The sequence below is a fragment of the Sciurus carolinensis genome, chromosome 3, assembly GCF_902686445.1.
Source record: "Sciurus carolinensis chromosome 3, mSciCar1.2, whole genome shotgun sequence".
Classification (NCBI taxonomy): Eukaryota; Metazoa; Chordata; class Mammalia; order Rodentia; family Sciuridae; genus Sciurus; species Sciurus carolinensis.
Genome location: NC_062215.1, coordinates 57,874,056 through 57,946,144, shown reverse-complemented (window position 1 = coordinate 57,946,144; position 72,089 = coordinate 57,874,056). Strand labels below are relative to the sequence as shown.

The 72,089-nt window shown below is 37.8% G+C and overlaps 2 protein-coding genes across 2 annotated transcripts in view; both read right to left on the bottom strand.

Moving 5' to 3' along the window:
- LOC124979383 (ubiquitin-protein ligase E3B-like) overlaps positions 1-1,342 on the bottom strand; it is a 3,628-nt gene extending 2,286 nt beyond the window's left edge. The window contains 3 exon segments of the mRNA XM_047543831.1: positions 1-119; positions 122-1,264; positions 1,267-1,342. The exon segment at positions 1-119 is cut by the window's left edge and continues 203 nt beyond it. Of these exon segments, the coding sequence (XP_047399787.1) occupies positions 1-119; positions 122-1,264; positions 1,267-1,342 (1,338 nt within the window).
- A 54,601-nt stretch (positions 1,343-55,943) lies between these two features.
- On the bottom strand, positions 55,944-56,873 carry LOC124981014 (olfactory receptor 1A1). The gene has a single exon (XM_047547170.1). The coding sequence runs from the start codon at positions 56,871-56,873 to the stop codon at positions 55,944-55,946; it is 930 nt and encodes a 309-aa protein (XP_047403126.1).
- Positions 56,874-72,089: the final 15,216 nt, after the last annotated feature.

Here is a 72,089-nt window from a genome sequence, read left to right as displayed (position 1 = left end):
AGAGTCAACGCGTTTGCCCCCGACAGGCCTGAGAATATTCTGAATGGACGCAGACTTCTGAAATGCACGCTTGAGAAGACTCTTCACAGGAAGCACGTTCTGCGGGGATGGCGGCTGGGCGGGGGCGGGTCCTGGTGCTCCAACAACTTCTTGCTCAAGTTGTCACTGAAGAAGATGCGGATGAGAGGCACCCCCCACAGGAACTGCAGCTGTTTGGTGATCAAGGACATGGACTCATTGAGGCCATAATCCACAGACTGGGAGAACCAGACGAGGACAGGGTGCCAGTGGGTCAGGTTGGATTTCTTCTGGGACACATACTTCTGACAGTAGCACAGCATATGGGTAAGCAAGCTCACAAAGCCGTTGGTCTCCTCCTCCAGCACTCTGGGGCTGAGGGAGCCCAGCTGAAGGAGGTTGCCCATCAGGCACATAGTGTGGCATCCTTCTAAACTTTCACATATGTCCCTGCATTGGTCTCTGTCTCTTAAAAACATGATGAATTTGCGAAGCATGTCGTGAGATTCTAAAACAGTGAGATGCTCAGGGGTCGCCGTCCTGAGATGAGTCACAAGTGTAGGCACAGACATGATGTGGATGAGGAACGGCCGAATCAGATTGTCTGAAAATTGTGCAGCAATCACAGGGTGCAGTGCCAGAGAAAAGGCCGCTGTTAAGGTGCCCTGGGACAGACAAGGCCGGGGTCTGGCCAGGCCTCGGGTTAGCAATACCTGCAGCACAGAGTAAAACCCATGCTGGTTGAGATGTCCCATTATATTTGCACAGATGTGGTTCATGGCTGCTTGAAGGTTCTCACCTTTTCCCCGGAGGATTTTCCACGTGGAAGTGTCTGTGAAGGTGACAAGCATCGTGAGGTACAGTGTGATGAGTCTGGAGTCTTGCAAGATTTCAGGCTTGAGCTGCTCAAGAAACTCACAGCAGTACCACAGAATGTCCTTGATTTGTTTAATCCACAGGAGAGTGAGATCCTTGGAAAGAGAGAGGGATACATACCACACCTTAGGTTCATTCTCAGCATCCATGCTGCTCAGGATACAACAACACAACTTCTCGAATCTCTCATTATCCTCTTTGATTTTGAACAAGAACAGCAATTTCCTGGCAATCTTGAAAATACAAAGTGCACTTCTTTTACTGGACCCAGAGTCATCTGCTTTAAAAAACTCATCAATCTCTCTCCTGATGTCTCTGTGCAGTCGACACCAACAGAGAAAACTCTGGACGTGGGCCTGAATCTCCACAGCTGCACCAGCCTTTCTTCTCGTGCCTGGGTGGCTCTATCAATGAACCATGCTCTCGAGGTCTGAGAGACAGTGAACATGTTTGCAAACTTGCAAAAATCCTGCTCGTGCCTGGGTGGCTCTATCAATGAACCATGCTCTCGAGGTCTGAGAGACAGTGAACATGTTTGCAAACTTGCAAAAATCCTGAGGACCCTCCCGTGTAGCACAAGTGCTAGGTAATCATTAGTGACCTCCCACAGGACACACAGTTGGCGACGCTTCAGAGAGCTTGCTGTTTTTCGCTCCCTGCAGGTCATAGACCTTTATCCACTCGAGGCCCAAGTGCTCTGAGTCCTGGCCACAGCTGCCGCTGCCTCAACCCAACACCCCAGAGTTCTGCCGGAACCCGAGAAGCGGCCCAGCTCCGACCGCCATATTGCCCCGGGGTGTTCACTCTCTGAACTCCCTCTTAATCATTTTCAATTGGGATTTATTCTTCTTACTGGTTTGATTTGCAATATTAAGGGAATTATCTTTTTATAGTTTATGTTGAGCCAATTCCTTCACTTTGTTGAGGTTTTCTGGATTTTTTAATTCTGTTAAGATATTTTTTTTTTTAAAGTATGAAACCAAATCTGTAAGTTTTATCATTAAGGAAGATATGCAGCTACAGAAAAAGAAAATAAACTGCTCATTATGTCTTTTAACAGAAGGGAGAAGATATTTCCAGTCACTTGCAGGGAAGAATTCGTTCTTGGAAAATTGCATTCTCCGGAGCACACCTTTATGGGTTATCTGATTCTGATTATGTGGTGTAAAGGTTAATTGGTCCAACTATAAAGGTCAAGGGGTGAGTACATAAAGAGGCAGGCACACAGCAAGAAGTGGCTCCTGTGGGAAAGCCAGTCCAGTTTCATTATCTACTCCAGGGTTATGTCAAGTTACATTAGGTTACATTAGTGTAGTTAGCTTTGAAAGTACAAATCATATAACTTTCTTGCTTCTCAGAGTACACTAGTACCAAATGTGTTTTAAGCTTCAGGCCTCAAGGACAGGGAAGTTGCAGAGTGTTTTTAAGCCATTCAAACAGAAGGCCTTATTGTCCGAGGAGTTTGCTCACTCAAGGACATTTGCTCCTCTGTACACTGACTGGCCTGAAACCTCTACAACTCCCCTTTTTTGATTCATATGACCTTTTGAATAGACATGACTTGTCTTCTTAGGGAAGATGGAGGGAGAAATCAAGGCAGACATTGGTAAAAACAATTGTAGCATAATGAGGCGTGTATCAATAAACATCCTCCAGTGAAAAGTTGTTTAATCCACGTAAAATGTGGTAGCCACAAGGTTAACCAATCTAATAAACTCCAACCTTCATTATCTTATTTCACCTTCTTTACAATGTCTTTAAGATGATCCAATTCCTTTTGAATGGGGTTACTGTTATTAGTTAAATTGAAACAACAATAATATTAAAGTCTTCACATCCCTTATGATGTAACAACACCAAATAATCAATAGCAGTCCTAATATCAAGGATAGATTAACAAATACAAATTTTCAGAAGAATTAACAATTTTGGCTAAGTGAACCCAAGTGATATTATAATGAGTGTGGCAAGTCAAAGATGGAACAGGTTTTTCGTTGTTGTTGTTGTTTGCTTGTTTATTTTTACATGGTCACTACAAACAGGGATATAAAAACAGAGAAGTAACACAATAATAACCAGCATAGTTGTGTAATTTTGGCTAAGTTTTACAAACAGAACTGTAACCAAATTTTCCAGGGTACATTTTAAACCCAATCATTAGCAATTTTTGAGTATATGTTAAACTCTTTATATCCCCCCTAGTCACTAGAAGATTAGAAGAACTGGCATCTCTTGGGCGTCTTGTTCTTGTCGGAGGTTCCTTCTTTGGGAATCAGATTGTGAAGTCCTTGATGCCAAGTTATGATGATTGGCAGGTCTCATACACCTGGCAGTAATCCAGACAGGACCTTGAGGAAGAACTTTCCATTGATATCTATCAGCAGGATCATGATGATTGAAAACAGGAACTGTGAAGACAAATTTTTCTCAATCATCAGGAAAGATAATAGTGAAAAAAAAAAGAAAAGAAACAGTCTTTTAGGCCTATTATATATAAGAAAAATTCTGAGGAACTATATTAGGGTTAGGTAACCCACACTGAAGTGGATCCATAGGTTGTATACATTTTTTAATTTCTCTTAAATCTAATAATCACCATTTCCTGATTTCTTTTTTATGATAAAAATGGGCATGTTCCATGGACTGGTAGAAGGTTCAATATGTCCCAATTGTAAATGTTCTTGAATGAGGACCTTTGTGGTTGCTGCCTTCTCTTTAGACAATGGACATTGTTCTATCCTGACAGGAGAGGTGACCTTCCATTTTAATGACAAAGCTATCGGATTGCCAGAGGATCCTACAGAAAAGGTGGTTCCATAGACATTTGTAACTTCTATAAGATGTTTCTGCCTCATTTAAGTAAGAGAACCTCCATAATTTATGGTTGAATATGAGTAATAACTTGTTGTGGATTTGAAGGGGAGCAGCATCACAACCATAGAGAGCTCTTAGACACGTGTTCATTATTGCTTCCTATGCCCCAAACTAGGGTGGCCCTTTGTGAGGGCCATGCATGAGGCCATATTGAGAGGGCTATAACTGTAACATCAGCACTGATGTCCAATAACCCTGCGATTGGCTGCTCATTTAAACAAAGGGTTAAATTTGGTCTATGTTTAGTAATAGGTAAACATACTCCAATGATAGTGGAACCAAATTCTCCATTCCCACTTTCATTTAGGGTATGTTGGGCAGTAATATAAGGAATCACATTTAATTGAGCTAAGGAGGATCCTTTGGGGAGATTTAAGGGCATATGACATCAGACTTGAATGTTTGTTACACCAGTATAATCAGAATTGATTAATCCATGAATTATACATTTTCCTTCTTTAACACTGTGGGAGTGGGAAAAAATTAAACCAAAAGTATCTTTGCATAGAGGTCCTTGAATTTGGATAGCAATTTTACAAACGTCCCCTGAAAGACATTTAAGCACCCTTAGTAGTCAAATCTACCCTTGTACTCCCTCTAGTGCCATGAAAGGATTTGTGGAAGAGTCTTCTGTTTAAATCAGAAACATTTGTGAAGGAGACATTTGTGTCTGCAGGTGAAAATGTTTCCCCCTCCTTTGGCCCTGGGTTAGGAGCAACCTGTAATTCAGTTTCCTGACATGTATGTTTTAGATCTGCATTGATTAGCCCAATGAAATCCTTTTCTTAATATTTAAAGAACATTTTATTGTGTTTGTATTGACTGATTACAGCAAAACCACCGAGGTAGAAACAAATGGCTTTGGCTTTCTTTTGAAGTATCTGAACTTCCAAGATCCCAAGCCTGTAAGGAAACACAGTTGAACAGTGTTTATGAATCTGTCCACATTCTTTCCACTATTTGATTTTTACCTTCTCATCTAATTTCATCAACTCTAAAACTTCTTTCTCTTCTTTGTGGATAAGAAACCACAGCCAAAGATGAAAGAGAATGTTGAGAGCAGACAATATTTCTGATGGAGATTTTTCTACCTCAGAAAATATTAAACACCACATGCAAACATGAGTCAGTGTAAAACAAGTGCTCTTACTTTTTAAATTTTTTTTTTATTTTTACATACTGAATTTTGATTCATCATACACAAACAGGATACAACTTTTTGTTTCTATGGTTGTGCACGATGCAGATTCACACAATTCATATAATCATACATGTACATAGAGTAATTATTTCTGTCTCATTCCACCATTTTTCATACCCCTGCCCCTCCTCCCTCTCATTTCCCTCTATGTAATCTACAGTTCCTCCATTTTTCTCTCACCCCCACCCACTTACCTCCATTATGTATCATCATCTACAGGAAAAACATTCGGCATTTGGTTTTTGGAGATTGGCTTATTTCACTTAGCATGATATTCTCCAATTCCACCCATTTATCTGCAAACACCATAATATTATTCTTCTTTATGGTTGAATACTATTACACTGTGTATATATACCACAGTTTCTTTATTCATTCATCTGTTGAAGGGCATCTAGGTTGGTTTCACAGTCTAGCTATTGTGAATCAAGGTGCTATAAACACTGATGTGACTGCATCACTGTAGTAACTGATTTTAAGTCCTTTGGGTATAAACCAAGGAATTGGATAACTGGGTCAAAAGGTGGGTTCATTCCAAGTTTTCTGAAGAATCTCCATACTGCTTTCCATACTGGTTGCACCTATTTGCAACTCCACCAGCAATGTAAAACTGTGTCTTTTTCCCCATATCCATGTCAACATCTATTATTGTTTGTGTTCTTGATAATAACCATTCTAATTGGAGTAAGATGAAATCTTAGAGTTGTTTTAATTTGCATTTCTCTAATTACTAGAGATGTTGAACATGTTTTCATATATTTATTAATTAGGTGTACATCTTCTGTAAAATGTCTGTCCAGTTCCTTGGCCTATTTATGGACTGGATTCCTTTGCATTTTTGGTGTAAAATTTTGTAAGTTCTTTATAAATTTTGGAGATTAGAGTTCTATCTGAAGTGTGTGTGGGAAAGATTTTCGCCCACTCTGTAGGCTCTCTTTTCACATTTTCGATTGTATTCTTTGCTAAGAAAAAATTTTTAATATGAATCCTTCCCATTTACTGTATCTTGCTTTGATTTCTTGTGCTTTGGGAGTCTTGTTAAGGAAGTATGGTCCTAAGTCAACATGATGACAATTTGGGCCTACTTTTTATTCTGTTTGGTGCAGGGTCTCTGGTCTAATTCCTAAGTCCTTGATCCATTTTTGAGTTGAGTTTTGTGCAGTGTGAGAGATAAAGGTTTAATTTTATTTTACTACATATGGATTTCCAGTTTTCCCAGCCTCATTTTTTGAACAGGCTATTTTTTCTCCATTGTATGTTTTTGGCTCCTTTGTCTAGTATGAGGTGCCTGTATTTATGTGGGTTTGTCTCTGTGTCTTCTATTCTGTACCATTGGTCTGCCTATCTATTTTGGTGCCAATGCCATGCCATTTTTGTTACTATTGCTCTGTAGTATAGGTTAAGGTCTGGTTTTGTGATACCTCCTACTTCACCATTTCTGCTCAGGATTGCTTTGGCTATGTGAGGTCTCTTATTCTTCCAGATGACACTCATGATTGCTTTCTCTATTTCTGTGAGGAACACCATTGGGATTTTAATTGAATTTGCATTGAATCTGTATAACACCTTTGATAGAATAACCACTTTGACAATATTAATTCTGCCTATCCAAGAACATGGGAGATCTTTCCATCTTCTAAGGTTTTTGTTAATTTCTTTCTTTAGTGACCTGTAGTTTTCACTGTAGAGGTCTTTCACCTATTTTGTTAGATTTTTCAAGTATTTTTTTGAAGCTATTGTGAATGGAGTGGTTTTACTAATTTCTATTTCAGAGTGTTTATCTCTTATGAATAGAAATGCATTACATTTATGCTTATTGATTTTATATCCTGCTACTTCGCTGAATTCACTTACTAGTTCTAGGAGTTTTCTGGTGGAGTTTTTTGGATCCTCTAAATATAGAATCATGTCACAGGCAAATAGTGATAGCTTCAGTTCTTCTTTTCCTATTCACATCCCTTTAATTTCTTTGGTCTGTCTAATTTCTCTGGCTAGTGTTTCAAGGACAATGTTGAATAGAAGTGGTGAAAGAGGGCATTAATGCCTTTTTCCAGTTTTTAGAGGGAATGCTTTCAGTTTTTCTCCATTTAGAATGATGTTGGCCATGGGCTTAATATAGATAGCCTTTACAATGTTGAGGTATATTTCTACTCTCCCTATTTTTTCTAGTGTTTTAAGCATGAAGGGGTGCTGTATCTTATCAAACACTTTCTCAGCATCTATTGAAATCATCATATAATTCTTAGCATTAAGTCTATTTATGTGATGAAATATCTTTATTGGTTTCTGGATATTGAATCAAACTTGCATCCCTGGGATAAACTCCACTTGATCATGATGCACTATCTTTTTAATATGTTTTGTATGTGATTTGCCAGAATTTTGTTTAGGATTTTTGCATCTATGTTCATCAGGGATATTAGTCTAAAGTTTTCTTTCCTTGATGTGTCTTTGTCTGGCATTGGTATCAGAGTGATACTAGCTTCATTGAATGAGTTTGGAAGGATTCCCTCATTTTCTATTTCCTGGAATACTTTGAGAAATATTGGTATTATTTATTCTTTAAAGGTCTTATATAATCCAGCTGGTCCTGGGCTTTTCTTTGTTGGTAGGATTTTGATGGCTTCTTCTATTTTGGTGCTTGAAATTGATTTGTTTAAATTGTGTATGTCTTCCTAATTCAGTTTGAGAGGATCATATGTCTCTAAAAATTTGTTGATGTCTTTGATATTTTCTATTTTGTTGGGGTATAGATTCTCAAAGTAGCTTCTAATTATATTATGTATTTCAATGGTGTCTGTCATGATCTTTCCTTTTTCATCACAATTTCTATTAATTTGAGTTTTCTCTCTCCTTCTCTTCATTAGTGTGGCTAAGGGTTTATGAATTTTGTTTATTTTTTCAAAGAACCAACTTTTCATTTTGTCAATTTTTTGAATTGTTTCTCTTATTTCAATTTTATTGACTTCAGCTCTGATTTTAATTATTTCCTGCCTTCTACTACTTTTGCTGTTGATCTGTTATTTTTCTGGGACTTTGAGATGAAATGTTAGGTCATTTAGTTGTTGACTCTTTATTCTTTCAATGTATGAGCTTAGTGAAATGAACTATCCTCTTTGTACTGCTTTCAGAGTGTTCCAGAGATTTTGATATGTTGTATCATTGTTCTCATTTACCTCTAAGAAACGTTTTATTTCCTCCCTGATGTCTTCTGTTATCATTGCATCTTTCAATATCATATTATTTAGTCTCCAGGTGTTGGAATAGTTTTTTTTAATCATTGACTTCTAATTGAATTCCATTATGATCTGATATAATACAAGATAGTATCTCTATTTTTTTTTGTATTCACTAATGGCTTCTTTGTGGCATTGCATATACTCTATTTTTGAGGACGTTCATGAGCTACTGAGAAGAAAGTGTATTTGCTCAATGATGGATGAAATACTGTAAATATATCTGTTAAGCCTGTATCATTGATTGTATAATTTAATTCTATAGTTTCTTTGTTCAGCTTTTTTTTTTTTTTTGGAGGATCTATCCAGTGGTGAGAGTGGTGTGTGAAATTCACCCACTCTTATTGTGTTTTTGTCTATTTGATTTTTAAAATTGAGAAGGGTTGGTTTGATTTACATAGAAGATCCATTTGTTTGGGTCATAAATATTTAAAATCATTATATCTTGCTGGTTTATGGTTCCCTGAAGCAGTATGACATGTCCTTACAACTAACAGGTTTAAAGTCCACTTTTATATGATATGATGAAGGAGACCCCTGCTCTTTTACTGAGTCTGCGTGCTTGGTATATTTTTCCCCATTGTTTCACCTTTAGTCTGTGGATGTCTTTTTTTATGAGATGAGTCTTTTGAAGGCAGCATATTGTTGAGTCTTTCTTTTTAATCCAATCTGCCAGGCTATGTCTTTGATTAATGAGTTTAGACCACTAATGTTCTGGGTTATTATTGTGATAATATTTGTATTCTTGGTCATTTTGGCTTACTTTTAGTTTTTAACTTGACTTGGTTTCTCCTTTGTTTGGCTTGTCCTTTAGGGTAGTTCCTCCTTTGGTGACTTGTATTGTTGTTTTTCACTTACTCCTCATGAAATATTTTGCAGAGAATGTTTTATAGTGCAGGCTTTTTATTTGGAAATTCTTTTAACTGTTGTTTATCATGCAAAGATTTTATTTCATCATCAAATCTGGAGGTTAGTTTTGCTGGGTATAAGATTCTTGGTTGGCATCCATGTTTTTCAGTACTTGAAATATATTGTTCTGGTTCTTCTAGCTTTTAGGATATGGGCTGAGTGATTGGCTGATTTTTGTCTTGGTTTCCGCGTATATGAAATCTGATGCTTTTCTCTTTCAACCTGGTTCTTTGTATATAAAAATGCTATTAATTTTAGTATATTGATTTTCCACTTAGCCAAATAATTTTATTCTCTTTTTTCTATTATTGTAAACAAATGGGATACATGTTGTTTCTGTTTGTATAGGGAGTAACAGCATACCATTTGCATATTCATACATTTACATAAGTAACGATGTTTGATTAATTCCGTTATTTTTTCCTTCCCCCTACCCCTCCCACCCCTCCTTTCCCTCTATACAGTCCCTCCTTCCTCCATTCTTGCCCCCAACTAACCCCCCATTCTGTGTCATCATCCCCTTATCAGTGAGATCATTCGTCTTTTGGATTTTTGAGATCGGCTTAACTCACTTACCATGATATTCTCCTATTTCATCCATTTGCCTGCAAATGCCGTAATTCTATTTTTCTTTATACCTGAGTAATATTTCATTATATATATATACCACAGTTTCTTTATCCATTCATCAATTGAAGGACATCTAGGTTGGTTCCACAGTCTGGCTATTGCGAATTGAGCAGCTATGAACATTGATGTGGCTGTATCTCTGTAGTATGCTGATTTTAAGTCCTTTGGGTATAGGCCAAGGAGTGGGATAGCTGGGTCAAATGGTGGTTCCAATCCAAGTTTTCTAAGGAATCTCCACATTGCTTTCCAGAGTGGCTGCACAATTTGCAGCCCCACCAGCAATGTATGAGTGTACCTTTTTCCCCACATCCTTACCAACATCTATTGTTGCTTGTATTCTTGATAATCACCATTCTAATTGGGGTGAGATGGAATATTAGTGTAGTTTTGATTTGCATTTCTCTTATTACTAAAGACGGTGAACATTTTTGCATATATTTGGTGATTGCTTGTAGATCTTCTTCTGTAAAGTGTCTGTTCATATCCTTAGCCCATTTGTTGATTGGGTTATTTGTATTCTTGGTGTAGAGTTTTTTGAGTTCTTTATAGATTCTGGAAATTAGTGCTCTATTTCAAGTATGAGTGGCAAAGATTTTCTCCCACTCTGTAGGCTCGCTCCTAGCATTGCTCATAGTTTCCTTTGCTGAGAGAAATCTATTTAGTTTGAATCCATCCCAGTTATTGATTCTTGCTTTTATTTCTTGTGTTATGGGATCCCTGTTAAGGAAGTCCAATCCTAAGCCAACAAATTGAAGATTTGGACCTACTTTCTTCGATAAGATGCAGGGTCTCTGGTCTGATTTCAAGGTCTTTGATCCTTGTGAGTTGATTTCTGTGCAGGGTGAGAGATAGGGGTTTAGTTTCATTCTGTTGCATATGGATTTCCAGTTTTCCCAGCACCATTTGTTGAAGAGGCTATCTTTTCTCCATTGCATATTTTTGGCACCTTTGACTAGTATGAGAAAATTGTACTTATTTGGGTTTGTGTCCATGTCTTCTATTCTGTACCATTGATCTACCTGTCTATATTGGTGCCAATATCATGCTGCTTTTTTTACTATTGCTTTGTAGTATAGTTGAAGTTCTGGTATTGCAATACCCTGTTTCATTCTTCCTGCTAATGATTGCTTTAGCTATTCTGGGTTTCTTATTCTTCCAGTTGAATTTCATGATTGCTTCCTCTATTTCTGTAAGGTACATCATTGGGATTTTAATTGGAATTGCATTGAATCAGTATAGCACTTTTGGTAGTATAGCCATTTTGACAATATTAATTCTTCCTATCCAAGAACATGGGAGATCTTTCCATCTTCTAAGGTCTTCCTCAATTTCTTTCTTCAATGTTTTGTAGTTTTCTTTGTAGAGATCTTTTACCTCGTTGGTTAGATTGATTCCCAAGTAGTTTATTTATTTTTTGAGACTATTGCAAATGGGGTTCCTCATTTCCCTTTCATTCGTTTCATCGCTTGCATATAAAAATGCTTTAGATTTATGTGTGTTGATTTTATAGCCTGCTATTTTGCTGAATTCATTGATGAGGTCTAGAAGTATTCTGGAAGAGGTTTATGGATCCTCTAAATATAGAATCATGTCATCCACAAATAGTGATAGCTTAAGTTCCTCTTTTCCTATTTGTATCCCTTTAATTTCCTTGATCTTCCTAATTGCTCTGGCTAGAGTTTCGAGGACAAGGTTGAATAGAAGTGGTGAATGAGGACATCCTAGTCTTGTTCCCATTTTTAAAGGGAATGGTTTCAGGTTTTCTCCATTAAGAATGACATTGGCCATGGGCTTAGTATAAATAGTCTTTACAATGTTCAGGTTTGTTCCTACTATGCCTATTTTTTTCTAGTGTTTTGAGCATGAAGGGGTGTTGTATTTTGTCGAACGCTATTTCTGTGTCAATTGAAATAACCATATGATTCTTATCCTTAAGTCTATTGACATGATGGATTACCTTTATTGATTTATGGATATTAAACCATCCTTGCATTCCAGGGATGAATCCCACTTGATCGTGGTGCACGATTTTCTTAATATGTTTTTGGATATGGTTTGCCAATATTATGTTAAGGATCTTTGCATCTATATTCATCAAGGATATTGGTCTAAAACTTTCATTCCTTGATGTCTCTTTGCCTGGTTTGGGTATGAGGGTGATATTAGCTTCATAGAATGAGTTTGGTAGGGTACCCTCCTTTTCTATTTCCTGGAATACTTTGAGAAGTATTGGAATGATTCCTTCTTTGAAGGTCTTGTAGAACTCGGCTGAGAATCCATCTGGTCCTGGACTTTTCTTGGATGGTAGGTTTTTAATGGCTTCTTCTATTTCATTGCTTGATATTGATTTGTTTAAATTGTGTATATCCTCCTAGTTCAGTTTGGGAGGAGCATATGTCTCTACAAATTTGTCAATGTCTTCAGTAGTTTCTATTTGTTGGAATACAGATTTTCAAAGTAGCTTCTCATCATGTTCTGTAGCTCAGTGGTGTCTGTCATGATATTTCCTTTTTCATCACGAATTTTAGTAATTTGAGTCTTCTCTCTCCTTCTCTTTGTTAGTGTGGCTAAGGGTTTGTCTATTTTGTTTACTTTCTCAAAGAACCAACTTTTTGTTTTGTCAATTTTTTGAATAGTTTCTTTTGTTTCAATTTCATTGATTTCAGCTCTGATTTTAATTATTTCCTGTCTTCTACTACTTTTGCTGTTTTCCTGCTCTTCCTTTTCTAGGGTTTTCAGCTGTAACGTTAGCTCATTTAGTTATTGACTTTTCATTCTTTTCTGGAATGCGCTCCATGCAATGAATTTTCCTCTTAGTACCACTTTCATAGTGTCCCAGAGATTTTGATATGTTGTATCATCATTCTCATTGACCTCTAGGAATTTTTTTATCTCCTCCCTGATGTTTTTTGTTATCCATGTTTCATTCAATAGCATATTATTTATTCTCCAGGTGTTGGAGTAATTTCTGTTTTTTATTTTGTCATTGATTTCTATTCTCAGTTCATGATGATCTGATAGAACACAAGGCAGTATCTCTATTTTTTTGCATTTCCTAAAGGTTGCTTTGTGGCATAAGATATGGTCTATTTTCGAGAAGGTTCCATGTACTGCTAAGAAGAAAGTGAATCTGCTCGTTGATGGATGAATATTCTATATATGTGTATTAAGTCTAGGTTATTGATTGTGTTATTGAGTTCTATGGTTTCTTTGGTTGGATTTTGTTTGGAAGATCTATCTAGTGGTGACAGCGGTGCATTAAAGTCACCCAGAATTATTCTGTTGTGCTCTATGTGATTCCTGAAATTGAGAAGGATTTGTTTGATGTACAGGGATGCACCATTGTTTGGGGCATAAATATTCACTATCATTATGTCTTCCTGATTTATGGTTCCCTTAAGCAGTATGAAATGTCCTTCTTTATCCCTCCTGACTAACTTTGGCTTGAAGTTCACTTTATCTGATATAAGGATGGAAACCCCCACTTTTTTACTGAGTCCATGTGCGTGGTAGGCTTTTTCCCATCCTTTCACCTTTAGTCTGTGGATGTCTTTTTCTATGAGATGAGTCTCTTGAAGGCAGCATATTGTTGGGTCTTTCTTTTTAATCCATTCTGCCAGTCTATGTCTTTTGATTGATGAGTTTAGGCCATTAATGTTCAGGGTTATTATTGAGATATATTTGTTTTCCCAGTCATTTGGCTTATTTTTGGTTTTTAAGTTGGCTTGGTTTCTCCTTTGAGTGGGTTTTCTCTAAGGTAGTTCCTCCCTTTGCTGACCTACATTGTTGTTTTTCATTTCCTCCTCATGGAATATTTTGTTGAGAACATTCTGTAGCGCAGGCTTTCTATTTGTAAATTCTTTTAACTTTTGTTTACCATGGAAGGATTTTATTTCATCTTCAAATTTGAAGATTAGTTTTGCTGGGTATCGGACTCTTGGTTGGCAACCATGTTCTTTCAGAGCTTGAAATATGTTGTTCCAGGCCCTTCTAGCTTTTAGATTCTGGGTTGAGAAGTCAGCTGCTATCTGTATTCATTTCCCCCTATATGTAATCTGATGCTTTTCTCTTGTGGCCTTCAAAATCCTATCTTTATTTTGAATGTTAGGCATTTTCATTATAATGTGTCTTGGTGTGGATCTGTTGTGATTTTGTCCATTTTGTGTTCTGTAAGCCTCTTGTATTTGATTTTCCATTTCATTCTTCAGGTTTGGGAAATTTTCTGATATCATTTCATTGACTAGGTTGTTCATTCCTTTGGTTTGTATCTCTGTGCTTTTTTCAATCCCAATAATTCTTAAATTTGGTCTTTTCATGATGTCCCATAGTTCTTGAAGATTCTGTTCATGATTTCTTACCATCTTCTCTGTTTCAGCATCTTTATTTTCAAGATTAAATATTTTGTTTTCATTGTGTGAGGTTCTGTCTTCCAAGTGGTCTCGTCTGTTGGTGATGCTTTCCATTGAGTTTTTTATTTGGTTTATTGTTTCCTTCATTTCAAGGATTTCTGTTGGCTTTTTTTGAGAATCTCTATCTCTTTGTTGAAATGATCTTTTGCTTCCTACAGGTGCTCTTTCAGCTTATTGGTATTATCATTCATTGCCTGCATTTGCTCTCTTATCTCATCCTTTGCTTCACGAATCATCTTAATCATGTATAATCTGAAGTCCTTTTCTGACATTTCTTCTAACATACTGTCATTGGATTCTATTACTATAGGATCTAGATTTGTTTGGATCATTTTCTTCCCTTGTTTTTTCATGTTGTTCATGTATCTTCCCCTGTAGCAGTGCAGAACTGGGGTATTGCAGATTTCCCCCTGTAGGTTTATAGTGACCCTATAGGTTTCATAAACCCTTTCTTTAAGGGGAGATCAACATTAGCAGTGCCCAATTCAGACACTATGCAATCCTAGACCAAATAGCCCCTATGAGGACAACAACAAAATTGTCATAATAAACAGAATGAGTTCAAATATTATCTTTGTAAAACAAACAGGTTTGTAATAAGGTCTGCAATTTCTAATGGAGGACAAAGAGGATGCAGAGGGATATAGAATGTGGCTGTTAATGGGATAAGAAAAGAATATACAGAAGTTCTAGAAAATAGGAAGTGTGTGAGTGTAATCAAAAGAAATCGAATATGAGCATGCAAAAAAAGGAGAAAGAGACTCTGAGGGAACAGTTAAACAAAAGGAAAAGAGAGCAAGAAAAGTAAAGAAACAAAAACTTAAATTTTTTCAATAGGAGAAAAAAGAAAATCTATAGTATAACAGTCATATAGTAATGAAACCTTCCAGTGTTCAGTAGCCTGATGCATGAGAGGTACCTGACAATGAACTTCAAGCCTCCAGCAGGCGTCTCAGGATGGGTTTTGCCCCACCTAAAGATCAGAGCTATGGCTTCCAGGATTATCCAAGATGGGCACTCTGGCTTTGAAATGTATTGGCAAATGGGGAGCTGCAGCTCAGGGGTGGACGTGGTCAGCTGGAGGTCCTGGAAGCGGGATGCGATTGGTCAGGCCGGGGTCCTGGAGGTCCAGTGTGTTTGGTGTGGTTGTGGGATCCTGTAGTCCAGGTACAATCAGTCGATCCGGGATCCCAGTGATAGGGCGCAGTCAGTTGGTCTGGGGGCCCTGGCAGCAGGAAGCAGTCAGTTGATGTGAGGGCCCCAGAGTAGGGAGTGATCGGTCGGTCTGAGGGATCCTGGAGAAGGGGCTCAGTCCGGTCAGGGGTCCTACAGGGCTTCGCTGTTGTCTCAAAATGGCCGCAGCCACATGTAATCAAACCTGCAGGAACTGTGACAGTGAACTTCCAGGCAACAACAGGCAGCTGGTGCTCCACTGGTGGTCGCTGATCAGTTTGCTGACTGTTGTCGGATGATCGGGAGGTGAACCTTGTGCGTTGGGTGATGGACAGGTGAGAGGCAGGCAAATGGCAATTGATAGGTGCCTGACAGTGAGCAATCTGCACTCAAAAAAGTCGTCGATATGCTGGCCGACTGCAGGTCATCACAGCAGACAAATGGGGTAAACACCAGGGGATCCATAAGCAGCAAAAACTGCCTCACTGAGAAACAGATATCCTCTGCTTGAAACCGGAGTTATGTAGCAACAAGGAATGCAGCCTCCCTCTAGTCCACCATCTTGTATCTCCCCCATTCTATTCTCTTACTGTTATAATTTTCAATTGACTCTGTGCTTCAAATAATACAATCATATCATCTACATATAAAAAAATGCCTACTGTCCTCCAGTGAATGGAATCTTTTCCTTCAAAATCTTTCTTTTTTAAAAATATTTTTAGTTGTAGGTTGACACAATACCTTTACTTATTTTAATATGGTTCTGAGGATTGAACTCAGCGCCTCACATATGTGAGGAAAGCAGTCTACCACTGAGTACAACCCCAGTCCTCCTCCAAAATCTTAAGTCTTTGAGGTTAGCATATATGAAAGCTACAGCTTTCTTTCCTTTTCTTTCTTTCTGAATACTCATACACATTGCAGATGTAAGTATTTTTTCCAGATAACTTACTTAAATATGTTTTAATTCTTCTTGATTTCCAAGTATAAATCACTTCACTCACAATGACATTTTGTTGTCCCCTCCCAATCCCCCATTTTAACCGCTCCTCCCCCTTTAAGGTCTTGCATCCTGCCCATGCACTCCAAAACATTAAATAAAACCCGTGAGCACAAGAATTATTTGTTTCCCTCTTGACTTGAATAGGAATGAATCTCATGTGTCATACAGTGAGATTCGCCAAGGTTTTCTGAGTCTTTACTATATTATTTTGTTTGATCCCTAATTTACTGAAAATTTTATTTTTGTTTTTAAAATCAATAATCAATGTTGCATTTTATCAAATGACTGATTGTCTAAGGACTGATAGACCACTGATGTTATGTATTGTTCTTACAATTTACCACTGGAATTCAGCTCCTATTATTTTACTTAGGATCTTTCTGTCAAAATGGTTTTATGGATGAGAGCCCAGAGCAGAGTGGGCGTGGGCGCCTGGTATCATTTATGGGGTAGAAAGACTTAATTCTAAGGATGGAGGTCCAGGACTTCCTCTCCCTAGTGGGCGGGCAGACAGGGTTGACTGGGTATTATTTCCATCTGAAACTGGGAGGGGCTAAGAAGGTTAGAGGACCGGGGATTTAGTTTTGCTTCTAAGCCGCTTGACCCCGACCCACCGCCACTGGATGGCGCGTGCAACCTGCGGAAGCAGAGGACCCAGGCTCCCGGTGGAGGCTGAAGGGTAATTTGAGAGCCTACCTCTCCGGGATTTCTTTAGCGGGTCCTTCAGCAGGTCTGTCCTCCCATCTCCTCATTGGCTATCCAGCTAGAGTGGGTGGGCCTCTTTGGTCAGACCCCCAGGGAACTTGCAGCAGGTCTTGCAGTAAACCCAGAGGTCCGCATTCACCAGCCACCTCGGTTCTGTGTAGCCCTTAAAACGGTTTTTGTGGATCAGGTTCACTGTTGAAGACTCACATTCTTCTCCACTGCTGTTTGCTTCAGACCTGCGGCAAACAGGGCTGGACGAGGTTGAGAACATTCCAGAGAGAGAGCTGGAACTGGACCGGTCAGGGAGCGTCAGCACACCACCTCCTGTGGAACACAGGCGGAGAAGGGGTTACGAAAGGATTCTTGGATGCTGTGAGGCAGACCAAGCCGGAGGCTGGGGTAGAATCCTGGATGGGGAGGAGAAGACCACTGTGGGCAGCCCCTACCTTTATGTCCCAATCTAGGTAGGCAGGAGTCAGCCCCAGACAGGCACTTCCAATCAGAACACAGACCTTCTACGGCCTCTTATGAACTCACTGATGGAAACCTAACCCCCTGTAATACCAAACACGGATGGAACTGGAGAATATCATTTCTAAATGAAATAAAAAACTCAGACAAGGATCATATGTTTTTTCTCAAGTGGAAGATAGAAAAGTGCGGCAGCGGGGGCAGGGATTGGATAGATCAAGCTTTGCTATTCATACTTCTATCTATCTATTTATCATCTATCTATTGTCTATCTATCTATCTATATTTTTTGGTACTGGGGGTTTGAATCCAGGGGTGCTCAACAACTGAACCATATCCCCACACCTTTTTATATTAGAGACCAGGTCTCACTGAGTTGCTAAGTGCCTCACTAAATTGCTGAGACTGACTTTGAACTTGAGATCTTTCTGCTTCAACCTCTGGAGCCACTGGGATTACAGGCATGTGCTACCACACTCAGCCTTGTATCATTATATTAAACAATAAAATATTTTTTTAAAAAAATCAATCACATTAAAAGGCAGCTACACTCCAGAGTAAACATTATTGGTTGGTGACTCTCTAGAAGTATTGAGTTGCTATTGACAAACTGCCTTATTGTTGTTGTATACACTGAGGACCTCAGTAACATGTGGACTGTCTGTGGAAACATGAAGATGAAATTTAAGGACAGTTCTCCCTTCAGAAACAGACTTTTCATCCAGTTGTAGGGAGTGTAGTCAGTAGATGGCCTAGCCATCAGCTCTGTCAGGTTGTGCCTTAGCTTCAGAAAGCCTCTTTTCCCAAGGTCATACTTTTCCCAAGGGAGCTCATACTGCTGAGTGAGGCAGGGATGTAAAGACCGTCCATTTTGGCCTAATATGGAATAACTCTGATGGTCATTATTCACTCCAACTCTTCCTGTTGGTTGATGCCACGGTTTGAATATATTGCTTCCAAAATTCGTGTGTTGAAATTTAATGGTCAATGTGATAATATTAAGAGGTGGGGCTTTTAAGAGGTGATTAGGCTTTGAGGGTTCCTCATTTCTGAATGGGATTAAGACCTTTATAAATGAGGCTTCGGTTTCTTTCATCTCTCTTGCCCTTCTACTTTTTGCCATGTGGGAGCACAGCATTCCTTCCTTCTGAAAGATGCAGCAGCAATGCACTATGCTGGAAACACAAATCCATTCCTCATTAGATGGTCCTTCCTTTTGGACTTGCCAGTCTCCAAAGCAGTGAGAAATAAAATTCTATTTTTAGTAAATTACCCAGTCTCAGGCAATCTGTTATAACACCACAAAATGGGCTAAGAAAGTTGGCCAAGACTTTTCAATGCTTGCTTACAATTGCACTTAATGGTATGTTCTATATATGTCTGTTAAGTCCATTTGGTATAAAGTGTAACTCAACTTCAGTGCTTATATTAACATTTGGTCTAGATGATCTGTTCATTGTTGGAAGAGAGGCATCGAGACCCCATAATGTCAAAGCACTGAAATCTATCCTTGAACATCATTTAATGATGATGTTGGGTGCACAGACATTTACAATTCTTAGTGAACTAATACTTTTATCATTATGTAAAATGTATTTTTATAGTTTTTGACTTCAAGGCCTGTTTTGTCTAACATATACCCCTGTTCTCTTTCAGTTTCCATTGGCCAGTAATATCTTTTTCAAAAAATCCCTTTGCTTTCAGTCTGTATATCTCCCTAACATTAAAACAAGTTTTCTTATAGAGAGCATATAGTTGGATCTACAACCCTCTTATCTATGTACTTTCTCTATATCTTTTGATGTCAAATTTTACCTATGTTTTCATAATTTCCATCTCTTAATATACAGTTGTAGCTCTTTAGTGTTAGGGAATTCTGAGTATGTATTACTCAATCCATTGAGGTTTTCAGTTTCATGTATTTGTTATTAATTAATGGTCTTTGCTTCAGCTTAAAGAATTTCCTTTGGCAATTCCTGTAAGGCAGGCCTAGGGGTGATGAACCCCCTTAGCTTTTGTTTGGGGAAGTTTTTATCTCTTCCTCATTTGAAGGACAGCTTTGCTGGGTAAAATATTCCTGGGTTGCAGGCTTTTTTTCTTTAGCACATTCTCCCCTGGCCTGCAGGGTTTCTGCTGGGACCTCCCTTGAATGTGATATGTCTTGTGTTTCTTGTTGCTTTCAGTATTCTTTGTCTTTGATTTTTGACAATTTTAGGGTATGTCTTGGTGAACTCTTCTTTGGTGTGAATTTGATTGGAGATCTCTAGGTTTCCTGTTCGTGTACATTGACAACTCTCCCTAGATTTAGGAGATTTTCAACCATCATTTTTAACTTTACTAGGTATTATTTTAGTTACATAAATTTATGGGGTATGTTGTGGTAATTTGATACATGTATGGAGTGTGGAATGATCAAATCAGGGTAGTTAACATTTTCATGAGTAAGTAGAAGAAAGGAGCCCACAGGTTCCAAACACGAAGTAATGATAAAGGGTACAAATGATAATTACCCTGATTTGATTACTACATATTATGTATATATATCAATATACCACACACAACCCCATTATTTCTTTAAATATACACTGTGGTTCTTTTCTTCCTTTTCCTCCTGAAGGTCTCTTGATGGTGTACCATAATTCTTGGTGGCTTTCTTTTTATTTATTTTTTTATTATTTTTTCAGACATTTAACTGGATATTTTCAAATGTTCTATCTTGTAGCTCACTGATTCTTCTGCTCAGTTGAGTCTGCTGTTGAAACCTTCTATTGAATTTTTCAGCTAGTTGTATTTTTTATCTCTAGTGCTGCTACTGGAAAACTGTAGTTTCTCCTATTGGGGAAACACTACTGCATTTTGTTTATGTATTTTTTCTAAATTTCATTTAATATTCTATCCATATTTTTTTAAATCATTAAACTTCTGTTAGAGAATTATTCTGAATTCCTTGTCAGTTATTTTATGGATCTCTAGTTCTTTAGGGTTCATTTTTTAATCTTTATTAGTTTCTTTTGGAGTTGTCATAACTCCTTGATTCTTCATAATCCTGTGTCCTTATGTGATGTCGGTATTTGAGGAAATAGCCACCAATTCCATCCTTTATAGGAATTCTTCTTTGATAGGGATATACCTTCACCATAATGCCTAGCCTATGATTCTAATGGGTTGACTGTTAATGACTCAGTGCAGACAGAGCTTGCTCTCAGGTGTACTCACTTGGTGGGTTGAAGACTTTCCTCTGAGGTTGGGCTGCTCTCTAAGATCTACTTTCCAGTTCCACTACTGTATGGGCTCTGCAATTAGGCAGAGTTGCTACCTTAACACTGCAGTCACCTCTGACTGGGTTGAAACAGCATGTGTTTCCTAACCAGGGATGGGTTGTAGATTGGGTTCCAAGTTTAGGCCTAGTTACTGCTGAGGATGGTTGGGACCAGCTGCTACTCTCAGAAGAAATGCACAGTTGAAGTTGTGCATGAAGTTCCTGCCTGAGTAGAAGCTTAGGGTGGGCTTTGAGGCTGAGCTGAGACACTATAAATTTCTGGGGTGGTGCAGGTCTATTCCCAACACTTTGCTAAAAAGGCTCTGTGGCAGGCATCTCCCTCTCTGGGTGGGATTTTGGGGTGGACTTTGAGGCTAAGCTGTGCCACTGTATGAATGCCCAATTGGCACATATCTACACACTATAATTTACTGAAAGGTGTTGTGGCAAATATCTGTCTCCTAGGGCCTAATCTTGGGATCAGCCTTGAGGCTGATCTGAGTCACCGTTTGAGAGCTCAGTTGGCACAATTCCTGTTCACACACTTTGCTGAAGTACTTTGTGGAGGGTATCCTTCTCCTGGGGTGGAACCTGTCGACCTTAGAGTAGGGGTTGAAGTTGGGTGTACAGGCTGAATATCTAGAGACTCAAACCAGGTTGAAATCTACACCATGCCTCTGGGAGCAGCCTGCTTGGTTTTGTGGGTGGATTATGCCATTGATACTCCTAATTGGGCACCTCCATTGATCACAACATAGAGCTACTACCAAATTCTGAGCACTGACAGAGTAATGCCTCCTATCTTTGTTTCTGTCTGACCCCCAGGCAATTCAACTATACAATTACCCGTAGTGTTCTCCATGAAGTGAGACCCAGTGTGCTTCCTGAGAGTCATCTCAGAATGTAGGGAAGCTAGCATGTCTGTCTTTAGTTTCCTTTTCCCACTGTAGAAATAGTGGAACAACAGGAATCCACTCTTGATGGGCCTGTGCCAACTTGAGGGAGGACAAAAGTAATGTAGTTCAAGTGATAATATTTCTCTTAACTCTTCTAATACAGCTTTTTTATTCAGTTCTGTGGTCTACCCAGATTCAAAGATTTATTTCCGAGATATGGGTGTTCTTATCTGGAAGTTCCTGCTAATTGAACTTTATGTGTTTGTGGTATTGGGGGATAAAACAGAGACCTCCTAGTCCACAATCTTGTTGATGGCACCCCAATATCATTTTAAAAAGTTAGTTTCCTGCTCCTTTCTCTTTTCCTTCTGACATTTTCATCATTGGCACATTTGATGGTGTTCCATGAATCCCATAAAGATTTTCTTCATTCTTTTTTTCTTTTTCTTCCTCCAACAGATTTTAAATTACCTATTTTTGATTAGTTGATTCTTTCTTCTACTTTTCAGATCTTTTTTTGAAGCAGCTGCTGCTACTTCCTCCTCTTCCACCTCTTCCCATCTGCCTTCTTTCTTCTTCCTCTTCCTTATTTTGTGGCACCAGGGATTGAATGTAGTTTCTTGTGAATGCTTAGACAGTTACCACTGAGCTACATCCCCAGCCCTTTGTATTTTATTTGCAACTAGGTTTTTGCTATGTTGCCCAGGCTGATCTCAAACTTGCCATCCTCTTACTTCAGCCTCCTGAGGTATGCACCTCCATATTTTGAAGCTCTTTATTGATTGATTTCACTTCAGTTATTGTACTATTCAGTCACAGAATTTCAGTTTTGTTCTTTTTATTGTTTATGTTTGTTGAACTTTTAATTCATGTGAAATTGGTTGCCTGCTTTTGTATAGTTTTGTATATGTATGCTTTTGTGGATCACTGAACCTCTTTTGAATGATTATTTTCATTCTTTGTCAGGTGGTTCATAGTTCTCTATTTCCCTAGGGATGGTTACTGGAGCTTCATTTTGTTCTTTGGTGGTGGTATGTTTCTTTGATTTTTTCAAGACCTCCGTAGCCCCACATTGGTGTGTGCACATTTGAAGAAACAGTCACCTCTTTCATTCTTCCCAGAGTGGCTTTGATAGGGAAAGTACTTCACCATTCAGACCAATCAGAGATTCTAGATTGGCCAGGCAAGGTCTACACATGGGGACAGTTGTTGAAATCCATGCACTGAATGGTGGAAGCTCCTGCCCATTTTATTTTTTGTTCTTAGCTACTGTCAGGGTTCTTGCTATGTCAGTCCCACCAGGGTTCTGGGTGAGACATGACAGAGTGGTCCTCTTAGATAGTACCCTGAAGAGTGGGGAAAGTTTAACATATGCTTTGTTTTCTCATGGGAGGACTTGTGGGCTGAGAGGACCTCTTTGTACTATGCTGCCCTGGTTTGGGTGAGGGTGATGAAGGTAAAATGAAAATGTTTTTCTCAAAGATCCCAATAGTCTTTTATTGCTTTTGTGCTCTACCAGGATACTGCAAGCTTCGTTGAATTAAGATCTCTTATGAAGGCATTTTTGTGTGTGGATGATTGATAAGTCAGTCTTTATGTTGGGGGTTGAGGGCTAGAACTCTTTTTCTACTATCTTACTGATATCACCCTCTCACCTGTTGTTTGTTACCCAGGGGTGCTTTACCACTGATTCCATCCCTACCCCTTTTTATTTTGACACAGAATCTTGCTAAATTGCTGAGACTCACCTCAAACTTGTGATGCTTCTGCCTCAGACTTCCAAGTTGCTGGGACTACGGGCATGTGCCATCATGCCTGCCTCACCTCTGTTTTGAAGTTTCTTTTATCTGATATTATTTCAGCAATACTTCACTTAAAATATTGTTTTTTTTTCCAAATATGCTTATTCAATCCCCCTTACCCTCAATCTTTGTATATTTTTGTGCTTTCAGCATCTTTCTAAAATAAATATATGTGTATTTTACTTTTTAATCCAGGTGGTAAATAGTGTATTTAACTGATAAATCAGGTTCATTTATATTTACTAAAATTTTACTCACTTCACATTATGACCTTCATAGTTTGCACCTAAGTACGGTCATTTTGACCCAGTTACCCCTCTGCTAATGATTTCAGATCCCATAATGTTAGTTTGTAATTTTGAATCATAGCAACAGACACTTATGATTGATGTACTGATTTATGGTATAAAATCTCCTGCAACCCTGTGGGGGGCTGTTCTCCCAATAGCCATTTTTGGGGGCATTGTGTGAGATAGTCAGTTAGCCAGCTTTATAAAGACTCTCAAATTTGCACTCCTCAGTGGTGATCATTCTGTTCTTAAGTTGTGCTCCATAACACCATGTCTATTCAATGATATTTCTTCTTTGCATTCTCTGATATAGAGTGTATTTTCTAAGAAATATGTCTTTCCTTATTTTAGAAAAATTTTCTTTTATTCCTTTCTTATTTTGCAGAATTCATATTGTAACTATCATGGCTACATCATTAACATTTCATTTTGGTGATTCTACTCCACCTAACCTTGAGAAATGATAGAACATTCCAATCTGCCTCTCTGTAAGTAAAAAGACAGATTAAAATTGTCACTTGAATATATTTAATAGTCTAAAATAGAAGTATTTTTCCAAGTAATCAGGTGAGTGACCCCTTTATGCAAAGGGCTTACTTTATTTAAAAAAAAAAAAACACAAACAAAAACCAAATAAAAGCAGAAAAACTAAAAGAAGTTTGACTGTTTAATACTATTGATATGCATGATATCAAATCCACCTATCAAAAGAGATTGTTCCACTATCAAGAAATCTTGCTTTTAGGTAAACAATAAGACCATTAAATTTGAAAATCTAATGGAATATGAAATTGACTTCTGGCATGAGAGTGTGAAGAGCTCCAGGGACTCACTCTTTAGTGAAATTGTAAAAAATGAATGATTTAACACCTCTTGAAATGAAACTAAGGGCAAACCACAAATAGACCTCTATTCAAGTAAACATAGAGAGTTGGGTGAGTCTGAGGTATTAGCACCAGAACAGCTCATCCCCCAACCCAGATCCCAGATTGCCTCAACCCAGAACACAAAGCTCCCTAGCCTCTGGGTTGCAGCAGGAGGAATTTTTTTTTTTTTTTTTTTAGAACATGACTTCAGTATTTCTTATTCTGCCCTCAGTTACCTGTTATAAGGGCTAAGTCTCAGTCCTATGTAGTTGAGAAAAGGGAGACTTCTACTTATCCCTTGCTGTTGGAAGGAGGCTTTAGCTTGGTGTAAGTGCTGGTGATACAGAGGTCTGATCAATCTGGACCAGGCTCATAAGTTTCTGTTTCCACATCAGGAGAATGAAGCTCAGAGGACCTTAGGGTGCTGCCCTGATTTTCCCAAGTGTTCAGTCCTGAGGAGGGGTCACTCAGAAGATTGCTCATTTCACCATGCCAAGCTCAAGAACTTTATCTCAGATATTTTTGCCTTGGGTTAGAATTAGCCCTAAAACAGGCATTTCTTAATATTTCCCCCACAGAACTGACTTTGAAAGAGAGCATGAGAAATTCAAGCCTGAAGGTGCTCTTGAGATGGGTGGAGTTTGTGATGAAAGGCAGTTGAGAGGAGATTTGTGAATTTAATGATGCAGCAAGCTAGTGAGCAGAAGAGAGCCAGCAGCTTTGCTGCAGCCAGGACAAGTACAAATCACTGACCCAAGAAAAATAATTCCTTCAAAGAGGTCAGATTTGATCAAGTTAGTCTGTTTCTACAATTTATGCTGTTGAAACAGCTGAGGAATCTGCTTGCAATGAGTGGCTTAATATATGAATAGCTGAATGTGGTCAGGAAGTTCAACCAGAGAGCCCTTTCAATACCTCTGTCTGTTCATGGTAACTGTGGTCATTAAATAAGTAAATAACAATAAACCCAAGGAGGAGAGCCATAAGAAGTCATTTAAAATGTTCATTTAAAAAAAAAATTAGGGGTTTTTCAAGATGGCGGACTAGAGGGCGGCTGCATGTCATGTTGCTCCAGGACTCAGGATTCAAAAGAGGAGATATTGAGAGACTTGGGACCAACTCAAAGCCACCGGGTGAGTCTCTCCCCTTGAGGAGGCATCCCGGATGGGGCGGTAGTCCGGGAACACAGGGAATTTGTGAAGTAGAGTTGCCTGGCTAGATGCCCCTCCCCCCGCTGGAGCAGTGAACTCGGACAACTGGGAGCTTTGTAGAGGAGGCCGCTCAGCACAACGCTTGGTTTCAGAGCAACCCACTGGGGCTCCGGCGGCTGCCCAGAGGAGGGGCCGCATAGCCAGGCGATTAGGTGCAGAGCAGGGTCCCAGGACCTAGGTGGCTTCTCGGTGGAAGAGCTGCAGAGACAAGCTGAGGGGCAGAGTGAAGGTTCCAGGACTGCGGGCAGCTTCTGGGCAGCTTCTCTGAGGAGGGGCAGCCTAAGGAGACTCGTCTGAGAAGGGCAAGGCTCCCAGGCCCAGGAGGTAGGTCCGGGCCCCTGGGAACATTGCAGAGGAAGACTGCCCAGCCCAGGAGGCAAGATACCCCTCCCCCCACTGGAACAGTGAACACAGACAACTGGGAGCTTTGTAGAGGAGGCCGCTCAGCACAACGCTTGGTTTCAGAACAACCCGCCAGGGCTCCAGAAACCCAGAGGAGGAGCTGCGCCGTGAGCTGTTTGGACTCAGAGCAACTGCTCCTGAAGCTGTCTGGAGGAGGAGGAGGTGCACAGTGAGTTGCTTGGTCTCCAAGTGACCACACAGAACACCGGGTGGCTGCCTGGAGGAAGAGGCTGGCGGCGGGTCACTGGGGCTCGGAGCATCTGTACGGGGCTCCAGGTGGCTGCTCAGAGGAGGGACCACATAGCCAGGTGATTAGGTGCAAAGCACAGTCCAGGGACCTAGGTGATTTCTCAGTGGAAGAGCTGCACAGAGACAAGCTGAGGGGTGAGGCGAAGGTTCCAGGTCTACGGGCAGATTCTCTGAGGAGAGGCAGCCTAAGGAGACTCGTCTGCGAAGGGTGAGGCTCCCAGACCCAGGAGGTAAGGTCCGGGCCCCTGGGAATGTTGCCTAGGAAGGCTGCCCTGCCCAGGTGGTAGTTGTGGATTGAGGGGAACCACCAGGAGGGGACTGACCAGTGAGACCTCCCCACCAGGTGAGTCTTCCCTGCCTGGTGAGGTTTTCCCACAAAGAGAGTAAAACCAGAGACACAGGCCCAAACAGGCCTTGCCTCAGCCCACAGCCTAGTTCCCCATTGGATGACCATTGGGCAACAAGTGGAGGCACCTCTGCCACTAGCATGGAATATACCCCAACTGAAGGCCACCACTCCTAGAGAGGCAGCTTCCTTGGGGAACACCGCATTATCAACTTCCTCCAAGACTGCAGGCTACTGAAGGCTAAGAGGGGATATACTAGCAATCATCAGGGACATTATAAGTCAATAGAGGAAATCTGCAATATCTCAGCAGTCCACTGATACCTGAACAGTATGAGAAAACAAGAGAAGAGAATGCCTCAAACAAATCTAGATGTTACATCAATAAAATCCAATGACAGCATGGCAGAAGAAATGACAGAAAGGGAGTTCAGAATGTACATAATTAACATGACAAGGGAAGCAAACAAAGAAATGAAAGAGCAAATGCAGGCATTGAATGATCGCACCAATCGACAGTTAAAAGAGCAAATACAGGAAGCAAAAGATCATTTCAATAAAGAGTTAGAGATATTGAAAAAAAACCAAACAGAAATCCTTGAAATGAAGGAAAAAATAAACCAAATTAAGAACTCCATAGAAAGCACAACAAACAGGATAGAACACCTGGAAGACAGAACCTCAGTATTGAAGACAAAATATTTAACCTTGAAAATAAAGTTGACCAAACAGAGAAGATGGTAAGAAATCATTAACAGAATTTCCAAGAACTATGGGATATCATGAAAAGGTCAAATTTAAGAATTATTGAAATTGAAGAAGGCTTAGAGAAACAAACCGAAGGAATGAACAATCTATTCAATGAAAAAATTTCACAAAATTTCCTGAATCTGAAAAATGAAAGGGAAAATCAAGTTCAAGACGCTTATAAGACTCCAAATACACAAAATTACAACAGATCCACACCAAGGCACATTATAATGAAAATACCTAACATAAAAAATAAAGACAGAATTTTAAAGACTGTGAGAGAAAAGAACCAAATTACATTCAGGGGGAAACCAATAAGAATATCAGCAGATTTTTCAATCCAGACCCAAAAAGCTAGAGGGCCTGGAACAACATTTTTCAAGCCCTGAAAGAAAATGAATACCAACCAAGAATCTTATACCCAGCAAAACTTACCTTCAGATTTGACGATGAAATAAAATCCTTCCATGATAAACAAAAGCTAAAACAATTTACAAAAAGAAAGCCAGCATTACAGAAAACTCTCAGCAAAATATTCCATGAGGAAGAGATGAAAAACAAAGAAGCAAATCAGCAAAGGGAGGAGCTACCCTAAAGGAACTGTCAAATAAATGAGGAACCAAGTCGTGTGAAAAATAAGTAAATAAATAAATAAAATGAGTCAAATGATCAGGAATACAAATCATATCTCATTAATAACCCTGAATGTTAATAATAACCCTGAAATCATCAATCAAAAGACATAGACTGGCAGATTGGAATAAAAAGAAAGATCCAACACTATGTTGCCTGCAAGAGACTCACCTCATAGAAAAAGATACCATAGACTAAAGGTGAAAGGATGGGGGAAAATATACAATGAACATGGACTCAGCAAAAAAGCTGGGGTATCCATCCTCATTTCAGATAATTTGGACTTCAAGCCAAAGTTAGTCAGAAGGGATAAAGAAGGGCATTTCAAACTGCTTAAGGGAAGCATAAATCAGCAAGACATAACAATCAGAAAGATCTATGCCCCAAACAGTGGCTAATCCATGTATGTCAAACAAATCCTTCTCAATTTTAGAAACCAAATAGACCATAACACAATAATACTAGGTGATTTTAACACGCGTCTCTCACCACTGGACAGATCTTCCAAACAAAAATTGAACAAAGAAACCATAGATCTCAATAACACAATCAATAATTTAGACTTAACAGACATTTATAGAATATACCATCAAACCAAAAGCGAATACACTTTCTTCTCAGCAGTACATGGATCCTTCTCTAAAATAGACCATATATTATGCCACAAAGCTAATGTTAGCAAATACAAGAAGATAGAGACACTACCTTGTATTCTATCAGATCATAATGGATTAAAGTTAGAAATAAATGAAAGAGTAAAAAAAAGAAACTACTCCAACACCTGGAGATTAAAAAATATGCTATTATATGATGAATGGATAACAGAAGATATTAGGAAGGAAAGTAAGAAATCCTTAGAGGTAAATGAGAACAAAGAAACAACATATCAAAATCTCTGGGACACTATGAAAGCAGTACTTAGAGGAAAATTTATTTCATGGAGCGCCTTCAATAAATGAAGTAAAATTCAACAAATAAACGACCTAACACTACAGCTCAAAACCCTAGAAAAAGAAGAACAGACCAACACCAAAAGTAGTAGAAGACAGGAAATAGTTAAACTCAGAGCTGAAATCAACGAAATTGAAACAAAAGAAACAATACAAAATATTGACAAAATAAATAGTTGGTTCTTCGAAAAAATACACAAAATTGGTAAACCTTCAGCCACCCTAACAAAGAGAAGATGAGAGAAAACCCAAATCACTAAAATTCAGAATGAACAAGGAAATATCACAACAGACACGATTGAAATACAAAACATAATTAGAAGCTATTTTGAAAATCAATACTCCAAAAAAATAGAAAATTTTGAAGACATCATCAGGTTTCTAGAGACATATGAATTGCCTAAACTGAATGAGGAGGACATACACAATTTAAATAGACCAATGTCAAGTAATGAAATAGAAGTCATCAAAAACCTACCAACAAAGAAAAGTCCGGGACCAGATGGGTTCTCAGCTGAGTTCTACAAAACCTTTAAAGAAGAGCTCATTCCAATACTTCACAAAGTATTCCATAAAACAGAAGAGGAAGGAACCCTCCCAAACTCATTCCATGAAGCCAATATCACCCTGATACCTAAACCAGACAGAGACACATTGAGGAAAGAAAATTTCAGACCAATATCCTTAATGAACATCGACGCAAAAATTCTCAACAAAATTTTAGCAAATCGCATACAAAAACATATTAAAAAGATAGTGCACCATGATCAATTGGGTTTCACCCCAGGGATGCAAGGCTGGTTCAACATCAGGAAATCAATAAATATAAATCACCATATCAATAGACTTAAAGTCAAGAATCACATGATTATTTCAATAGATGCAGAAAAAGCACTTGATAAAATACAGCACCCCTTCATGCTCAAAACACTAGAAAAAATAGGGATAGTGGGAACATTCCTTAACATTGTAAAGGCCATCTACGCTAAGCCCATGGCTAATATTATTCTAAATGGTGAAAAACTGAAAGCATTCCCTCTAAAAACTGGAACAAGGCAGGGATGCCCTCTTTCACCACTTCTATTCAATATCATCCTTGAAACTCTAGCCAGAACAATTAAGACAGACCAAAGAAATTACAGGGATACGAATAGGAAAAGAAGAAATCAAACTATCCCTACTTGCTGGTGATATGATTATATACTTAAGGAACCAGGAAATTCACCAGAAAACTTTTAGAACTCATAAGTGAATTCAGTAAAGTAGTAGGATATAAGATCAATGCTCATAAATCTAATGCATTTTTACCCATAAGTGATGAATCTTCAGAAAGAAAAATTAGGAAAACTACCTCATTCACAATAGCTTCAAAAAAAATAAAATACTTGGGAATCAATCTCACAAAAGAGGTGAAAGACTTCTACAATGAGAACTACAGAACACTAAAGAAAGAAATTAAAGAAAACCTCAGAAGATGGAAAGATCTCCCATGTTCTTGGATAGGAAGAATTAATATTGTCAAAATGGCCATACTACCAAAAGTGCTATACAGATTCAATGCAATTCCAATTAAAATCACAATGATGTACCTTAGAGAAATAGAGCAAGCAATTATGAAATTCATCTGGAAGAATAAGAAACCCAGAATAGCTAAAGGAATCCTTAGCAGGAAGAGTAAAGCAGGGGATATCACAATACCAGATCTTCAACTCTACTACAAAGCAATAGTAACAAAAACAGCTTGGTATTGGTACCAAAATACAAAGGTAGATCAATGGTACAGAATAGAGGACATGGACACAAACCCAAATAAATACGATTTTCTCATCTAGACAAAGGGGTCAAAATATGCAATGGAGAAAAGATAGCCTCTTCAACAAATGGTGCTGGCAGAATTGGAAATCCATATGCAACAGAATGAAAATAAACCCATATCTCTCAACATGCATGAAACTAAAATCAAAATGGATTAAGGACCTCGGAATCAGACCAGAGACTCTGCATCTTATAGAAGAAAAAGTAGGTCCTGATCTTCAAAATGTCAGTTTAGGACCAGACTTCCTCAACAGGACTCCCATAGCACAAGAAATAAAAGCAACAATCAATAACTGGGATAGATTCAAACTAAAAAGCTTTCTCTCAGCAATGGAAACTACCAGCAATGCGAGGAAAGAGCCTACAGAGTCGGAGAAAATCTTTGCCACTCATACTTCAGATAGAGTACTAATCTCCAGAATCTATAAAGAACTCAAAAATCTCTACACCAAGAATGGAAATAATCCAATCGACAAATAGGCTAAGGAAATGAATAGACACTTTACAGGAGAAGATCTACATGCAATCAACAAACATATGGAAAAATGTTCAACATCTCTAGTAATAAGAGAAATGCAAATCAAAACCACTCTAAGATTCCATCTCACCCCAATTAGAATGGCAATTATCAAGAATACAAGCATCAACAGGTGTTGGCAGGGATGTGGAGAGAAAGATACACTCATACATTGCTGGTGGGGCTGCAAATTAGTGCAGACACTCTGGAAAGCAGTGTGGAGATTCCTTAGAAAACTTGGAATGGAAACACCATTTGACCCAGCTATCCCACTCCTTGGCCTATACCCAAAGGACCTAAAATCAGCATACTACAGAGATACAGCCACATCAATGTTCATAGCTGCTCAATTCACAATAGCCAGACTGTGGAACCAACCTAGATGCCCTTCAATTGATGAATGGATAAAGAAACTGTGGTATATATATACAATGGAAAATTACTCAGTCATAAAGAATGATAAAATTATGGCATTTGCAGGCAAATGGATGAAATTGGAGAATATCATGCTAAGTGGGATAAGCCAATCTCAAAAATCCAAAGGATGAATGATATCACTAATAAGTGGATGATGACCCATAATGGGGGGTGGGGGGGTTAGTGTTAGGGTTAGAGTTAGGGTTGGGGAGGGGGGCACGAATGGAGGAAGAAAGGAAAGTTTGGAGGGAAAAGAGGGGTGGGAGGGGTGTGGGGAAGGGAAAAATAACAGAATGAATCAAACAACATTACCCTATGTAAATTTATGATTACACAAATGGTATTCATTTACTCCATGTACAAACAGAGAAACAACATGTATCCCATTTGTTTACAATAAAAAAAAGAAAAAAATTAGGAGGCATAAAAAGAAAGAGGAAAGTGTGATCCACAGCCATGACAAATATCAGGCAACAGTAACTGCCTGTGATAAAAACAGGATGACAAACTGAAGAGAAAGAGACCCCAAAGTAGCCATTAAAATATTTTCATGAAGTTAAAGGAAAGCATGATTAAAGAAGCTTAATGACAATATAACATCAAAGAGAGAATATGAATGAAAAGAAAGTATAAAAAGAAATAAATGAAAATGTTGGGGTTTTGAAATATATAATATTTGACATTAAAATTTTGAACTAGGTTCAATATTAGTTTCAAATTAGTACAGAAACAACTAGCAATCTTGAATATAGGTTGATAAATTATTTTTTTAATTTATTTTTATTGTAAACAAATGGGATGCATGTTGTTTCTGTTTGTACATGGAGTAACAGCATACCATTTGCATATTCATACATTTACATAGAGTAATAATGTTTGATTAATTATATTATTTTTTCCTTCCCCCCCCACCCCTCCCACCGTCTTTTCCCTCTATACAGTCCCTCCTTCCTCCATTCTAGGCCCCCTCCCACCCACCATTATGTGTCAACATCCACTTATCAGTGAGATCATTCGTCTTTTGGATGTTTGACATTGGCTTATCTCACATAACATGATATTCTCCAATTTCATCCATTTGCCTGCAAATGCCATAATTTTATTATTCTTTATAGCTGAGTAATATTCCACTCTATATATATACCACAGTTTCTTTATCCATTCATCAATTGAAGGGTATCTAGGTTGGTTCCACAGTCTGGCTATTGTGAATTGAGCAGCTATGAACATTGATGTGGCTGTATCTCTGTAGTATGCTGATTTTAAGTCCTTTGGGTATAGGCCAAGGAGTGGGATAGCTGGGTCAAATGGTGGTTCCATTCCAAGTTTTCTAAGGAATCTCCACACTGCTTTCCAGAGTGACTGCACTAATTTGCAGTCCCTCCATCAATGTATGAGTGTACCTTTTCCCCCACATCCTCTCCAACACCTGTTGTGTGGCGAGCTGCCTTGCCACCATGATAAGATGGTGCTGTTTTCCTGAAGTGCTTTCTAGGTAAACAACCCCATATTTGGTTGAGCTAACTGTTGCAAATGGGAGCACCTATGAACATAGGCCAAGTGGCAGGAGTAGATTGGCTATTGCAAGAGTATAAAAGTGTATGAATTTGGCTCAAGAGGTAGAAGAAGAAAAACCATGGTTTTATAATATTAAGGTCCTTATTAAACTGCTGAAGGAAGATTCCTGTGTCGTGCTTTCTTGCGGGCAAGGGACACGACAAGTGGTGCTGAAACCCGGGAATTTAGAACTTTCAGTGGTTAGGGGGTGCACCGGTAAGTACCACAGGTAAGTGTGGCGCTCCTCTATAGATAAGAGAGGGCGGGAATCAACCTTGCATAGTCGATTAACAAAGAAAAATATTGAATCGACCTGCATAGTCGATTAACAAAGCGGGAATCGACCTTGAATAGTCGATTAACAAAGAAAAATATTGAATCGACCTGCATAGTCGATTAACAAAGAAAGAAAGATATTTTGTTTTCGCTTTCATTCTGCTTGCTCTGAATGCTGCTTTCATTATGGGCAATTCTCCATCTAGTTCATTAGTACAGTCTTTAGATTTTTTGTTGCGCTCTAAAGAGCTCAAGGTTAAACGCAGTACTTTAGAAACATTCCTTGTAAGAATTGATAAAGCAGCCCCATGGTTTGCTGTCTCCGGAAGCTTGACTCCTGCCAGCTGGGATAAGTTGGGAAAAGATTTGGATTTCCTTCTGGAGCAGGGACAATTGGAGAAAGGGGTGATACCGCTATGGAAATTAATAAAAGGATGTATTCTTGATGGTAGATGTCAGGAAGCTATTCATAAAGGACAGGAAGTTCTTGAACAACTACATGAGGAGAAGTCCAAGGATTCTATGAGTACTTCCAGTAAACATAGTGCAGGAGAGCAGGTCTATGGAGCTATTCCAAAGAGGAGACTATACCCAGATTTAAAAGCCCTTAGAACACCAGAAGAAACAGGGGAGTCAGAATCAGACGGTGATGAGAAAGTGAAAGAGCTAACACAACACTTACGGAAGATAAAGATAAAAGAAGGGGGAACTAAGAGGCAAAAAGATTTTAGACAAAAGGACTATGAGGAAGAACAGAAGCCAGTTCTGGCCTATGATCCTCCCCCGTATGTGGGAGGGGTTCCGAGCACGGGTAGAACTTTTAACTCTGCAGCTTGGAGGGCTGCCCATGTAGAGTTGGGGTTTGCCTGTCCTGTATTCCAGGACAATGATGGGGGAAGACATCAGGAACCCATAAAATTTAAAACAATAAAGAATATAGCAGAATCTGTCCACACTTATGGTGTGGATGCTGCTTTTACTATCGCCCAAATAGAGGGGCTCAATAGATTCTGCATGACCCCCTCAGACTGGGCCAGTTTAGTGAAAGCTTGTGTTTCCCCAGGCAAATATTTAGACTGGAGAGCCTTCGTGTTAGAGGGGGCCAATGAACAGGCTGCACGCAACCAAGCTATGGGCAAACCTGCCTGGGATGTGGATATGCTTCTGGGGCAGGGTAGATTTGCCAATCAACAAACAGGCTTTCCATTAGAGGTTTATGAACAAATTAATAAGATCTGCATTGCTGCCTGGAAAGCACTTCCTAATAAAGGAGAGGTGTGAGGTAACTTAACAAAAATTGTCCAAGGCCCCACAGAAGCTTTTTCAGATTTCATGGCTAGAATGGTAAATGCAGCAGGGAAGATCTTCGGGAATGCTGATGCAGCTATGCCTTTAATTAAACAATTAGTATATGAACAATGTACAAGAGAATGCAAAAATGCTATTAACCTGATTTCTCAACCAGGAAGAAAAAGGGTTAAAAGGTCCTGGGTGATCCCCCCTCCCCCTGCCTGGCCTTGCTGAAGCCTGCATTGGAATGTAAACTGCAACAGTCTCAGCGGGAAAGGGGGGTAACCTGAAGATAAGAAAAAGAAAACAAAAGGGTGTCTGTTTTAAACTTCTGGACTGCTACACAGAATTAACTCATTTTCCAGGATTCTTGTTTTGTTTTGTTTTTCTTTAATGCTGTATTTTTGAGCTCATAATTTTGATCTTGCATACCTAGGTTAATGATTTTTTTTCTTTTTGATCAGTTCTATTTTTTATTCAACTAAAGTTTTTGAACATCTGTTACATTGCAATGGAGATTCACCTATAAAGTTACAAGGCCTTTGATTTTGTGTTATTTCTATGTCGTGCTGTCTGGTGTCATGTTTTGTCTGTATCAAAACTGAGCGCTCCTAAAATTAAAATTTAAAAATGGATCCAAATACTTTTATTCACGTGATTTAAAAGGGTTCAATTTAAATTGAGTAAACTAATAAAAGTGAAATGTCTTTAAAAATAACTTGCAAGTCTCTAGGTGGTCAAACTAATGGAATGTTGATGTTAAACAATGTCTAATATCAATTGTTTCTAGGAATTTTCTTCAACAGGAAAGAGACAGCAAATACTGTTCAGGACACCTGCCTGCTTTCTTGGTTTTTACAGAATAAGTAAATTAGAGTTAACATATATGGGATTACTTAAATGTGTTTGTAGAGACATCTGATTAATTTACAAAGTTAAAATGCTAATTGTTAAATAACATCAAGTACTCTTAACTCCTTAAATTCCATGGAGTATCATACTTAAACATTATTGGTGCTTTCATAGGTTGGTAAATAAAAAAGGTTTAAACTTGCTTTGTGTCATCACTAAATTAAAAACAAGGTTACTAAGAGTTATGTCTTAACAAGTACAATTCTATATACAAAGGGTTCTAAAGGTTTCAACTGTGTTTCAATTAGAGTACTTTAAACAACACAATATTTAATCTTATTAAAATAGAGCAATTTATCTAAATTCAGAAATTTCATAAGAGTTGTTTCAGAATGTAAACAAAAAGGGGTCAACAGATAGGAAAGAGAAAATAAAAGGGTCTGGATATAAAAATATATTTAGTAAAAGGAAAAAGGAAATGTTTCTGGGTAAGAAAGTGCTTGTATGATGAAATACATGATGGTCTAAGTAAGTGCTAAGAACGTCTATGTAAATAAAGGGCAAGTTTCAACATGTAAACAGCCAAAGCTATTTAAGGTTTTTCCTAAGGTAAAATACTAATGTTCTGATATACACCAAAGTTTCATCTACATGGTAAAATGACATGGTAAAATAACAAGGATTTCTTAGAAACACTAATTTACTCTTAACTTTGTGTCTATTAAGTTTTATTCTTTAGAACAATTAGTCTTAAAAATTGGGGTGTATACAATTATGGTTAAACAACTGTTAAAGTATTGTACTGTGTTACAGAGTCTACATTTTTCTTAAGAAACTAAATTTGGTAAGAAAAAAGTGTCAAGGTAATTGTGAAATGGTTTCTAGTTGTATATTAAATGTGTTCATATTTTTCAGGTATACAAGTTTTTAAAGCAGGAAATTTATCAAGCTGTGCTATTCTCCAGATTAAACTTGTCTGTAATGGTAATCTTAAACTTATAAAGAGTAAATTTTAATTGGGGATTTATTTCTATTGTTTAATGTTCTATTATGGGACATATTATCAGTAAGGTATATGTAACATTGGTTACTTATTTCACTGAGATAAAAATTTAAATGTAAATATATATCTAAGAGTTAGTGACAACCTGATTTGTTTAAAGGTTCATATTGTAGAAGGTAAAAGCATTTTGCTACACAAAAGAAAAGTTAAAAGCTCTCTCAGCCTTTCTTTGATTGATTCCTGTTTTGGATATAATGTTAGACTGTGTTAACTAATGTTTATATGAACTCAGAAATCAATATATATAAACTTCTTAAAATGACATTTAAGAAAGAGTATAATGCATTATAGCAAAAATGGGACAACAATGACTGAGATTGGGGTCCCTGACTTCATGACTGTAGCATGCCTGGTGCCTGGAAGTGTTCCTATGTAGGAGCACAAGATGCCTAACTGCTGTGGCAGTAACCTCCCTGGGGAGGCTCTGTACAGGAGTCCTATCAGCTCTTACATTGATATCAAGCACACAGCTCTTGGGCAGAAAGAAATTGTTTTGCTAGATAACCAGTGTTTCATCAGTTCCCTTCTCTAGTTCCTGCCCACCTTACAGTAACTTTGGACAGTGGACTTCTTTGAGAGCTACACAGAGTTCCTAACATTGCACTTTGCAGTTGTGAGAAAAAGTTATGTAGATGGTCTAGTCTCTGTAACTCTCCTGAAAACAAAGAATAATGCTTACATAGTCTTTAACTTAATAATAAGACATGTATAAATGTTGCTAACATAACTCTTTAGATCTACATTTCCATCAGACAACAGAGCTCCATCTGATCTCAGCTTAATCTTCAAAATCTGTGTTTATAAACCTTTATTTTCTAATACTCCTTTGACCCTCACTGAACTTGAAAATTTGGTCATGCTGGTCATGGCAAAAGGGGCAAAAATTAGTTGTAGGATTAGAACACTTAAGATTTGTAAGGAGCCACGCCTTACCTGAGATAAGGCTCTGCCTCCCACCTTACTGCATGTTAAAGTGACTCCAAAATAAGTCAGACTTCAGCTTATTTAAAGTTATAATCAAAAGATTGGTTTTTTTGTTGTAAAATTACTATGATCTCACATAGGGAATATAATGTGGTTCTCAGTCAAAATTCAAGATAGCTATTATACAAGCAGAATATATTTTTACTCTTACTTATTTCATTTTGTAAAACTGTTACCTATTAATGTTTTGCAGAAGTAGCTGCTTCAAGAACACGCAACCTAGGTAACTTGTGATAATAAGCCATCACCTAACAAATAGTGGTAACAGATACCAGAACAAATAGTGGTAACTTCCAGAACTAATGCAGACTCCAGTTAGATAAAAGGGTAAATAACTGTAAAGTTATGGACATTAAAGTTAAAGCCCAGTACTCTTACTTTATGACTAGTGAGACTGGCTTGCTGGATGATTAAGATCAAACTTAGAGATTGGAATTAAATACAGAAGGCAAGATAGACCAGTATTTGGATCTTTTGCCCTCAGTCAGCCTGAACCCAGGGAATAAGAGGACTTCTCTAAGGAGCACTTAAGGTGTTGGAAACTGTAGGTGCCATCAATCCTAACAACAAAGTTTCATCTTTATTTACTCAGTTACAAAATTTGGGCCATTCTGCACCCTTTTATCCTGTACATATAAGAGCTCATACATCTCTCCCTGGACCTATTGTTGAAGGAAACGCAAGGGCAGATGCCGCTACCCGCACAATTTGTTTTCTTTCTTCTCTTGACAGTGCTCGAGACTTTCATAATAAGTTTCATGTTAACTCCCAAACACTTCATAAGCGCTTCTCTATTCCTCGAGCAGAAGCGATACAGATTGTCTTAGATTGTTCCCATTGTGTTCCATTTCACCATCTCCCTTCTCTTGGTGTTAACCCCCGAGGCTTGCGACCTCTTATGATTTGGCAAATGGATGTTACTCATATTGCAGGGTTTGGTTTCCTAAAATATGTTCATGTCTCAGTAGATACTTTTTCTGGAGTTATGCATGCCTCTGCTTTAGCATGAGAAAAAGGCCATCATGTCATCTCCCATTGCCTAGAGGCTTGGGCCGCCTGGGGCCTTCCATGCTCCTTAAAGACAGATAATGGGCCGGCGTACACTGGTCAACAATTCACCTCTTTCTGCTCCACTATGGGAGTGCAACTGACTCATGGCTTACCTTACAACCCCCAAGGTCAGGGAATCGTGGAGAGAGCTCATAGAACGATTAAAGAACTTTTACAAAGACAAAAAGGGGGAATAGGAGCAAGCCGTACTCCTAAAGAGCGTTTGTCTTTGGCTCTTTTTACCATTAATTTTTTAACTTTGGATGCACATGATAATTCTGCGGCTGACAGACATTGTTCGCTGCCTGCCCCCCCTTTTTCTATTTCTATTATCAAACAGTTCAGAAGTGATTTTAAATTGTTCTAATGACAATGTTACCTGCCTGCTTTCAGAGTGTTGGAACGGTAGTGAATCTGTTGCTGTGATTGTAAAGGTACCCACCTTTGTACCTGTCCCAGTGGAGGTCAATCCAGATAATTTTCCGTTGGTGAACCTCTTCAGAGAAAAGAGAGACTTTGGCATTACCGCAGCCATAATAACTGCTATTGCTGTCTCTGCTGCTGCAGCCACTACCGCTGCTCTAGCCATGACCAATCAAGTTCAAACAGCACAAACCATTAATCAAGTCATACAGCAAACTGCACAGGTGCTAGAATCCCAGGACCGCGTCAACAGACATATCCTATCAGGGATCTTGGCGGCGAATCAAAGGATAGATTTACTACAAGTACAGTTGGATGAACTTTTCAACATTGCACAAGTTGGATGCATCGGGAATCATAAACACATGTGTACAACTCCAGTAAGATATGAAGAAGCAAAAAATCAAAGCCACTTGATTTCTGCCTTTCTTGCAGGCAACTGGTCCCTAGAAGCTGAGAAGATGATGAATCAACAATTATTGCAGATTGCGATTTTAAATGACACTCGTGTTGAGCCTGTTACTTTGAGTCAGTTCTCTAACTGGCTCACCTCTGCCTTTAGTTATTTTAAAGAATGGGTTATTGTGGGGATCTTTGGATGTATTTGTTTTGCAGGCATTTGCCTTTGCCTTTGGTTTATTTGCAAGCTAAGAGTGCGTCAAGCACGTGAAAAGGCAGTGTTAATTCAAGCTGTGTTAGCCATTGAACAAGGGGTGTCACCTTCTGTCTGGTTGGCTAATCTGGCACGGGAATAAGTGACATTTTTAATATATCTCTGTTAGAGTTAGAATTATCATTTATGCTAGGTGTCTGCAGAGTACTGCTGTAATTATTATGTACTTTTCTTTGAGGACTGTGAATTTACATCCTAGGGATTTCTTGTACTAATTAAAGCTTCAATTACCTTGTAACTTCCACCTTTAATCTTGAGCTATAACAATAATGTTAGAGGAGAGAACTGTTACTGTATGCCTTGTGTTCATTATGGTGCCCCTGTATTGTGCAGCGTTGGCAAGAAGAGTAATGTGTTTTCCTACCTCAGGCCTTTGCAGTTGCGTAAGCTGGATAAGCTCCCCCTAGTATGGTTTTCCATACCGCTATGTCTTCATGGACACAGGATGCGAGGCAAAGCACTGCACTTGAGAGTTTTATTTTTAAACCTCAAGGAAGGCATGCCCTATTGCATGTGGGTTTGATGTCCACGTCCCACCCTATGAAAAAAGGCATCGGCTTAGGTGATATTAGGCCCGGAGAAGGCGCCACTCTGGGACTGACGTTCACTATTTGCCACTTTTGCACAGTAGGATAGGGCCTCTACCTTCACCTGTGTTCATAAAATAAAGAAGGGGGAGCTGTGGCGAGCCGCCTTGCCACCATGATAAGATGGCACTGGTTTCCTGAAGTGCTTTCTAGGTAAACAAGCCCATATTTGGTTGAGCTAACTGTTGCAAATGGGAGCACCTATGAACATAGGCCAAGTGGCAGGAGTAGATTGGCTATTGCAAGAGTATAAAAGTGTATGAATTCGGCTCAAGAGGTAGAAGAAGAAAAACCATGGTTTTATAATATTAAGGTCCTTATTAAACTGCTGAAGGAAGATTCCTGTGTCGTGCTTTCTTGCGGGCGAGGGACACGACACTGTTGATGCTTGTATTCTTGATAATCGCCATTGTAATTGGGGTGAGATGGAATATTAGTGTACTTTTGATTTGCATTTCTCTTATTACTAAAGATGGTGAACAGTTTTTCATATGTTTGTTGATTGCTTGTAGATCTTCTGTGAAGTGTCTGTTCATATCCTTAGCCCATTTGTTGATTGGGTTATTTGTATTCTTGGTGTAGAGTTTTTTGAGTTCTTTATAGATTCTGGAAATTAGTGCTCTATCTGAAGTATGAGTGGCAAAGATATTCTCCCACCCAGTAGGTGCTCTCTTCGCATTCCTGATAGTTTTCATTGCTGAGAGAAAGCTTTTTAGTTTGAATTTATCCCAGTTGTTGATTCTTGCTTTTATTTCTTGTGCTATGGGAGTCCTGTTAAGGAAGTCTGATCCTAAGCCAACAAGGTGAAGATTTGGACCTACTTTTTCTTCTATAAGATTTAGGATATCTGCTGTGATTTCAAGGTCCTTGATCCATTGTGAGTTGAGTTTTGTGCAGGGTGAGAGATAGGGGCTTAGTTTCATTCTGTTGCATATGGATTTCCAGTTTTCCCAGCACCAGTTGTTGAAGAGGCTATCTTTTCTCCATTGCATATTTTTGGCACCTTTGTCTAGTATGAGAAAATTGTATTTATTTGGGTTTGTGTCCGTGTCCTCTATTCTGTATCATTGATCTACCTGTCTATATTGGTGCCAATACCATGCCTTTTTTGTTACTATTGCTCTGTAGTATAGTTGAAGTTCTGGGTATTGCAATACCCCCTGTATCATTCTTCCTGCTAAGGATTGCTTTAACTATTCTGGGTTTCTTATTCTTCCAGATGAATTTCATGATTGCTTGCTCTCTTTCTGTAAGGTACGTCATTGGGATTTTAATGGAATTGCATTGAATCGGTATAGCATTTGGTAGTATGGCCATTTTGACAATATTAATTCTGCCTATCCAAGAACATGGGAGATCTTTCCACCTTCTAAGGTCTTCCTTAATTTCCTTCTTCAATGTTTTGTAGTTTTCATTGTAGAGATCTTTTACCTATTTGGTTAGATTGATTCCCAAGTATTTTATTTTTTTGAGGCTATTGCAAATGGAGTTGTTTTCCTCATTTCCCTTTCAGCCATTTCGTTGCTTGCGTATGAAAATGCTTTAGATTATGCCTGTTGATTTTATAGCCTGCTATTTTGCAGAAATCATTGATGAGGTCTAGGAGTTATCTGGAAGAGGTTTTTGGATTCTCTAAATATAGAATCATGTCATCCACAAATAGTGACAGCTTAAGTTCCTCTTTTCCTATTTGTATCCCTTTAATTTCTTTAGTCTGCCTAATTGCCCTGACTAGATTTTAGAGGACAATGTTGAATAGTTGAATAGAAGTGGTGAAAGAGGACATCCCTGTCTTGTTCCCATTTTTAAAGGGAATGGCTCCAATTTTTCTCCATTAAGAATGATGTTGGTAGTGGGCTTAGCATAAAATGCCTTTACAATGCTCAGGTATGTTCCTACTATCCCTATTTTTTCTAGTGTTTTGAGCATGAAGGGGTGTTATATTTTGTTGAACGCTTTTTCTGCGTCAATTGAAATAACCATATGATTCTTATCCTTAAGTATATTGACATGATGGATTCCCTTTATTGATTTATGAATGTTGAATCATCCTTGCATTCCAGGGATGAACCCCACTTGATCGTGGTGCACAATTTTCTTAATATGTTTTTGGATACGGTTTGTCAATATTTTGTTAAGGATCTTTGCATCTATATTCATCAAGGATATTGGTCTAAAATTTTCATTCCTTGATGTCTCTTTGCCTGGTTTGGGTATGAGGGTGATATTAGCTTCATAGAATGAGTTTGGTAGGGTACCCTCCTTTTCTATTTCCTGGAATAATTTGAGAAGTATTGGAATGAATTCTTCTTTGAAGGTCTTGTAGAACTCGGCTGAGAATCCATCTGGTCCCGGGTTTTTCTTGGATGGTAGATTTTTAATGGCTACTTCTATTTCATTGCTTGATATTGATCTGTTTAAATTGTGTATGTCCTCCTGGTTCAGTTTGGGAAGAGCATATGTCTCTACAAGTTTGCCAATGTCTTCTGTAGTTTCTATTTTGTTGGAATACAGATTTTCAAAGTAGCTTCTCATTATGTTCTGTATCTCAGTGGTGTCTGTCATGATATTTCCTTTTGCATCATGTATTTTAGTAATTTGAGTCTTCTCTCTCCTTCTCTTTGTTAGTGTGGCTAAGAGTTTGTCTATTTTGTTTACTTTCTCAAAGAACCAACTTTTTGTTTTGTCAATTTTTTGAATAATTTGTTTCAATTTCATTGATTTCAGCTCTGATTTTAATTATTTCCTGTTTTCTACTACTTTTGCTGTTATTCTGTTCTTCTTTTTCTAGGACTTTGAGCTGTAATGTTAGGTCATTTAGTTGTTGACTTTTCATTCTTTTCTGGAATGCGCTCCATGCAATGAACTTTCCTCTTAGTACCGCTTTCATAGTGTCCCAGAGATTTTGAAATGTTGTATCGTCATTCTCATTGACCTCTAAGAATTTTTTAATCACCTCCCGGATGTTTTTTGTTATCCATATTTTATTCAATAGCATATTATTTAGTCTCCAGTGTTGGGGTAACTTCCCTTTTTAATTTTTCATTGATTTCTAACTCGGTCCATTATGATCTGATAGAACACAAGGTAGTATCTCTATTTTTTGCATTTCCTAAGGGCTGCTTTGTGGCATAACATATGCTCTATTTTTGAGAAGGTTCCATGTGCTGCTGAGAAGAAAGTGTATCCACTCATTGATGGATGGAATATTCTATATATGTCTATTAAGTCTAGGTTATTGATTGTGTTATTGAGTTCTATGGTTTCTTTGGTTGGATTTTGTTTGGAAGATCTATCTAGTGGTGACAGCGGTGCATTAAAGTCACCCAGAATTATTCTGTTGTGCTCTATGTGATTCCTGAAATTGAGAAGGATTTGTTTGATGTACAGGGATGCACCATTGTTTGGGGCATAAATATTCACTATCATTATGTCTTCCTGATTTATGGTTCCCTTAAGCAGTATGAAATGTCCTTCTTTATCCCTTCTGACTAACTTTAGCTTGAAGTCCACTTTATCTGATATAAGGATGGAAACCCCCGCTTTTTTACTGAGTCCATGTGCATGGTAGGTTTCTTCCCATCCTTTCACATTTAGTCTGTGAATGTCTTTTTCTATGAGATGAGTCTCTTGCAGGCAGCATTTTTGGGGTCTTTCTTTTTAATCCATTCTACTAATCTATGTCTTTTGTTGATGATTTTAGGCCATTAACATTCTGGGTTATTATTGAGAAATGATTTGTATTCCCAGTCATTTGGCTTATTTTTAGTTTTTAAGTTGGCTTGGTTTCTACTTTGAGTGGTTTTTCTCTAAGGTAGTTCCTCCCTTTGCTGACCTCCATTGTTTTTTTTCATTTCCTCCTCATGGAATATTTTGTTGAGAACATTCTGTAGTGCAGTCTTCTATTTGTAAATTCTTTTAACTTTTGTTTATCATGGAAGGATTTTATTTCATCTTCAAATTGAAGGTTAGTTTTGCTGGGTATAGGATTCTTGGTTGGCAACCATGTTCTTTCAGAGCTTGAAATATGTTGTTCCAGGCCCTTCTAGCTTTTAGAGTCTGGGTTGAGAAGTCGGTTGCTATCCGTATTGGTCTCCCCCTATAATCTGATGCTTTTCTCTCGCAGTCTTCAAAATCCTATCTTTATTTTGAATGTTAGGCATTTTCATTATAATGTGCCTTGGTGTGGATCTGTTGTGAATCTGTATTTGGTGTTCTGTAAGCCTCTTGTATTTGATTTTCCATTTCATTCTTCAGGTTTGGGAAATTTTCTGATATTATTTCATTGAATAGGTTGTTTATTCCTTTGGTTTGTATCTCTGTGCCTTCCTCAATCCCAATAATTCTTAAATTTGGTCTTTTCATGATGTCCCATTGTTCTTGGAGATTCTTTTCATGATTTCTTACCATCTTCTCTGTTTGGGCAACTTTATTTTCAAGATTAAATATTTTGTCTTCATTGTGTGAGGTTCTGTCTTCCAAGTGGTCTCGTCTGTTGGTGATGCTTTCCATTGAGTTTTTTATTTGGTTTATTGTCTCCTTCATTTCAAGGATTTCTGTTTGTTTTTTTTTTTTTTTTTTAGAACCTCTATCTCTTTGTTGAAATGATCTTTTGCTTCCTGTAAGTGCTCTTTCAGCTTATTGGTATTATCATTCATTGCCTGCATTTGCTCTCTTATCTCATCCTTTGCTTCGCGAATCATCTTAATCATGTATAATTTGAAGTCCTTTTCTGACATTTCTTCTAACATACTGTCATTGGATTCTATTACTATAGAATCTAGATTTGTTTGGATCATTTTCTTCCCTTGTTTTTTCATGTTGTTCACGTATCTTCCCCTCTAGCAGTGCAAATCTGGGGTATTGCAGATTTCCTATAGGCTTATAGTGGCCCTATAGGTTTCCAAAACCCTTTCTTTAAGGAGAGATCAATATTAGCAGTGCCCAAATCAGACACTATGCAATTCTATACCAAATAGCCCCTATTGGGACAATAACAAAATTGTCATAATAAACAAAATGAATTCAAATATTATCTTCAGTAAAACAAACAGGTTTGCAATAAGGTCTGCAGTTTCTAATGGAGGACAAAGAGGATGCAGAGGGATGTAGAATGTGGCTGTTAATGGGATAAGAAAAGAATATACAGAAGTTCTAGAAAATAGAAAGGGTGAGAGTGTAATCAAAAGAAATCGGATGTTAGCATGCAAAAAAGGAAGAAAGAAACTCTGAGGGAACAGGTAAACAAAAGGAAAAGAAGCAAGAAAAGTAAAGAAATAAAAACTTAAGTTTTTTTTAAAAGGAGAAAAAGAAAATCTATAGTATAACAGTCATATAGTAATGAAACCTTCCAGTGTTCAGTAGCCTGATGCATGAGAGGTACCTGACAATGAGCTTCAAGCCTCCAGCAGGCGTGGCAGGATGGAATTTGCCCCACCCAAAGATCTGAGCTACGGCTTCCAGGATTATCCAAGATGGCCACTCTGGCTTCCAAATGTGTTGGCAAATGGAGAGTTGCAGCTCAGGGGTGGATGTGGTCAGCTGGAGGTCCTGGAGACGGGATGCAGTTGGTCCGGCAGGGGACCTGGAGGTCTGGTGTGTTTTGGTGTGGTTGTGGATCCTGGAGGCAGGGTGCAATCAGTCGGTCTGGGGTCCCGGTGATAGGGCGCAGTCATTTGGTCTGGGGGTCTTGGCGGCAGGGAGCAGTCAGTTGATGTGAGAGCCCCAGAGGCAGGGAGTGATCAGTCGGGCTGAGGGATCCTGGAGACGGGGCTCAGTCAGTCGGGTCAGGGGTCCTATGGGACCTGGCTGTTGTCTCAAAATGGCGGCAGCCACGTGTAATCAAACCTGCAGGTACTGTAACAGTCGGTTGATATAAATTATACAAACCACAAAAGGTAAATAAATGAAAATGAACAAGAACTCAGAAAAATGTGGTACACCAGTAGGTACACAAATACATCTGATAGGAGTATCAAGAAAGAGAGGAAGGATAAAAAATATTCAAAGGAAGAATGGCCAAAAACTCCCCCAATTTATGGAAAAACACTCACGTACATATATTGGAAGCTCAAAAACTTCAAGTAGGATAAACACAAAGATGTCTCCTGTAGAAGATTTTGAGTCAGAAGTTTGAGTTCAAATCCTAGTTGAATACATACAAGCATTTTCTGAGCAAATTGGTATCCTTTATTTGGCTAGATAATGGGTCAAGTGCTATAGATACAGTTAAATACTACGTACACAGATTTATTTAGTCTGAAAGAGAACTCTTATCCCATTTTAAAGATCAGGTGAATGAGGTTCAGAAGGTTAATGAGTAACTAATAAAGTTAGGATTTGGCTGTCCCCCCTTCAGACTTAAAATTCCATATCTTCACTACTCTGGCACATGTTAAGTGAGAGTAATAATGCTTGCCTCAACCAGATTGTGAAGAAATGATGTATGTGGAAATACATTTTGAACATTAAAGACTTATTGTAAATTGGAGGGGCTGTCCATAGGGATGACTGAGGGAATCCTATTCTTGACCAATTTCTCAAATTTCTGATATTTTCCAGTCCTTTCCAGTATCTTCTCTCCATCCTAGACTTGCTTCTGCCCCCTTTTCAGACAGGAGCAACTTCAGCCCACCCTGTGACTGCCAGGAATGGCCCAGGATATTTAGGTAACCACACATTTGTGTCAGGCCCTGAGGTACAACTGCGCAGGAGAGAGGAGAGTGTGGGAACTCATCATCCTGTGCTCACTGTCCAAAGGTGTTGAGTTATCCAGGTCAGGAATGAGGGTATGAAAGAGTTAGAAAGATAAGTGAGGCTGTGATCCAGAGGACTTGAGTGCTGAGAAAGCACAGGATGCTGGGGAGGGAGTGAATTTCCCATCAGAGAGGGCACACACACAGGCAGCTGGAGCCTGTGGGCTGAGAGGTTGTTTCAGAGCTGATTACAGCTTTCAGTGCAAGGAGGTGATGACCAGGGTCTCATTATACAATAAGAAATCAAATTATTCAGTAATGATATGGTGGTCCTTTGGCATTTGTGTGGAAACTAGAATAAGCCCTTCTGGAGACTGTGTATCCTGACTTTTATCTGTTACTCATTTAGTCCTCCTGTGGTTCTATAACATAAATGAGTGCATTATTTCTTGCACTGGGTAAGTGAAGCTTTGGGCTGAGGATCTGCCCAACATCACGGTGTGACATGATGGCAGGATGAGTTTCATGACTAGGAGTTCCACGCTGTGTGTTGCCTGGTGTTAGCCCACCACCTGGAGGAAGGAGAAAACCCAGAAACTTGTGGCCAGCAAAAAGGAGGCTGTTTGCCACTTAGAAAGAAGAAAGAGTTGCTGGGCCTGAGGGTGCATGGTTGCAATCCTGGCTACTATGGGACAGGAGGATTGCAAATTCAAGGCCAGATTCAGTGACTTAGCAAGGCTCTCTCTCAAAAAATAAAAAGGACTGGGGATGAATCTTTGTGATAGAGAGTCCCTGAGTTCAATTCCCAGTACTGGAAAAACAACAATGACAAAACAAACAAACAATCAAAAGAATTTCAACAGAAGGAACGGGAGTATAGCTCACCAAGTGCAAATGCCCTAGGCTCAATCTCCAGTGCCACAAACAACCAAAACCAAACCCAAAATTATATGACAATAACAACAAAAGAATTTTCGAATGAAAAGGGGAACTTTCAAGTCCCACAGTGACCTGTCTTTGCTACCCTGAGCCACCAAGTCTGTTTCTATCATGGAGAAAGGGATAAGCTATCTCCTTAGACTCCAGCAGAAACCACAAATATTCCAGTATGCCTCCTGGAATTCAGACCCTCTGGGACATCTGCATGACAAGAGGGAGAATAGAAGGCAGAGGACAAGACTGGAAAAGCCAGAGAACCTTCAGAAGAATGGATGCCTCTGCTTCCTGGTGCTTGATACAACAGTCTTCCATATATTACTGAGTATCAGAATCATCTGTGATGATTCCAAACAAAATGCTGATCTCCTGTCCTTTTCACTTAAAGTCTGGCACTATTCTGAGAAGCAAGTCCTTGCAGTTTTAATTCCACACTTAGGAAACAATTCTCTGAATCTGTAAGAGTCAGTAGGTTCTGGACCTTGGTGTGGTCAGATGGTCCTTGGAGGCACAAACCCCTCTATTATGTGGCTCAGGTGTGAGAGGAGGGATTGCAGGGCGATATGGAAAAGGGCTCCAAGTTTGCAGCAGGTGCTGGCGCTCCTCCACTCTCAGCTGAGTGAGCTTTACTGGAACTCAACCTCCTGAACTCCCTCACCTCACCTGCGGAGCCATTCCTGCAGGCAGTGGCAATCACAGGCAGCAGGGCAGGTGGTGATTTGAAAACCAAAGAGCACTTAAAAGATTTAAAGGACTGTTATGTTACCTTGAAACACTAAGAGGTTAGATTATATAATGTGTGAAAGACAGAGGTGAGAGGGAGAAAAAGACAAGGGAGGGAGAGGAGAGGGCAAGGGAGGAGAATGCAAGCCTGAGAACTTAATCACTGACATTATCCACTGTTCTGTAAGGTTTTTGGATTTCTCTGGTTCAGCTGCTTCCATTTTTCTCTTATAGACAATAAAAAGTCAGAGCATAAATGACTGTAATGCATAATTTTCTGAATAGGACTAAATGACTTTTGCTTTTGGCTAAAGATGAGGAGAAGGAAATTGTTCCCTGGGTCTTCAGTCCCTATAGTAAGGGAGAGAAAATTTAAGGCTCTTTATGCCCTAATTGGTCTGGGATATTCAAGAACTAATGCTTGGATTCCAGTTTCATGAAGAAAAGACTGAACAAGGTCCATTTATCAGTTTTGGAGAGGCCTTTGGGAGGCAATCCCAAGGGACCTTCTTGAGATGAAAAGGGATAATTGTACCAAGGTTGATATCTAGAGGCAAAGATCTTGGGAAATGAATCTTGTTTACAAAAAGTAAACAAATTATTACTGTGCAGCAGTCCTAAAGGTTGCCCCAGGAGTAAAGGTAAATGTAAAATAAAGAAGAATCCACACATTCCAAAACCCAGCTTTAAGTCACTAGAGATCTGGAAAATCTCAGACATTCATCTTGGATCAAGATGATTTCAAATACTAAGTAAAAACAACTAAAAAAAAATCATGTTTGGAGGAAAACGATGTCCTTTAGACTTCAAATTATTTCTCTCAATATTTTAAGCATAATATCTAACACATAAACAAAGATTAGTAGACATATGAGGAAATAAGCTTCTAAAAGAAAGAACCAACACAGGAAAGCATGTAGGAACTCCAGATACTGTATCAGACATAGACTGAACAACAATGATGCTTATGTTTTAATGAAGATGGAAAGTGAAGGAGGAATTTTAAAAAACCAGAGTCATGGGTACTCAGAAGAAAGACACACAGCTAGCACTCCAGAAGTTAACCTGCATTTCCTTCTAGCCACTGTTACTGCAAGGGCACCTTCATGTTCCTTCACATCACCCCCTTGCTATCCTTGCCAATACTTGTCTTTTATTTCTTTGATAATGGTTATTCCAGCAGATGTAAGGTGATATTTTCTTGTGGTGTAATATCTGTTCTTATTAATTTAATATTGAATACATTTTCTACTCTTTAAAAACTGTTATTTGTCTATGTCTATGTTATATTTTGATACAGTATATATTATATAATGTATGCATTACATATTATTTTGAATGTTATATATTTGAAAAAATAACCCCCAAATTAGCACATCGAACCATCAATATTATGTTAAGTTAAATTTTTTAAAAAGTCAGCCAATATGAAGTCAATTTAAATAACTGTCACCTCTTTTAATAGTCACTGTCTCATATCCAGACTTGCTTGTTTTATCTATAATTTTCTCCTCATCCCCTATCCCTTTAGATTACTTTGAAGCAAATTCTATATATCCTATTACATCTTTGGTAAATTTCTATGTATATCTATAAAACAAAAAACTCTTAAGGAAAGATGTATGTATTCATATGTTTCTTAAGGAAATAACCAATAGGCCATTATCTCTCCCCAAAATTTAACACTAATTTATTCATATCACTCAATATCTAGTATGGTTTACATTCATAACTGCCTTACTCAGGTAAAAATAATTCATTGTTCAAGAACTAGAAAATGAATAACAAATCAAACTCCAAATTAAGAGAAGGAAAAAAGAGAATCAGAATTGAAATAAAGAAAATGGAGAATTAAAAAAATACAAAAGATCAGAGTGAAACAGGTTTTTTACTTTTTTCTTTTTTTTAAGATGAAATTGCCAAAGCTTCAGCCAGGCTAACCAAGGGGGAAAAGAAGAGAGAGAAAACTGAAATACATAAAATAAGAAATGAATAAGGAGACATTATAACTGATAGCACAAAAATAAAAAGGATCATTAGAAAATATTATGAATAATAGAACAAATTTGAAAACCTAGAAGAAATGGTTAAAATTCTGCCCAGTATAGGAAAACAATTAACAGGGTGAAGAGGCAGCCTATAAAACAGGAGAAAATCTTTGCCAGTTATGCATCTGACAGAGGATCAATATCCAGAATATATAAAGAACTCAGATAATATAATAGCAAGGAACAAGTAATCCAATAAAAAATGGGCAGATGAGCCAAACAGACACTTCTCAAAAGAAGTATACAGGTGGCAAATAGACACATGAAAAAGTGTTCAATATCTTTAGCCATCAGGGAAATGAACATCAAAACTACATTGAGATTCCATTCCACCCATCAGAATGACTATTTTGTAATAAATAAAATAAAAATAAGATATGATAGTGATTATTCAGGGAAAAAAGAACACTTATACACTGGTGGTGGGAATTGGTATGACCAGTCTGGAAAATAGTATGGAGGTTCTTCTAAAAGCTAAAAGTAGAACAACTGTATGATACAGCTATACCACTCCAGAGTACATACCAGAAGGAATCAGTCAGCATATTCATGGCACTATACACAATTACCAAGCCATGGTATCACCAAAGTACCCATCAGTGCATTATTGAATTAAAAAAAAATGTGATATATACACAACAGAATATTATGCATCCATAAAGAAAAAATAAATCATGTCATTAACTGGAAAATGAGTGGAATTTGAGATCATCATATTAAATGAAATAAACTAGACTCAGATCAGTAAAGGATATTTTCTATCATAGGCAGAATCTAGGGGTCAAAAGGTGTGTGAAAGTAAACTGGGGACTGAATATCATCAGAACATGTTATATGTAACTAAAAAAAATCACAACCCATTATCTTGAATAAGTAATATGTTAATAATTATAATAATAAAAAGAAAACTACAGACCGATATCCTTAATAACCTTCATAAAATTCAACATTCCTTCATGATAAAATATTTCAGCAAGTTAGGTATAAAAGGGACATGCCTCATCACAATAAAGGCAAGTATAACATTGTGCTATGTGTGGTGAAGCTGAAAGTTATCTTCTAAGGACTGGAATAATCCCAGATGTTCTCTTTCAGTACTCCTACTGAACATAACACTGAAATTCTTGGCCAGAGTCGGGCAAGAGAAAGAAGTAAAGACCATCCAAACTGGAAAAGAAGATAAATTTTCCCTGTTGCATATGACATGATCTTATACATAGAAAAACCTGAACATTCCACCAAAAAACTGTTGAAACCAACAAATGAATTTAGTAAAGTCATAGATGTTTATCATTTCTTTTTGATAAAAATTCAAAATTCTTTCTTCTAGCTTTTTGAAATGTACACTAATATTTATGATCTATAATCACCCTCATGTGCAATAGCTCACCGGGAGTTCTCCTTCCGTCCAACTGCAGCTCAGTACCCATTAATGAGCCTCTCCCCCATCCAGCATGCATTTTCATAACCTATCAACTCCACTCTGATCCATGCTTTGTTAAATTTTTGCTCCAAAGCTTTAAGTCTTCTTTCTACTATTTAATTCAATACTTCAATGAGAGTCACAGTGAGCCTTAAAAACACATCCAGATGGAACTAATTTGACTTAAATTGCTCTCTTATTTACTATTACCATTAAAGACATCCTTTTACTGTCAGTGGTTCAACCTCAAAACCCTGACGTCTGTGTCCTTGCTGCTATCACAGAAATGACTACATTCCATTGTTTCCATTTCCACATTATCTCTGCATCTAGAACATTAGTTTATATTTTCATTCTACATATGAGGGAGACCATGTGGTGTTTGTCTGTTTGTGCCTGAATTATTTCACTTAATATAATGTCCTTTAGGTCTATCCATACTGTTAATAATGACAAGATGTCATTCTCTTCATGACCAAATGCTATGGTTGATTCTACATCCTGCACCTTTCTAAATGAAAGACATGGAATAATTCATTTCATGTTTCAAATATATGACTTTTGTCTGTAAAGAGAGCTATTTCATCTATGACACAAAACTATTTTGAAATCTTCCAGATTACTTTTAGAAATATCTGATTAAACTCCTATCTCCTTCACTTCTCCCTCTTTCCTTACTTTTCTGTCTCACCCAATACTTGCTGAGAGACAAGCATCATTGTTCCATGCAAAGCTTTTATCTATCTATCATATTTCTATCTATCATAATTTGATGAACACTCTGGAACTTACCACTAAACCTGAAAATTAGGAGTGTGGTCTTATTTTACATCTAACCACATGGAACCCCTAGTTTCATTCCACAACTATCCCCTCTTGAATTTCCTCTTATCTGAGTCATGTGGTCATTTGTTTTTAATGCACTTTTATGGCACGTCTGTATATTTTTGAAATAATATATTTTTAGTTGTTTTTGTTGTTTACAGCCTTATTAAAAGGGTATCAATAATAATGGTTGGGAATTTGCACTTTTTAAATTTAATTTTTTTTATATTTTATATTTCTTTTATTATTACAAACTGCATTTTGATTCATGGTACACAAATTGGGTACAACTTTTTACTTCTATGGTTGTACACAGTGTAGAGTCACACCATTCATGTAATCATACATATACATAGGATAATACTGTCTGTTTCATTCTACTATCTTTCCTTCCCTGACCAACTCCTGCCCATTTTCCTCTACACCATCCAAAGTTCCTTCATTTTTCTCTCCTCCCCCCACTATCCTCCCTCATTATGTATCATCATTCACTTACAGAGAAAACATTTGACTTTTGGTTTTTTGGGCTTGGCCTATTTCACTTAGCATGATATTTTCCAACTTCATCCATTTACCAGCAAATGCCACAATTTTATTTTTCTTTATGGCTGAGTAATATCCCATTGTGTATATATACCACAATTTCTTTATCCATTCATCAATTGAAGGGCATCTCTGTTGGTTCCACAATCTAGCTATTGTGAATTTAGCTGCAATGAATATTAATGTGGCTGCATCACTGTAGTATGCTTATTATAAGTCCTTTGGGTATAATCCAAGGAGTAGGATAACTGGGTCAAATCGTGGGTCCATTCCAAGTTTTCTGAGAAATCTCCATACTGCTTTCCAGAGTGGCTGTACTGATTTGGAACTCCATCAGTAAAGTATGAGTATGCGTTTTACCCCAAATCCATGCCAACTATTATTATTACTTGTGTTCTTGATAATAGCCATTCTAATTGGAGTTAGATGAACTCTTAGGGTGGCTTTAATTTGCCTTTCTCTAATTACTAGGGATAATAAGCACTTTTACATATATTTGTTGATCACCTGTTAAACTCCTATCTCTTGCAATGTACAAAACTCAACTCAAATTCGATCAATGATCTAGGAATTAGAACTGAGACCCTTCACCAAATAGAAGAAAAAGTAGGCTTGAATCTCCATCACGTTGACTTAGGACCAGACTTCCTTAACAAGACCCCCATAGTACAAGAAATAAAAGCAAGAATCAATAAATGGGATAGATTCAAACTGAAAAGCTTTTTCTCAGCAAAGGAAACAATCAATAATGTGAAAAGAAAGCCTACACAGGGAGAGAAAATCTTTTCCACACACACTTCAGACAGAGCACTAATCTCCAAAGTTTATGAAGAACTTAAAAAACTTTACACCAAAAATACAAAGAACCCAATCAATAAATGGGCTAAGGAACTGGGCAGACACTTTACAGAAGAAGATATACAGGTGATCAATAAATGTATAAACTTAATATTCTGTTGGTAAGATTAAACCAAATTGTAGCATGTCTCTGTTGGCCACTCAGAAGAAAAGTTTTCTGTTGGTGAGGGTGATTGGCCCCAATGACCAAGAGCATCACATTGCTGCCATCTGATGGAGAACAAAGAGGACTGTCTGGAAGAATGTGTGGGATGCTCCTTAGGACTTCCATTCCCAACAAATAGAACAATTAACAACTCTAACATCTCCCTGTGCATAATAAGAATTAGTGGCCAGAATCATGGCCTTTCCTTCCCTTGGCCACACAGGATAAAACAGTCCCACAGTTATCAACATTGCTCTTAATTCTTTATTCATTATATGGCACATAAGAGTTTGATAATTGTAGCTTTATTTTGTCTTAGAATGAATACCAGCTTTTGATTTTATTTATTAAATCCAAATCATTATTACTTTAAACCATGAAAAATCTACATTACTGTTATTTTAGCAAAATTTTAAGGGGAACTCTATGATCTTAAGAGATGTCTACTTTAATCAATATGAAAGAAGCACATAACTATAGTTCCAAATTCCTTAAAGATTTTAAGGATGGATAAATCATGTCAACTCTGGTTATCTATAATCATTATCAGATTGCATATCAGAGATTATTATCATTGACTCATTACACCTCTGCCAGTGTTTACTTAATGTACTTTATATGACCACAACTGTGAAGACACTCGTGTGAATGCAGCTACTGCCCTCAGAGGTTTGAAAACCTAGTAGGCAGGATTAAGCATAAATCAAATAAAAATGCTGACTTGTAGTCTTCAAAACATGAGCTATTGTGACCACTCTCTTTGACACCAGCAGGGCAAATATTATTGTTTCAATATGTAGATGTAGAACCCTAGGCTCAAATTTTTTCCAACTTTATTCTGTTAGTCAGTTGCATATGGGCGACATGAACCCAAAAGCTTGGGCTGCTGATTTGCCAACAGAAGAGAAATGTGGTCAAATGATAATTTCCATAAATTGTTTCACTTAGGTTATAATATTTTGGAGACCAGGAATTTCTAGCTGTAAAGCTCAGAGGCAGCTTCTTATAGGAGATGACATTGGAGCTGGAATTCCAAGTTCCTCCCAGTGGTGAGCATGAAATCCAGTACATGATTTTACATTGCTTATGAAGAGCTTCTACTGTGGAAGAGTTTCTTCAGAGCAGCCTTCATGTCTCGGTTTCTCAGACTGTAGATGAAAGGATTTAGCATTGGGGTCACTGCCATGTACATCACAGTTATCACAGCATCCTTTAGGCTGTAACTGGTCAGGGGTCGGAAATACATGCCCATAACTGTCCCATAGTACAAAGAAACAACTGTGAGGTGAGAGCCACAGGTGGAGAAGGCTTTTCGTATACTCCGCGTGGATGGAACCTGAAGGACTGTGGAAAAAACATGAACATAGGAGATAATGATGCACAGTAATGGCACCGAGAAAATACCAACCCCTAGGTACATCATCTTCACATTAAAATGTATGTCAGAACAGGACAGCTTGAGCAAAGGGGAAATGTCACAGTAGAAGTTGGCCACTTCCTTGCTGCCACAGAAGGACAGACTAGCTGTGAGCAGAGTGTGAGGAAGGGCATTGGCATTTCCAATCACCCACGATGCAACCACCAGCAGGATGCAAGACTGCGGGCTAATGATGGTAGTATAATGAAGAGGGCGGCTGATGGCCATGGCTCGATCATATGCCATTGCTGCCAGCATGTAACTGTCTGTGTTACCCAAGGCTATCATGAAATACATCTGTGTCAGGCATCCCCCAAAAGAGATGACTTTGCTGCCCAGAAGATGGTTGGCCAACATTTTTGGGATGGTTACAGTGGAGAAGAAGATGTCAACAAGGGAGAGATTGGCAAGGAGGAAATACATGGGATTGTGGAGGCGACTGTCAGAGAGAATGGCAAGGATGATGAATAAGTTTCCCACTACAGTGATGGGGTAAATGAACAGGAAAAGGACAAAGAAGAAATCCTCCTGCTGCTGCTGAACCGTGACTCCCAAGAGGATGAATTCCCCGGTAGAAGACTGGTTTTCTTCCCTCATGGCTCCTTCAACATGAAAGGTGAAAAGAGTCCAGAATTAATAGTGCCATTATGGTGCATTATGATCTTCCCTATGCAACACTTCTGATCCAAGTGATCAGCTCCCTCTACACCTGTATTTATAAAATCCAGAGATACTCAAACTCTAGAGAAACATACCTATTTGTCTCTCAGACTAATTGACATTCACCCTAGACTCTCATATCTGAGAAGTGAGTAATGTGTGAATCAGAAGTGCTCATCTTCCCTATCAGCACACCATAAACACCCAGAACTCAATCATTTCATAATTAAATTTTATATTCCTTGGTCTAGAGTCTTTGTTAGACCTTATGGAAAAATCATAAATATGTGACAAATACACTTCATTCATTCGTTCATTTATTCATTCATTCAGTATATAAGGCATAGTCCCTGCTCTCAAGTATCTGATAATTTAATGGACAAGCCGGCATCACACACTGATTTCATTATATATTATAAAGAACAGAGAGCTTTTGGAGTTTTGACTAAGTTCTCCAGGGCAAAGGATCTGTTTGTAGATGGACTGGCCTGGATATGTGGAATTGTTCTGCTGATCAAATAGTGATCCCAGACCCCATTAGGTAATGTGTGTGTACACTAGCATCGGGAGATTGTAAACCACAAAGGTCACTGGGTTTAGGTTTTACTAATTTAAACCCAGTGAATTTTCTACTCCAGGGTTCCCATTTTGAAAGTAGACTTCAGTCATATCCTTTAAAAGGTTTAATATCTGACAAGCCTTCAAATATATATAATCATCATGACTTTCTTTCCATCCTTCTCTTTTTCTTCTTTCTTATTTATTGTGGTGACTCATGCAACTCCACAGTAGCTACAACTACTGCTCAATAAACTCTCAGGTCTCTTTTGGCAAGCCTGGTATTTTCTCTTGCCAGCATTTGCCAAAACCTGTATGCTGCACATCCAGAAGATATTGGGGAGAAGAAAACATACATTGTTTATTTTTGACTCCTCCATTTTGATAATTTTGGAGTACTATTTATTGCATATATCAATAAGCTTTCCCTTAGTATTTCTTTAGTAAATCCCCCACATGAAGGATGTTCAAATCAAAATCACTCAAATTATCTGTTATCTGTATATCTGTCTGTTGTATTTTCATTTAAAATAGTGATTACACATCTTAATCACTTTGCTTAATATCTCAGTGCTTAAACTTAGACTATCTTACTCTTCTATATGAAATATTTGTTCTCCCTTCATTGATCCACCACAGGTTCCTCCTTGACCCATCTTGCAGTCTAAAGCTACTATCTATGACAGATTACTAGCTAATGGTCCAAATCCATGCTGTTCACTTCACCTTGAGCACAAGTAAACTATATTTCCCAGGATCCCTTGTGTTGAGATTTGGTCATGTGACCGAGTTCTGACCAATCCACTTACATGTTCCAGTGCTGGACTTCTTCCACTCTCTCTTGTGCCAAATGTATGCAAATATGGAGGATGCTGAACAGGTTGATGGAGTCACATTGTGGGGGTGGGTATGAGCCTGTATCTCTAGTTCTCCTTTTCCAGAATACTCCTGGATACTTACATGGACTCTTACTTAATCTGACCCAAACTAAAGACAATTTGAGAAAGGTCAATAAGGATGAACGAATTTTCCCAGGTACAATAATTGTTTCCTGTGGTTATTCAAACAAGGCCTTGTACTGGCATAGAGACTGACAAATGACTGATGACTGATACAACAGCCTGCAGAGCCTGCAAGCAGGTATTTATTGCAAGTTGTGATAAGACACAGGTTGGGGCAAAAATAGATGAGGAAAGGATTGACTGACTAGCAAAGTGTCATAGAAAAGCTTGTTACCTAGATATAAAAAATAATCAGAAAAATAATTGTTTACAGAGTCATTGTAAAATGCAAAACTTGAAAAATTTAGAGCAAATTATGTGTAGAATGTCAGGGTTAGAATTGACATCTTAAAGCAGACACAAATACACAAAACATAAGAAAAATATTGTAAACTTGACTACTTAAAAATCTTTGTGTGAATAAGGAAAAGGAAAAGACAAACCATGAGTTGGATAAAGGAATGGCACTGCACACATATTACTCAAAAGCTTAACAGTCAGAAAACAGAATCCTGCACACTAATAACAGAAGAACCCAAACAGAGCAGGAAATAAGGGGCAACAGACTTGTGTGTGTGAGTGAAAAACAGGGAATTGGTGTAGTCATTAAATCAATGAAAAATAAATAAATAGAAAGCAAAATTTAATTGCACATCTTAATCATGGAGTGTAGAAGGTAAAATAAAAAAACAGATAATTTTGAATGTTGGAAAGAAATACAGAAATCAGTATCAGCACTTGACAAACAATGAGCCCATACCTGGGAAAACTGGGATTCATATACCTTCCACCCAGCAATTTCGCTTCCTCATTAGCCCCCAGTGAAACCCTAGCACATGGCCTCAATAAGTCATGCATGGGGATGTGTATTGTCACATAGGAAAACAGAAATCAACCATTTGAGGAGGAATGGATAAGGAAATTGTGCTACATTCTTAATAATGAATTTGAATTAATTTTTGAACAAGTTCACAAGGATAAATCAGACAAATAATGCAGTGGGGAAAAGCAAATTACTGGAAGAATCATGACACAACAGAAAATACAGGTAAATTTTTACCTAAAATAATACACCTGTTATGTAGCAGAAGTTTAAGTCCTGAATATTCTGTTGTCCTATCAACCCCAGAATAGTGGTTATCTGGAGTTGGAGTCAGAAAGATTTTTGGATGGGAACAAGGACATTTCAAGTGTATCTGTAATATTTATTTATCTTTTAAAAATTGGAGCAGATCTGAATTAACATTTTATTTCCTCAATCTACATGGTAAGATTTTGTTGCATTTTTCTCTGTGCTGTGCTGATATTTTGACAGTATCATAATTTAAAATTTCAATTCAAAAATAAATATCTCACATGTTTGGAATTTGATTCAGAATGTGGCCACAGAGCTGGTGGCTCAAGTCTATGTCTCACCTAAGGCAGGGGACAAAGATTGGACTTTTTGTGAAGATGCTTAAAATAAAAGGGGGGGGTTATTCACAATAGGAGAGGGATCCAGGGACCATATACCATTCTGTGTGAGATAATTTCAATTGAAGAAAGATTCAGGTTAAAGGATAAATAGCAAGTGGGTCAAGCAGAGGCAGTTTTGAACAATGTCTTATTGATGTTATTTATTTGTCTAGTGCTCCTCCTCACCCAACTGGTTCATGTATTGTAAAATACTCAAGAGTTTCACTCTACATCATTTCCACAGAGCTACCTCCCTTCTGAATAGTCAAGAAAGTGAATATGTACCAAGTCAGATTGGATTTGTATTCTTTTCTGTTTTCTCAGTTAGTGTGCTCCATCCTTTTCTTCAGCACCTGTATTTTTTCTTTCTGATATCTACCTCAACACCAACTCTCTCCCATACCCTGGGAAACATGGTAGTCTCTTCAGTCATTCAATGAATTGTCCTCACTCTTGTTACTCTTTCTAGCAACTGCTCTTTTTCTTGTCTCTGTTCTTTCTCTCAGAACCAAGCTTGTTTTAGAGATGCTAGTTTACTGGACTGAAAAATGTATTTGTAATTTGCAGGCAATATTGATTTTCTTTCTTTAGAACCACACACTCTTTACTTATCAATTCATAGATGAAGTCTAAGCTTCTTATCATGGAGATAACCTCAAGGACAAAAGTTCAGAGATTGGAGGATAACTCCAGGGGGAAAAATATTTTATGCATATTTATCAGGAGCACAGGGTACAGGACAGGCCAGAAGTGGAAAGAAATCAGCCTAGAAAGAAGTTTGGGTTTTATTTTGTAGAGGATTTTGATCCAATGAAAGAATTTTATTTATTAGGTCCTAAGAATTAGTAGAGAGGTTGTGGGTTCCACAAACACTTTCTGGTTGATTCAGTGTAAACGTGTGTATTTAAGCATGTACATTAAATGATCAATGAAGTCAGAAACATTTTGATTAATAATCCAGTGTAGGGATGACTTCACAGCAATAAGAAATAAAAAGAGCCTAATAATGTAAGAAAGAGTGGCACCAGATAGGAGAAATAGTTGGTATAATCAATGCTGGAACTAAAGCAACCGGGAACCAGAGGAGAGAGGTTTTTGAGCACAGAAACTTCAGAATGAAGAACCAAAGTGTGATATTAGAGTGTGGTCACAGAGAGAGAGGTTTTCTATGAAAACCATGCGAGAAAGAGATGAAAAGACCCTTAGGCCACCAGTGAGAGGAGCAGAAGATGCATCCACATCAATGCTACAGGCAGAGGCAGAGCCTTGAAGTCACTGGAAGAAAGTCAGAGTCTCAAACTCTGCTGACCACTGGTATCCACTTCCTGGAATATGTTTGTTCTTTGAGAAGTCAGTCACACAAGTGTGATGGTGCCAAGGAAAATTTTTTAGGGACAGAGGAGGTCAAGTGCTTCCCCTTGTTTTCAGGGAACAACAGAGATGAATGAGGAGGCATCTTTCAAGTGCTTTAGATTTTCATGAGTGCTTTGACAAGGCAACACCATGACTTTGTGAAGGGCCCATTCACAGGCACAAATGAGTGAGGGAGTGGATGGTGTCTCCTGTCTAAGACCAGGCAGTGTGTGAGTATGTAGACATACAGCACATGCCACACAGAGTATGACCCCTAGAGACAGATAGGACCTAAGACTGAGATAACTGTCCTAACCACTTCTTCCTGGTTCTTTGTTCATGAACAGAAACCTTAGAGAAGTGAGGTGAGTGGGAAGGATACTATTTTATCACATCCTGGGAATTTTAGGATCTGACATCAGGCTGAGGTTTGTGCCCTGGTTTAACTGCTCTCAGTGTGAATTTGGCCACTTATTTAACCTAATAAATGACATATGATGAAATGACATCATAATTCAACTTACCTTGTCAGGGTCAAGGGAGGGAATGGATGTGGTGCAGATGGTGGTGCTGTATTGCTTGATGTTGCTGTCATAAACACTCTATCTAAAGTCCACAGTCCTCACCTGTGGAGTCAGCTTAGATGCTGTTAAGAAGTGTCCTGTCCCTGCAGTATTCACTGCTTTTCCACAAGTGGGAAGTTTGCAGCTGGTCTAGCATCTGCTAGCATTCCTCCTGGGGACCAGGAATGCTAGTGGGCAGCATTCTTGTCCTCTGTGTGGGAGGTGCTAAAGATAGGACCAGGATGGTTTAGAAAGAGGTGACCCTAGTTTCTACCCATGGAGCAGATTGGGCAGAAAGAGTTGTTCAGGATGAAGTTTGAGGAGTCTAGTTTTCCCTTCAAGGAAGCTGGGTAGGTATTAGCATAGAGAAGATTGAGAATCAGTAACCAGGTTATAATTCTCCTGAAACATGACTCTCTTGGGTTTGCATTCAGGTCAGGGCAGTAATTGCTGGGACTCATTGACACTTTTCCAGTGAGGCCCAGAGGGTATATAGTGGCTCCCAACAGTAATCTTTCCCAGAAGGAAGGATGGAGAAGATTTCTTGGAGAATGTGTCTCCAGAGTCCAAGCTGTGGGCTGACCTATTCCACCTTCTTTGGAATCTCCCCTCCTCTGCTGTTCAGTTTAAACTTGGAAGCACCCCTTGGGAGCTGCCAGGACTATGGTACAATTGAGCTCCTAGTATTTTTCCATCCCATATTCAATTCTTTCTGCTGTTAAGTGTGGCAAAGGAAAGAATTCTATTTGATCTTTTTCACAGGATTTGACTTCAGCAGGTTTAGGGTGGGAGCTGTAATTTTTAAAATCTAGATCTCCAAATTTCTAGAGTCTTGAGAAAGGGTCTAGATGTTTCTCATCTGTTTTTGTGTGAGTCACCTTTAGAGGATCCCTGAGTAATAGTCATTGTCCTGTGATTTTAGAACCCACTGCTTCAACTAGGTCACCACCTTTGTAGAGGGCAATGATGAAGTGTGTGAGCTAATTTACTACTTGCTGACTCTATCACCTGTAACTGCCCTTGGTCTGTTGTTTAACTTTCCTTTACTCCTGGAAATGATAATAATAATGATGAAAATCATGAAATCCTCATAAAGTCATAAGGACTGAATTAATTAGTATCTTGAATTTCTTAAAACTATTTTTTAAGACTGATTTACCCTTTGTAGATGTTCCCTGTTATTTTACTACTTCCATACTAGTTTTACTAGTACTTTCTACTGGTTTGCTCCCTGTTTTACTATTGTCATGTAACAACTCTCTGTGTCTTATATCAGACATGTACATAGTAGGAGTTGAAACATTCATTGAATTGTATTGTGTTCTAGGTATGTCTCAGGTGACACTACCCTGTTGGTGATGTTATCATTGTTCTGTGTCCAGGTCAGGCTCCTGTGTCCAAGATATGGAATCCCAGACATGGGTACATGATATCCCATGATAAATATTTTTCATAAGTTATTTAGAAAATTTTAAATTTTGAAGTGGTCCACAAAAACATAAACATCATACATATAAATGGAGTACCATGTTATGTTTGAGACAGACATGTAGTGCATAAATTTAGATCAAGTTAAACATATTTAGCTTGTCAAAAACTGATTATTTCTCTATGACAAAATCTTTCTAAATTCCTTCTAGCTTTCTATCATGTACAGTAAATAATTGATTTGATGGCTATCATATTGTGCAGTTGCACCCCTAAGATTATTGCTCTGACAAACTGTAACTTAGTTCACATTGGTGAGCCTTTCCCCATTTGCCAAGGCTTTGGTAACCACTATTGTACTCTCACCTTCTATGAAACCAACTTTTAAGTGAGATCATGTGATACTCATCTTTCTGTGTCTGACATAGCTCACTTAACTCAATGATCTCCAGTTCTTTCCAGCTTGTCACTGATGACAAATTTTATTTGTTTTTTTATAACTGAATGGTATTCTATTGCATATATATATATATCACCTTTTTATAATCCATTCATCAGTTGATGGATCCTTAGGTTGTTTCCATTTCTTGGCTGTTGGGAATACTGCTGCAATGAACATGGAGTGCAGATTTCTCTTCTATATATTGATTTCAATGTTCAGAAATACTACCCAGTAGTGGGATTGCTGGATCTTATGGTTGTTCTATTTTTAACTTTTTGAGGAATCTGTTTTCCTTCATGGCTGTACTAATCTACATTCCCCACAACAGTGTGCAAATGTTATCCTTTCTTCACATCCTTGTGAGCACTTGATATATTTTTATAGTCTTGTTTTATTTGTTCCAATTAGTTATAGAAGACAGTGGAATGCACTCTGACACATCATATATAAATAGAATATAATATCTCATTCTTCTGGTTGTATATGGTTTAGAATCCCACCATCCATGTAGTCATATATGTACATAGGGTAATAATGCCAAATTCATTTCACTGTCCTCCTAACCCCTCTCCTCACTCCCATCTATCTAATTAAAGTAACTCAGTTCTTTCCTAACACACTTCCCCTTATTGTGAATTAGCATATGCATATGTGACAAAACATTTGACCTTTAGTTTTTTGGAATTATTTTATTTCACTTAGCAGGATATTCACCAGCTCCATTCATTTACTGGCAAATGTCATAATATCATTCTTCTTTAAACCTGAGTCTTATTCCATTGTGTATATATCCCACATTTTCTTTATCCATTCACCTGTTGAAGGTCACCTAGGTTGGTTCCATAGTTTAGCTATGTGAGTTGAGCTGCTACAAACATTGAGGTGACTGTTTCACTGTAGTATGCTAATTTTAAGCCCTTGGGTGTTAACCAAGGAGTGGGATAACTAGGTCAAATGGTGGTTCCATTCCAAGTTTTCTTAGTAATTTCCATATTGCTTTCCATAATATTTACACCAATTTGCAGTCCCACCAGCAATGTATGAATGTACCTCTTCCCCCATATCCTCACCAATGTTTGTTATTGCTTGTATTCTTGATAATTCCCATTCTGATGGGAGTGAGATGAAATCTTAGAGTAGTTTTGATTTGTATTTCTCTAATTGCTACAGATGCTGAACATTTTTTCATATATTTGTTGACTGTATTTCTTCTTCTGTGAAATGTCTGTTCTGTTCTGTAGCCCATTTATTGACAGGGTTATTTGGGTTTTTTTTGTTGTTGTTAATTTTTTGAGTTCTTTATATATGCTGGAGATTAAATATCTATCTGAAGTGCATGTGGTAAAGATTTTCTCCCATTCTGTAGACTCTCTCTTCACATTATTGATTATTTCCTTTACTAAGAAGAATCTTTTTAGTTTGATACCATCCCATTTATTGATTCTTGATTTTACTTCTTTCAACTTAGGAGTCTTGTTAGGGAAGTCAGATCCTAGGCCAACATGGTAAAGATTTGGGCTTACTTTTCCTTCAATTAGGTACAGGGTCTCTGTTCTAGTGCCTAAGTCTTTGAGTTGAGTTTCATGCAAGTGAGAGATGGGTGTGGTCACATCTCATTGCAGTTTTGATTTGCATTTCACTGATGATTGGACATGTTGAACATTTTTTCATGTACCTATTTGCCATTTACATGTCTTCTTTTGAGAAATGTTATTTAGGCTTATTGACCATTTAAAAATGGGTCATTTTTTAGCAATAGAGAGTTTAGAGTTTGTTGCATATTCTGAATATCAACTCCTTGTCAGATATATACATAGGGATAGTTTCTTCTATTCTGTATGTTGTTGATGCACAGTGTTGGGCATTTCATATGCTGAGCAGAAGCCTTTTAGTTTGATACAATTCCATTTGTTTATTTTTGCTCTCATTTCCTGGGCATATTGTCCAAAATGAGCAAGGAATCATTCCAATGTCCTGAAAAATTTCTGTTTTCTTCTGTAAGTTTCTTCCACTATTTGGATAGTTTCCAGTGTAACTTTTGAGTTGATCCTTGTAATTCTGATCCTCATGAGTTGATTCTTGTAATTGGTGAGAGGCAGAGGTCTAGCTTCACTATTCTGCATGTTGATGTTTCATTTTCCCAAAATTATTTATGGAAAAGACTTTTCTTTCTTCAATGATTATCATTATACTTTTGTTGAAAGCAGTTATCTGTAGATGCTTGAATTTATTCTAAACTCTCTGTTCCATTTTTTATCTATGTGTCTGTTTTCATGTAAACACCATGGTGTTGTTATTACTAGAGCTCCGTACTATGTTTTGAAGTCAGTTAATGTAATGATGCTTTTTGTTGTTGTTGTTATTTTTTCTCAAATTGCTTTGTCTATTTGGGTTTTTTAAAATAACTTCTATATAAAACTTAGAATTGGGTTTTTTAGTTCTACGAAGAATATCATTAGTATCTTGGTAAGCATTGCATTAAGTCTGTAAATCTCTTTGGGTGGTATGAACATTTTAAATAGTTTGACTTATAATCATTGAAGACAGGACATCTTTCTAACGCTTTGTGTCTTCTTCAATTTCTTTCATCAATTGTTTATAATCTCTATTGTAACAGTATTTTACCTGGGCTAGGGCTATACCTCAGTGGCAGAGCACTTTCCTACCAGGTATGAGACACTGGGTTTTTTCCTTAGCACCTTATAAACATAAATAAACAAAATAATTATTTAAAAATGTGAGACTGTTCTTTAAAGATATATTTTACCTATTTGGTTAAATTAATACCTAGGTACTTTACTTTTATGTAGCTACTATAAATGGGATTGAATTCTTGAATTCTATTTTAGATTATTCACTACTAACATATAGCAATGTTACTGATTTTTGTATGCTGATTTTGTAGTCTGCAACTTTGCTGAATTCATTTATTTGTTTCAATAGCTCTTTGGTGGCATTTTGGGAAGTTTTATATGTATAAGAACATGTCATCTGAAAGCAGTGATAATTTGATTTCTTCTTTTCCAATTTGATTGCCCTTTAATTCTTTTTCTTTCCTAACTGCTCATGTTAGGATTTCTAGCACTGTACTGAATAAATGTGGAGAATAAAGATCTTTTTCTTATCTTTTTCAAGATCTTAGAGAAAAAGCTTTCAATGTTTTCTCATTCAATATCATATCAGCTCCTGGATTATTATAAATGGATTTTGTACAAGATATGTTCCTTGTATACCTAAACTGTTCAGCATTTTTATCATGCAGAGATGTAGAATTTTATCAAATACCTTATCTGCATAAATTAAGATGACATAAGGGTTTTGTCCCTCAATTTGTTGGTATGGTATATCATCTTTATTGATTTGTGTACACTTAAACATTATAACACTCCAGGATGAATTCCATTTGATCATGCTAAATAAACTTTTTAATGTGCTGATGGATTTGGTTTGCTAGTTTTTGTTAAGAATTTTAACATCTATGTTCATCAAGGATATTAGTCTATAGTTTTATTTTTTGTTGTGTCCTTATTTGGTTTTGGTATAAGAGTAATGCTGGTCTCATAGTATACTTTTGAAAGAATTCCATCCACTTTTATTTTTTAGAGTATGTTAAGGAGACTTGGTATTACTTTTTGTGTGTTTGGTGTTGGGGATTGAATTCAGGGCCTTGTGTATGCGAGGTAAGCACTCTATCAACTAAGCTACATCCCCAGTCCTGATATTATTTTGATGTAAATGTTTGGTAGAATTCAACACTGAAGCTATCCAATCCCCGACTTTGCATTGATGGGAGTTTTTGTTTTTGTTTTTGTTTTTAATTACCAAACACTGGGACATTCAAAAGTGTAGTGGGAAAATAAAAATATGACAAAAACTTGCTATGACTGCTGGAATTTCATACATGTCTATCCTCTGCTACCTTAATCTTTGGGTCAGACTCAAGTCTTCATGTAGACCTGTTAATCATTTAAGGAATGTTTGGCTAAAACTGGTAATCTTTTGTCTTCAAGACTGAAGGCACAGAGATAGAAATAACCAAGATATTTTCAAGATTTGTAGGGACATCATAATAAACAAATTGTCAACCACCAACTTTTACAACTCCCTGGTCTATACCACCAGATTGACACCTAGAAGTCTCTGATCACTAGCCCAGGACTAAAGCAGGATAAGTCATTGTCCTAACTCCATCTTGCCTTTCTGACCTGTCCTTTCTCTGAGTAATACTCTCCTGCATTCACCTTGGATTCCATAAACAACAGGTAAGATCCATAAACATCTGGTTACAAGAGTCAAAAGTACACCCCAGGCAGCATGGACCCAGGCTCTAAGTGGCCTGTCCTCAGGTCATGATCACCAGAGCACAGTGTGAAAAGAATGCTTGATGGTGCATAATGTTGTATACCTCCAATCTCTACTTTTATTTCTTCTCTGAAAATCCTTAAGCTCTCCTCAGTACTCCAAAGACAGGACTGAGAATACAGACTCACACTGTTTTTTTCCAGTGTGGCCACACTGAGAATGAAATTCCTTTTCTGTGTTTACCACAATTGTCTCTTGTTTGGCCAAATGGAAAGATAACTGAATATGATCTAATGGGATTCCCAAAGTCTGCTCGATCTGGCCTAGGTCTCTGGCAATGACAATACATTAAGTACCTGGAGGAAAACTTACCTTAAAAGAAATTTATGGGAGGTAATAGAGAAAAAAATCACAACTACCATTTTTGTGTTCTTAAAACATCAAGAATCAGAGACAACAAAAAGAAAGAAAATCTAGATGAAAATGAAACTGATCTGGAAACTGTTGACAGAAATTATTAAGATACAATAACAGCAGTTTCAAGATGGCAGAATAGAAAAGGTCACTTTCTTGGTTGCTCTCTGGCATGAAACAAAGAAAGTCAATAGGCAACATCTCAGCAAGGTGGGTGAACCAAAAAAAAAGGGAGGAGTATTATATTGGAATTTAACATTGGGCATTAAATGCAGGTTGAGGACTTAGGAGGTTGGATATAATAAAATGAAGAAATCCCCAGTGCTACAGCTGCTGTCATGGTTGAAGTCACAAACCAGAGTAGTCTCCCAGCAAGCAAAGTTGAAGGACAGGGAAATTAAAGGAACCTACATTTTTGGGAGGCCTGAGGCATATCTGGGTACAGAGAGTTTAGAGATCAAAGATACTTCCCAACTAAACTGAAAGGCATGCTGCACAATGTCCTTGTGTGGGAAAGAAGCAACCTTCTCTCCAGGCTGTGTTCAGAGGACAAGGAAGCAATCATTCAACAGACATGGTGTGGAGACCAGCAGCTGAGGGAATCAATTCTCAGCAACCCCAAATTTGGCCTGAAATACAGGCCTGAAAAACCCACACTGCATGACACACAGTGTGCCTAAGTGACCAGGAGAAAATCAAACATGAAGGGAGGTTTATACAGGTGGAAAATAGTCATGGAAACCCACCTTGTACTACCACTTACACATTCAATCTGGCTGCTTGCAGGACCAGCTGGGAGAGATGCATCTTGCCAGGAAATTAAAAGGGCATGGGTGTGAGAGACTGAATTTGGAGATTGAACTTGAGACCAGGAAAAGTAGGGTCAACATGGGACATATGTAATAAGAATTGGCTCCTTCACCTCATGAATGGAACCCAGGGAAAATCCCTGGGGTGCAGTTCTCCATCACAGACCAGCAATTGCTGGGTCCTGGAGTTGCACTGATTTAATGTCTCCAGACCAACTGGCATTCAGTGAAGAACCTAAAGCTCACCTAAGCCTAAATCCCACCTTCAGAATTCTGCCTATAGGATTACATTTCACTCCCAATCAACCTACCTAACATTGCTGAGAAGGGAAACTGAAATCTTTTGAACTTCAACAGACATAATTCTCTAATTTTCATTAAGACTTTTCTTTTTTTTTCTTTACTCTGTTTAATTGTGACCTTAATGATTCATGGACATTTATGCATACTCATATTTTTTTTATTTCTTATTTCAAGTATTTTTGAAAACAATTATTTTTCATAGATCATTATTTTGCAAAGCAGGATGTTTGATTAGTTTATTTCAGTTTTTCGTATCCTTTTATTATTTTTTTAGTTTTTAAAATTTTTACTTTATATAAATATTTCATTCTCACACTTACCTGTTTCCCTTGATTCTTTCTTTCTTATCATCTGATAATGGCTAATCTCTATTGTTCTCTCTTTAACTCTTCCTTTAATGTTTTACTTCTATCTTCATCACATTGCTCATCACTTCTGTTCTCTCCCAGGCCACCTTTTAAAATTGTAAACCATTTCACAAACTTATTGTTTTTACTGTGGGCAATTACTGATCATATCATTTATGTTTGTTGTTATAATTAGTATTATAGATTTCATAGCAGGAACTGTTTGGTTTAATGCTATGTATTGTTTGCATTGGTTGTTGTTATTATGGTGAGGTTCAAGTCCACAGGGTAGAAACTCTACTATTTCAGATCCATACTGTCAGATGGATAGACAAATAAATGACATGAACAACAAGGAAACAAATCACTCCAAATAAATCAAGATACTTCAATAACAAAATCCATTAACATGACAGTGGAAGAAATATCAGAGAAAGAATTTAGAATATATATAGTTAGACTGATCTGCTAGGTAAAGCATGATGTAAGGAGTAAAATCAAATAGAAATCACAAGAAGTAAAAGATCACTTCAACAAAGAGATAGAGATTCTGAAAAAAGCACAAAAATCCTCAAAATGAGGTAATCAATAAACCAAAGCAAAAAGTCAATGGAAAGCATCATGAACAGACTAGATCTCTTGGAAGACAGAGTTTCAGGCAATGAAGACAAAATATATAATCTTGGAAATAAAGTTGACTATGGAGAAAAGGTGTTAGGCGACCACAAATAAAACTTCCAAGAAATATGGAACATGAAAAGATCAAATTTAAGATTTATTGGGATAGATAAGGCTTAGAGATTCAAACCAAGGGAAAGCACAATCATTTCAATTCTATAATATCAGAAAATTCCCCAAAACTAAAGAATGAAAAGCAAAATCACATACAGGATGCTTACAGGACCACAAATATGCAAAATTGCAACAGATCCACGCCAAGTCACATTATTATTAAAATGGCTGACATACAGAATGAGGACAGTATTTTAAAGACTGCCAAAGAATACTAACTGATCACATTTAGAAGACAACCAATCTGGATTAATGATTTCTCAACCAGACCCTCAGGAGGTCTTGAAATTATATATACCAAGCTCTGAAAAAAAAATGGATGCCAGCCAGAAACACTATACCTATCAGGTAGAAATCTTATTGTACAAAATGTATTCAATAAAATCGTTCATGAAATGAAATGATAAAAGAAAGTGAAAACCAACAGAGGGAGAAACTGCACTAGAAGAATAGTCAATTGAAGGAGAAATTAATTCCAATTAAAAACAAGACACAAATCAAAATGAAAGGGAATAAAAATTATTTTTTTGTTTTTCATATCTTCAACATTTATTAAAATTTTTTCTCATTCTTAGCTGAATTTTAAAACTTCCAAGTATTCATCCTAATTTTTATTTTGACTTCCACATACAGCAAGGTTAGTCATTCATGTCATCCAAAAATCTCTTCCCTGTTCTTTTTTTTTTTTTTAGCTTCAAAAGTAATATTTATTTTTATTAACTGTTTTGAACTAAAGAATGTTTATTTTTTAAGTATCCTTTTTTTAACTTTTTTTTATTATTATTATTGTATACAAATGGGATACATGTTGTTTCTCTATTTGTACATGGAGTCAAGGCATACCATTTGTGTAATCATATGTTTACATAGGGCAATGATGTTTGATTCATTATTTTTTTCCCTTCCCCCTACCCCTCCCACCCCTCTTTTCCCACTATACAGTCCTTCTTTCCTTCATTCTTACCATACTCCTTATCCCTAACCCTGAACCTAACCCTCAACCTAATGCTAAACCCTCCCAACCCCCATTATATGTCCTCATCCGCTTATCAGCGAGATCATTCATCCTTTAGTTTTTTGAGATTGACTTATCTAACTTAGCTTGATATTCTCCAATTTCATTCATTCGTCTGCAAATGGAATAATTTTATCATTCTTCATTGCGGAGTAATATTCCATTGTATATATATGCCACAGTTTCTTTATCCATTCATCAATTGAAGGGCATCTAGGTTGGTTCCACAATCTAGCTATGGTGAATTGAGCAGCAATGAACATTGATGTGGCTGTATCTCTGTAGTATGCTGATTTTAAGTCCTTTGGGTATAGACCAAGGAGTGGGATAGCTGGGTCAAATGGTGGTTCCATTCCAAGCTTTCTGAGGAA

What these genes read in the sequence shown, in the direction of transcription:
- LOC124981014 (XM_047547170.1), bottom strand. Translation starts at nt 56,873, where the DNA reads ATGAGGGAAGAAAACCAGTCTTCTACCGGGGAATTCATCCTCTTGGGA.